The sequence below is a fragment of the Sebastes umbrosus genome, chromosome 15 (genome assembly GCF_015220745.1).
Source record: "Sebastes umbrosus isolate fSebUmb1 chromosome 15, fSebUmb1.pri, whole genome shotgun sequence".
Lineage (NCBI taxonomy): Eukaryota > Metazoa > Chordata > Actinopteri > Perciformes > Sebastidae > Sebastes > Sebastes umbrosus.
Genome location: NC_051283.1, coordinates 23,534,800 through 23,600,064, shown reverse-complemented (window position 1 = coordinate 23,600,064; position 65,265 = coordinate 23,534,800). Strand labels below are relative to the sequence as shown.

Sequence of the window (65,265 nt, the reverse complement as noted above, 5' to 3'; positions counted from 1 at the left end):
AGAGGAAAAAAAATATATGACTCACGTGTTGAAAATTGAAGCAAGCCTCTCAATTTCCCAGATGCCTCAGCTTGACAAATGACCCTTCTTTCACTTTCCCGAGTAGCCAACGTGGGATGTCTCAGTTCAGAAGACAACAGATTTATGTGATATTGCTTCAATGACAGCCCTGAAACCTCGGTGGCGAAATTACGGCGGCAGCATCCAAAACAAGAGAGGCAGACATGAGAGACGCCTCGCTGCCTTCATTCTGCTGTGGTCACAAAGTTTGTCTCTCTCAATTCTTTGAGAGTTTACACAGGGGTTGTGCATGGATGATGAAACCTGTCATATATGTTTCACAAAAGCTGTCAGATATTTTGACTGAATTCTAACTGCATTTGCCTCACTCTCAACTTGAATTTATTTTACTACAAGCTTTGTGCTATATGAAGACTAAATGAATGCTTGTAGTTTTTTGTTTTAAAGGTACAGTGTGTAGGATTTGAAGTCATGTAGTGGTGTGGTTGCAGATTGCAACCAATTGAGTACCCCTCCACTCACTACTTCCGCTACTTTCCAAGACTGCACTAACGTGAGCTGCCGAGTGCAAAACCGTGGTAACGCCGTTTGCCTCACTCTGAGGTCATCCTTACCATAATAGCACTACTTTGGGAGCAACGGAAGTCAGATGGTGGGTGGCGGTACCACGGTTTTGCACTCTGCAGCTCACGTTACCGCAGTTTCACAAGCGTGTCGGAGAACTATGATGGCTATCAGGTACTGTAAAAATGTGAAAGGCTCTCTAGATCAGAGTTTGATTTCTGGGCTACTGTAGAAACATGGCGGAGCAACATGGCAGACTCAGTGAAGATGACCCGCTCCCTATGTAGATATGAAGGGCTCATTCTAATCTAATGAAAACACAACGATTCTTAGTTTCAGGTGATTATACACTAATATTATGTTCCATTTCTACTAATACATCCCCCACACTGTTCCTTTAATACTCTATCTTTGTCTCTGTCTTTATCATGTGCAAATACATTAAATTAAAGACCAACTCTGGTGTATTTTCTGCCTTAAGAGCACTCTGTAAAGGTGGTTCAATACCAAGTGGCCCCTTGGTCAGGACTATGTATCTCTGTGCTCTGCACCGTGTCCAATCGATTCTCCTCCTGGTTGCCCTCGATCGGTCATCTGACAGAACACAGTTCACACCTCCGAAATAACGTTAAACTTAGCAGGACTCTCCAGTGAGTATGGGGGGAGGATGGGATGAGGTGGAGGGAGGGGGAGGGGGAGATGGAAGATGGGCAAAAGGGACACAGGAAGGGGGAGAGAGAGGTGGTGATGTCATGTTAACCGTGCCTCCAACAGAAGGACACAGTACAGACATATAGAAATCTTAAACACACATCTTTTTCTTTCAATGAATGTGTAGAGAGACAATGTTGTTAGTCAGCACATACAATTTAGCTGAGTAGAGCAGAGGTTTGACTGATATTTGTTGTACTGAGATGTCAGGATAGCTGTTTCCTGTTTCCACTCTTTGTGGCCAAGCTTACTTCCTCCTAGTTTTAGAATAGTATCAATCTTCTCATGTAAGCTAACTCTTGGCAAGAAAGCAAATGGACATATTTCCAAAGTGTTATTCTATTCCTTTAAAGGTTATAAATTCAAAATTCAGAGCATATCTGAAGTAAGACCGCAGTATAGAGTGCTCCAGGGATGACGTATTTTTGTAGGACAACCAGAAAGTTAGCATCGCCCCGGTTCCCTCGACAAAAAGCCAATGGGATTTTTCCATTGGGATTTGGATTATTGCTGAAAATATAGTCTGTGGCAAACAAAAGTTTATGATACTTACATGTTTTGTTCAGCAAGATAATCTTCACAAATGAACCCCACTTGAAGTGTAAATGCAATCGCCAGAAGTAAAAAGCTAAAGGCTTTAAACAAACTACACCGCGGTCACATGAGCGTGAGTATACACAACAAGGCTGTAAAGGCGGGCGTGTCGGCGTGACGACATTTAGTAGTCTCATTTAGCCACTTAGCAACCGCCTTTTTTAAAGTTCATGAGTTCACGACACATGTTAAGTGTACCAGTAAGCCATGTCAGTGGTCAGTACCAGAGTCCTGGAACTGGCTCACCTAAATGGACTGCAGCCATCAGTAACAAGTTACCCCTTATATAACCCAACATTTACTTATGAAAATGCATTTCTATAGTATGTCGACTTTGTTGATCTTTGAGGAAAACATTTCTGTGCATTAGTTAATAATGAGCTGTCTGTGAAGTCCAAAGAGGTTTAAAGAATGCTGCTGCAGCAGAGATAGCTGGAGATTAACACGCCGCAGTCTCCCATGAACATTAACTGGAACGGGACAGCAATCGGTAAATTATTTCTAAATAGACAAATTAAAATGAAACACAGATCAGAAGGATATACTGAGCCAAATTAGTCCCAAATCATCATCACACCCTGCATGCAACGAGGCGATGATTGATGCGGGGAATTAAGTGGAATGGCATCGCCCTTGTTGGCTCAAGTGATCAAATCATTCCCGCCTGTTGTTGGAAGCTAAATCACAATAAAACTGCCAAGCACCGGTTCTATTGAATGTAGGCAAACAACTCTCTGAATGTATCCTCACAAGACAAACACAGTCAGATCAAACATACTGTCATTTGTGACACAGCTGTGTTTGTCTTTGATAGGCTTTTTTTTTTTTATATTAAGCTCTCACTAGCTGATAATGTACTGACACAATAGCTCATTCAGGCATGAGGAAATTAAAGTAATATCGGAACCATCGAGTTTACTGCCACCAAAGAAAAGTGTCTGGGAGGACAGCAGGGGTAATGGCTCCTAATACACCAGTAAGTCTCATCTCTCCGTCTCTGGGTCTGGGCTGCCTGCTGCTCTTATCTTAACAGGCGCATCATCCTCTGGACAATTGCTGCATGCGATTGTGGCTCAGGGCCTTAAAGTGACTCCTGCTGCTGCAACTATCGCTGTCAATAACAAAGCTGCACACCCCAAACTGCTGCTTTGTATGTCAAGTGAACATCTAAATCAAGAGTATTTGGAATTTAAAAGACAATCTATTATGCTTTTATGCTTTTGTGCTTTTTCCTCTTTCCTTTAGTGTGTTATATAGTTTTTTTTTTGCATGTAAAAGGTCCACGCCAAAGGGAATTACTCTCCCCAACAGAAACACTGCTCCTGAACTGCCTGAAACGCCTTGCTTGTAGTCCTGTCTTTTCTTCCGTAACGTGGTGATGTCACCAAGTAACACAGTGCATAACGATAACCCGTTCTCACTCCCAACTTGTCAAATACCGCCGTTTGGTAAGTGCCCCTCGGCATCGGAAACCGACGCACAGACGCACCCTTTAGCAGCAGTATGTGACAAACCGGGCTTTCAACTAACTCCAGTGTGAACCCATCCGCGACATTATTCAACAGTCGAATCAAGTGACGTACTATTAATAGCGTGAGAGTCTGCTCAGGGCTGGTAGGTGGGAGGGGTGGTGGATGCGCCAAATAAACACAAGAATTTCAACCAGGAGACCGGTGTTTGTGTCCTGTGTGAAGCTAAAAGTAACGTTGACTTATTTTGTCATGTCATTCTTTAGTCACGTGACTCGTCAGTATGGTCAGTCCTGTGAGTCACGTGAGTTATTAGTCATGTGAGTCACTAGTCAGTGGCATTAACGTCAACCACGACCGTTTCCTAACCCTAACTAAGTGGTTTGGTTGCCTAAACCTAACTTCCTGTGAAAACGGAAGTATATTTTAAAAGGACACTATGCACGTAACGAGCGTACATTGACCTCCGATGCCGAGGAGCACTGACCAAGCAGCGATATTTGACGAGTTGAGAGTGAAAATGTGTTGATAACGGCTAGTTTAGCACGCCCTCAAACACAGCTAGTTAGAGCGGAGCTGGAGCGGAGTCCGAAGAGTTTGGTTCGGTTGACCAATCACAACAGAGGGGGCCAGCTGACCAATCAGAGCAGGGGGGCAAGACCTAAAACGGAGCGTTTCAGACAGAGGGTGAAAAGAGGTGCTGCAGCACAGCTGATATGAGAAAAATAAAGTGGTTTTTGAACATTAAAGCATGTAAACATGTTCTAGTAGAAACCCCAAATACAAGTATGCACCTGAAAATAAGCATAATAGGTCCTCTTTAATAAAGATGTGTAAACGACTGGGACGATGTGGGGAAACGGCCTCAACTGGACCTGGAGAGCTGAGAGAGGAGGTGTTATCGGAGCAATTTGTCTCCCTTGTCATCTCTTTACTGGAGCTCAAAATATTGTTTATAGCTCTCTCACCAACCAACGCACTCCTCGGCAACTTTGATTGATGTATGAGGCGTCACCATGGCAACCGGCGTGTGGGAATGATAAGTGACTTTGGCAGGAGAGTATCTCCTTCTGGATTATTAAGACCACCTAAGGGCTGTGTGTGTGTGAGCGTTCGCCTCCTTTGTATATACGAGCTGTTCTTGGCTAAAACACTCTCGCCTGCTGTCGCCTCCCACTCGAAGGGGTTAATCGGGTTAAAAAGTGTCATGATTGAGCAGCTGACAAGAACACATATAACGCCGCAGGTATGGAGTTTAACCAGTACTCATGGAGGGGCTGTACACTGGTGGCTTGAGCTCATACTCTGTGATGCGTTGTGACAGGCGAGCGATGGAAAAGTGCTGTGAGAAATAAAGACTCAACAGAGTGAGAGGATCAAATGGAGAAAAATTTGTGAAGTTATGCTCGCCAGCAGCAGCGGTTTAAAATGCAATTAGGTCCCCACCAAGATACAAAATGACTCCAGTGTTTGGTGACTGGTTAGCGCCACTCAGTATGACTCTTGGTAATGGAAAGACCTGTCACATCTTGAGCTCAGCCCCTTCATTTTCAGTCTTCTCAAAGCACAAGTGTTACCTCACTGCATCCTGCACTTACAGCACCCAGTTGGCTCCAGAAGGCACAGATGATGTCTTTGTATGCAGCATCCAGTAGAACCACTACGCACTCTACTGGTCAAAAGACAAAAATGCAGGTGTTAGGCACATTCAAGGCAATATTTCTACTGAAGCGTTGCCTGGCAATGAAGTAAATACGTGTGCACAAGCTCCCATGTTGCCTTAATTAAAACACAAACCTTGTGGGGATGTTAGCACAGAGAGGAGTTTTTTGTACAAACTGACTGAGGATATAGAGTTTAAAAAACAAACTGAAAGACACAACATACGATTACAATGTCATTTATTTGTTCTACTTAATAAGACCTCAAAAACCAAAATTGAGGGAATTAATTTGCAATATAAATAGGCATAGCAGGATAAAACATAACAGGATTAATGTTGACTGACACTATGTGCTATATGATTCGTGTTTAAAGCAGCAGTCGGTAGAATTGGAGGAAATATGATTAAAAAAAGTTATTTTTTATAAAACAGTCACTATATCCTGACAGTAGTGCATGAGACAGGTAATCTGATAAAAATCATGTGCCTCTGTGTCCTCCGGTGCTCCTAATGACATCTGCAGGATTTCACAGACTGGAGGAAAACAACCAATCAGAGCCGAGCTGGAGCCTTGCCGTCTCTGAGCAGCTGTCAATCACTCGCAAACTCCAATCAAATGGTCAAACTAAGCAGTGCTGATCAAATATGAATCAATATTCTGTTACTGGAATGCCTTTTTCTCGCCTCAAATGTTTTCAGAAACATCTTGTAGTGTACTGTTTAGCTGTAAAATGAGAAAGTTTGTGACCCGGCAGCCATGTTGAGATCAGTTGAGGAAATACCAAGCACCGCCCACCAGCCGGAGCAAACTTTCTCATTTTACAGCTAAACAAGATGTTTCTGAAAACACTTTATGTGAGAAATAAGCATTACAGTTACAGAATATTGATTCATATTTGATCAGCGCTGCCTAGTTTGACCGTTTGATCGAAGCTTGCGAATGATTGACAGCTCCGTTGAATGAACAGCCAATAGGAACGCTCTCTCTCTGAAATGACCTGTGATTGAACAAAGTCTCCCGTCAGCGGCTAGATTTTCTAAAGCCTGAAAGCAGAGCCATGAGGAGGTGCAGAAGTCTAGTTTTCTCTTAGAACGCTTGACTTACAATATGCTGAAAGGTTATTATGGAATCTTTGCCAAGAGCAAGGTTTCTACCTTTGTATTGTGGCTCCTACAACACAAAGGTATAAAACTCATTTGAATTTATTCTTTTACTGACACCTACAAATGTGTCAGCTTCAGGAGGCATTTAGAGGCATTCCCTTTCTTAAATATGCATCTCCCTTTTGAGAACTTGACTCCTTTGCTGCAGGAAAAATCGGCGTCGCATTATTTGGATTGTGAAAAATGAAGAGAAGTGTTGCTTTTGTTACTTTTGACACCCCTGTGGTAATCCATTTATAATGTAAAAATGATAAATCATTCATCATCTGCATGTATATCCTGCGGCGGTGTCCAATTTATCTGTAGTGCAATGTGCAGCCCACACTGAGCGTGCCTGTGGCACAGTTTATGTAAATAGATGGAGCACGTGAACTGCAGGAAGGGCAGTGGAAATCCTCCCTACTAGACGACATGTCAGCCCACTGTAGCTGATAAATCACTCTCCTACTGTTCCCAAGTGTATTTGTTTCACAGTCCGTGCACTTTCAATGGTGCTGCTTGACAACTGCAGCCGAGGTTAATGTTTTCTGAATGAAAGATTAAGGGAATTTTGACGTAACAGAATAGGGGAAGAATGATCACATGGCACATGGCTTGACAAAAGAGAGTTAAAGGGGACATATCATGCTAATTTTCAGGTTCATACTTGTATTTTGGGTTTCTACTAGAACATGTTTACATGCTTTAATGTTCAAAAAACACATTATTTTAAGCATACTGTCTGTCTGAATATACCTGTATTCACCCTCTGTCTGAAACGCTCCGTTTTAGCGCCTGTCTCTTTAAAAATGCCAGTCTGCTCTGATTGGTCAGCATTTAAGGTCCTCCACATCTGCACCAAAGAACATACTGTATATTGCCAAGATGTGAAAGTCAATTGTTTGTTCCATTGCAACATCAGCGCCCAGCAGCAAAGCTACGCTTCCCCCATTTTGGACTGAAAGCAACTACCGGATGGCAGTAATACGTCCGCCTAAAAAGTGCCGTATAAAAGTAAAACTAAATTATATCTATTCTATTGTCATATTCTACTGAAGTGGCCTTTGTTGAACAATGAAGTATTATAAAACTAATACGCAGCAGTTTCTTTGCTTCTATACTCTTTGGCATCACTGATGCTGGCATCGTATGAAACTAGAAAACCTAACCATGTCATACTAGTTCGTTGCGAAGGAGGCTAAACAACGCTCCAAAATTACCCTAAATTTTGGCGATGGGTTCTATGGGTACCCACGAGTCTCCCCTTTACAAGCATCCCCACTTTATGATAATCACATGCAGTTTGGGGCAAGTCATAGTCAAGTCAGCACACTGACACACTGACAGCTGTTGTTGCCTGTTGGGCTGCAGTTTGCCATGTTATGATTTGAGCATATGTTTTATGCTAATTGCAGTACCTGTGAGGGTTTCTAGACAATGTTTGTCATTGTTTTGTGTTGTTAATTGATTTCCAATAATAAATATATACATACATTTGCATAAAGCAGCATATTTGCCCACTCCCATGTTGATAAGAGTAGTAAATACTTGACAAATCTCCCTTTAAGGTACTGTACATTTTGAACAGATAAAAAAATGTGTGATTAATTTGCGATTAACTATGGACAATCATGCGATTAATTGTGATTAAATATTTTAATCGATTTGCAGCCCTATTCATATCACATGTAACTCAGACATGCTGACATGAACACATACTGTATTTCCCGCTGTAAGCCCTGATTTATAGTTTAGTCTAAGTGTCCAGTTTTTGCCCAGTGGAGCCTTTTTTAAAAGCGTTGCAAAATACATTCTGGGTGCCAGTAGATGAATTGAAAGCAGCTGCCTGCAAGAGACAGAGGCAAATAGTGGCACAGACAGGTAGGCAGAGAGCCACAGACACACACACATATTCCAGAGTCTGAGTCAGCGGTGGGCTCAGGATGAAAGGTGAGTCGGCATCACGCACTGCAGACTCACTCCGTGCCAAACACTGCGTGGACCTGCTGAACCTCGGCTGAAACTCATCCAGCCCAAACACACACAATGTAAAAGCATTAGGCACCGTCTGCCAATCAATAGAGAGCTGCCACCATTAAGACGTGTGACAACACAGTGTGAGGGATTTGGCATATTTTTGGATAACAACCCAAATCCGAAGCATCTCGGAGGCCTCGGCGTATTAATAAATGAATGAGTGACTGTGTTCCAACAACACGAGCATGCTAATGTCTTGTGTACAGTATTTTGTATGCATGATGGAATATGGGCACGCATGCATGACTCACACTGATATGATTCAAGTTTGTGTCACAGTGTGCCAGCCAGGAGTGGAACATAAACGCCGTGTTCCAAGCCTGAGAGCAACTGATGGGCTATCACTACCAGGATTTTAGTGAGCTTGTCATCCTGCGCGGGCCGAGTTCTCCGGTGATAAATATGATTATATCTCTCCATACTAAAAGCATATTTTCAGTGCGTTAGGTGTATTAAAATGTGTACTTTTGTAAGGTATCACATTATACTTGCAATGTATTTTTTTCATTATTGTTAAATTGAAATTCCAACATGTTCTCATCCCAACTCGTCATATGCTGACGCTTTGACAGACCCCTCGGCGTCACTCTTTTCGCTCGCAGTAAATACATGCTTAACGAGCCCTCGGCGTCACTTTTCGGTCGCAGTTAACACATGATTAATGTTATTAAGTAAACAAAATGCTTCAGGCAAAGAAAACACTAGTTGGGCTTAAAGCTGCTACGTTTGAACAGTGAAAATGATGCTGAACGTTGTGAACAGGGGACATTGAACGATCAGCTGATTGTAGCGTGACGCACGGGACACAAACAGCGGTCTCCTAAATGAAAGCCGCCGCACGGTGTGTGTCTTTTCGCTCCTTTTCGCTACATTACGCACTCCAGCTGCACTTTCCATGAGTGTTTAATATTGACGCAGATGGGTTTACATTGTAGTTAATGGAAAGCCCGGTGCAACTTATTCCGATGCCAAAGGGGGCCTGTAATTTTGTCTGTATTTTTAATTTATTGCAAGACAAAAGCCAGTACATTAACAGAACATGAGGACGACAAGAACAGTGAATACAGGCTGGTTAACACTGTTAGCTCTGTCAACACTGTTGCCGTTGTTTTCACCGTTAGCTGCGAGCCACGGCTGTGTCTAGAAGGTAACCCACAAGTTGTGAAAACTCTCAAGAGACTTGCTGCCCGACGAAAAATCCTAACCTTAACCATTCGAAGTCAATGCCAAACCGTAACCACCTGGCGAGAGTTTTGCAACTTGTGGATTACTTTCTAGACATGACCACGATCCGTCGGCTCAGCCATGGCCATGTTGAGAGCCATGCAGAGGCAATAGAAATGCTCCCAATCTCGCCCTTTAAGTATATGAAGGACATGAATACTACTACTACTCCACCACTGTCAACTAAGTATGTATGAAGCTGCATAGACCTGTTGAAAGAAATTGCATAATGGAGCTTTAAGTATAGTAATTATGCAGGATACTGGATAGTATTGTGCTTCTTTTTGTTGTAACTGTTGAAGTGGAGCTGAAAATAATTTGTTTTGGGCTGTAAAGTTGTTTAGATTTTCTATAAAAGTGGTTCCCAATGTGAAATCAACAGTCACTGCCAATCACCTCACATAACGCTCTTTAGGGGAATGAGTGGCACCAAAAGGTCAAAGTATAAAACAATATGATAGCATTAAAAACACCACATTGACACTCTGGGACCTGTAACACTTTTAATTATGGCTTTACACTTTTATACAAAAAAAAAAAAAAGACTTTGATATAGATCTTTTCTGACCGCTGGATCAGAACTCCCTTTTCTGTAACAAAAATGTCTAGTTCAGCTTTTATAGCGTATACACAGGCAGCGGTCTGCGACTTCCTGTTTAGAGTCCATTATACATGGCTCTATTCCCTTTATGCTCTTGGTCTGACTAAACAGACCGAGATCAGAGTCCTCTGAGTAATATATGCACACACACACACACGCACGCATTCACACACACATTATACAGTATATCTATTCCCTTTTTTTCCCTTTCAGGCTGAATTTATTTTACAAATCATAGTCCTTGAGATATCAACTCTCCCTGCAGATTACTGCCTTGGATGGGTTTTTCTATTCCTTTGCTGTGGGTAATTTCCATTTCATGCCACAAGAAATTATACTTGCACCTTGAATCCAGTCCCGCAGACATATATCCAAGGCAGGCCACCAAGGAAAACGTATAGTCAATAAACTATAAGGGGGAAGTTAGTGTTATTAAGTGTCTTAATATATTACGTTACTCCCTTTTATCCTCTTTGCTAAATACATGTGGTCCCTTTATGTCCTATACCTGAAATGTATTGTCAAAACAAAAAAAATATATCATTTGGTGTGCATAGATATTGATAAAGTGCAAATAGTATTTGGTTAAAAAAAGCTTTATAATGTAATTTCCCTGTTTGTTTATGACTTGATCCAGTCTTTGAAGCATGTAGAAGAGAACAAATCAAGTCTATATTTATGGTTGGTCCTGATCTGTATATGGAAGTCCATCTCTGCTATCAGTTCTGATTCATCATGATTTTCCAGTTTGCTCCTCCGTCAACGCATTTCTGACAAACCCACAGCAAACAATGCATCCACTGGAGTTTCTCTCTCTCTCCCAGCTGCTTGGGTGCGATTCCTCTGCCGCCCTGGTGGGGGCAGTGTGTCTGTTGAGCACTACTTCTCATCCACCGTTAAGATTTCCTCGGGGATCTTCTCCTCTGAGTCGGAGCGATCTGACAGCTTGTCCAGGTACTCCATGTCGTCGAAGCGCTCGGCGACACACTGGGCTGTCAGACGGGCCTCCGGGTCGTGGTCCCAGCACTCGTCTATGGAGGCGCACACCATCTGGATGCCCTGCACGGGAGCACAGATATAATCAGTCAATAATGCAGACTTGGGGGCGAGTCTGACTGAGACGGAATCTCATCACCTCAAGCTGAAACTATGAATGTTCATGTGTATTTATGCGTTTCCATCTGTGTGTTTATGTGTGTCAATCTGTGTGTCAGACAAACTTATACAGCCCTGCAATAAATCCTCCCTTCATTAAGGCTATAATGACTATTTTAAATTAAATTAGTTTAAATGGAAATAATGAGTAGACTACCTTTCGCAATATATAAACAGAAATGACAGAAAGTATGTAAGGAAGCTTAAAGGTGCCCTGTGGAGTTTTCTTGTTAACAAACAAAAGTTATGTTTACATTTAATATAAACACCAAAACACATTGTTTGTGTGTCCTTGAGGTCTGACAAATGAGTGCATTTCTTTCCTCATAAAACATTTACAAAGCCAATTTTCACTCTCTTACAAAATTCTGTAAGTATTTTAAATTGTTTACATCCAGGTCTACTAGTTTGCTAGTTTCCTTCCCTGCTGTGTAAACCATTGGCAGGAATGTATACTGCCACTCGTGTGCACATGCATCCTCGTGTGCACATGCATCCTCCTGCGCGTGCACGAGACAAACAAAACAGGGATACATATGGGGGCATTACTGTAGCAGAGCTATTTGCAAATGCGTGAGGAGAGTTGTGTAACTATATGTTAATCCGTGTGTGTGTGTGTAATCCGATTTGTAAATGTGTAAAATCTCTAAATGCGCACTGAGATTTAAGAATGTGTACAGGAATCTGCAAAGGTGTATTCAGAATCCGTGTATGTAATCAGATTTGTAAATGTGTAAAAGAATCTGTAAATAGATTTGCTACAATAATGACTGAATGGATACACTCATGAAAAACTGTTCCATAGTGCTACTAAAGAGCAAAAACTCTACAGAGTACTTTTACTGTAATAGAAAATAAGCACTGCTCTAGTAAAACTGTCATAATACGTACTGTATCTTCACTTCACATTGCAATGATAACCAGTTTATCTGTTTATGATCACCAGTTGCTAATATTCCTGCAGTCCGTACATACGAAATGATATAAGTGCTTTGACTTGTATGTTTTAACGCAGCAAATGCAGACAGAAGCTTCAGGCACTAATGCATGTGAGTATTAGCGACTAATTTTTGCAAATTTCATCGGTGCCATGACATCCGAATGTCCAAAAACATCGCTGACTGGTCGAACAAAGAGGCCGCGGCTGCTTCAGCTTGTGTACAGCTTCATTAACAAAATACTGAAGAACTGGATGACACTATTTTAAAAGGATTTATTACATTTCTGCTAATAGATCCCCTGAAATCCTTCACACTGGCCCTTCAATATTAGGACGAGCGATCAACATTTCTTTGTTCTGTTGTATCAGATTTTGTAGGTTGTCCAATGGGACATGTTTATTTATTTATTAGTTTGTTTATTTATAGGGATAGTGCACATAAATCAACACTGACATTTAAAATGTGCCAAGGTTAGCTCAACAGCTAATTTGCACCAGCAGTCACACGTAGACACAAGCTCAGTCTGCTCTGATTGGTCAACTGAACCAAACTCTTCGGACTCCGCTCCAGCTCCGCTCTAACTAACTTTGTTTGAGGGCGTTCCAAACTAGCCGCTAGGCGGGTATTATGCAAATGTGTTACTTGGTGACATCACTACGTTAGAAGAAAAGGCGGGACTTCAAGCAAGACGTTTCAGGCAGTTCAGGAGCAGTGTTTCTGTGGGGGAGAGTAACTCCCTTTGGTATGAACTTTAGAACTTTGCAGACCTTTTACATGTACAAAAACAACTATATAACACACTGAAAGAAAGGGAAAAAGCCCAAAAGGTAGGTCCTCTTTAATCTGTATGATTTGCCTAATTTTTTGCCTGAAAACGGAAACAGGAATGTCCACAGGGACTTTTGGTTCCCAGTTTTGTTCTTGAGTTTAGTTCCTCTGGTTCCATAAAGCCTGAAACACTGAGGTTATGTTGTGTGGGTTTGTTATTTGATGCTTTTTGTAGCTTGTCCAACAGGACTTGTTTATTTATTTATTAAGTTTGTTTATTTATTTATTAGTTTGTTTATTTATTTATAAGGAACGGTGCTCATAAATCAACACTGACATTTAACAACATCACTGTATATGTGCCAAGGTTAACTCAACAGCTAACTGAAATCTGACAAAGGATGAAAGCATTCACCTCAGCCCTCAGGAGTTCATAGAGTTAAAACATGAAATCTGCAGCTTCAAGGTTTTCACACAGTACTGTATGTGTGTGTGTGTGTGGTGCCTCTTACTGGATGGTTGATCCAGCTGTCGGGGATCTCAGGTCTTCCTCTGTCTCGGAGAACGCTGTCCTTCATGCTCTCTACACACGGGTGTTCCCTCAGGTTCCCAAAGGGTGGCTCGTACTCTTTCACCTCTGCAACAACAAGAAATATGTACGGATAAATTAGCCTGAGATCTCAACAAACAGGTGAGTTTTGGTTGTTTTTATACAAGCAATACACCTTGAAAGATCTACTGAAGGATACAACTCTGTTGAGGTGAGATCAGATGGCAGTGCCCCACAGCTCACACATCAACAACACCTCTCAAAGGATTCACTGTGCGCTCTAAATTAAAACTGCAGGTTGCAAACTTTAAATAGCACTGAAGCAGCACAAACAACTAAAGAACCCGGTGCTGCTGATAGAGGGGCCGAGGGGTAGGGGGGGGGATTTGCTGAAGAGACACACTTATTATTATCACATTTTTACCCTCAGCGTCAATGGGCTTAAAGCATCTCACCAACGCAGCTCTGGCTTTGTGTCAGCTCTCTTACACAACAAAATCCGGAGTGCTTGTCAAAAGCAATTTACCAGTTGAGTTTACTCAGGGCGAATATTTCAAAGCGCTGTCGTGGAGGATACAGCCTGGAAACGGTGGGTCAAGAGTTTTCCAATTTATCTTTACATGAATTAATGCATCCTTGGAGTAAAACAACAAATCAAATTCCAATTTGCTTTGAAGCGCAGAGGGCTTGTATAAAGAAAAACACGAGTTTCAGAGAATCCGTGGAGATAAGAAAAGCCTGATGAGGCACATGAGAATGTTGAAGTGAATAGTTCAAGTGGATTTGCAATAATTAAAAAATGATCAGGAGATGAAATAGCAGAGAACGCCTTGACAAAGACAGACAAAAGCCTTCAAACAGACACAGATAACACAATGTCTACTTTATTTTAGGCTCGAAGTGGCCTCAAATCGACTGTCACTGTTGTTGAACACGATGATCCCTCTCATATGTTACCATAAGTATGTCAGAGAATGTCCTCACTTACGAACACAGATATGTACTTCAAGAGTACATACAGTACATTGTGACTTTAAAGGGATAGTTTGGGTGTTTTGAAGTGGGGATGTATGAGGTACTATTCCACAGCAGTATATTGCTTTGCTCCCGTGCTGTAACTCCTGTGTGTTTCTCCAAACTGAGGGAGTGCTACCTGTCATCTACTGTAGATAATAAACTGACTGTGAATAATTACCTCATTATAACCCCACTTCAAAACACCTGAACTATCCATTTTACAAGTTTAAACCTGACTCGGTGTAATGAGTCAAACATACAGTTTGTTATTGCACAATAACGTTGAATGACGAAGTGGGAAATGTATCATAACTAATGACTAATAATGATGGGAATCAAAAACAAATTCAGTGAAACTTCTTACAACAATGCTGTAGCTGCTATCTAGTGTCATTAAGATATAAAATATAGAGTAAAGGCATATAGCAGCTTGTAATTCGTCTACTGTAACGTGGGAGTATTTGTCTTTATTTGAATATTATGTTTACATTTTATTGTAGTAGAATTGGTTTCTGTTGTTTCTTCAGTTATATTTTCTTTTTTCTAAGCGTGCATACAAACCTAAAGCTGGACTCGCCTCTTTTGAGCTCATAATTACACAAAGAATACACCTACAAGGCAATCCCAGTCAGTGATTGTGCAATTAGCTGGTGCTATGATACAGTATATCTGGCTCTAAATACACACAGACTGCAAACATAAACTGAATGAAAAGCACAGTGCAGATTTGTCCTGCATTGTGGGATTGTGGTGCATTGTGGGATAAGCTTGGCTCTGAATACGTCTCCTAAGTGTGCTGAGAAGTGCACATAAAGGCTACGTTCCAAATCGCATACTTTCTCTTTTTACTCTTAGTACATACTACATACTACATTCGCTCAAAAGCAGATCCACCACATGGACAAGGGAGATACACGACCTGGTGGATTAGAAGAGAGAATCCCTGAAGGAAAGAGAGAGCTTTTGCCTGAGAATAAGCAGGCTGGAGGAGCTTCTAGAGAATATGCAGAGATGGTAGCAAAGTATCAGGCAGAGAAACAAAACCTCCAGGTGTTACATGCGATGTTTGAGAGCCAAAAGCTGCAGATTGACTACAAGAAGAAATTGAGACAGGTGGAGGAGCAGATCGATCAAAGGGACACTCATATCCTTGATCTCATGAAGGAGAGGGATAATCTATCTCTCTCAGCAGCTCACTGAGCTCTCACACCAGCTGTGGAAGCAAAATGTCTGAACTCTTGTTTCTCATGGCCGACAAATAACAGCGCTGCGGGGACGGAGGTAGAACAGATGGAGGGAGACCAGAAGGAGCTGGAGGAGCTCTGTCTGAGAATGAAGAAGAGGTTTCTTATTTAGCAAGACAGAGCGAGTTGGAGAAAATGAAAAGCAAAACCAACAGGAGAAGGTGGAGAAAGAAAAGTTGAAGAAGAAGAGGGGTATTTTGAGCTGGATGCACAAGAACAAGAAGTGTGATGGCAACAGAAAGGTGGAGGAGGCTCCAGGTTGTTCAGCTCAGGTTGGACCACAGTAGATTCCTCTTCCTCCCTCTTCACCTCTCCACTCTGCCCTCCTTCCTTCGTCTCCCTCACCCCTCCTCCTATCCACCCTTCCTCCATTCTCACCCCCTCTTTCTATCTACCCTTCCTCTATCCTTCCTCCCTCAACCTATATTAAAAATACTTCAAATAATCTAAAATAAAAAGCAAATAAACAATCAAATAAAAGCTCAATATGTCTGCCTCTCTGTATAAAGAGTATAAATACATTATTGTATGACTATCTATGTTGAATCTCCCGGGCACATCTGCCCGTCTGATGGGCAAAATGAGCAATATACAGCATAATACTCTTCTACTCTGGAGGGCAACCGCAACATTCAGGAAAGTAGGGAGCGAACACATCGGCAAGACGGCTTAAAACGTCTCGATCGCCGGCTGGTGAGTGGCAGTTACTTTAGGAAGCGCTTGATTTGATATGCCGTTATCTCGGAGTGGAGCACGGATTTTAAGACGTCAATATTGCAGTCGACCATGTTATTTTAATTGTGGGAAGCCAAAAATCCCGATTAATATACGCCTAATTGTGCAGCCCTTCAACAGAAGACTCTTTTCAGAGGTTGAAACTTCCTATTTTTATTTATTCTTTGCTCTGGTTTGGTAAAGCTTCAACATAACCCCACCCAACCGTAAGTCAACATTAAAGAAAAACGGAGCCAGATGTTTCTTTTTGTTTTGACAGGTCAGAGGGGGTGTTTAACTGTGTTGTGGACTGCAAATCCACTTTTTGGACAAACATGTTTACGTGTTCATCTCCAAACAATGGGTCCAAAATATACGAATCATACTACTGAGCATTTCGCAGTGTAAACAAAAGTGTGTATTCCAGGATGGAAAGATTGGCCAAGCCGCCTGCTCTAAAAGGGAAAGATGGGTTTTTTTTTTTTTTCTCCAGGCAAACCTTAAATTAAACTCTGAACTAGCAAAAGCTATTGAAAACACAACACAGGGCAGGCGAGGAATGCTGTGGCTTGCAGAACTCACACAGTGCATATTGACAAGATTTCTGTGAAGCAATGGAACAAGTTCAGCCCGTTAACAAAGAGGGAACTTACACTGGGTCTCCTACGACAGCTGACATGTAGTGATGGGAATTTTTGCAAAGCTAGCACATATTTTCATCCTTAATGTCTATTTTTCCGTGCTAGTTGTAAGCCATGTTAGCCTGTAGAAACTGTCTGGGAATCTGCAGCCAAAAGAAATTCTGTTAAATGTAGCTACAACGGCAGACTGGGGGAAGCTTCTCTATGAATGTTACGCTGCAGGAGCTTTGTGACACGCATCCATGACGGTACAGTTTCCGTACAGTACAGTACAGTTACATATAGACATATATGTTTAGACATCAATGGTCAAACTGCACCAGCAAGCTAAACAGGATTAAAACAAAAAAAGAAAGAAACTAGCGCTGTCAATCGTTTAAAATATTGAATTGTGATTAATCGCAAGTTAATTGTTGAATTGTTCAAAATGAACCTTAAAGGGAGATTTGTGAAATATTTAATACTCTTGTCAACATGGGAGTGGACAAATATGCTGCTTTAAGCAAATGTATGTATATATTTATTATTGGAAATCAATTAACAACACAAAACAATGACAGATATTGTCCAGAAACCCTCACAGGTACTGCATTTAGCATAAAAAACATGCTCAAATCATAACATGGTGAACTGCAGCCCAACAGGCAACAACAGCTGTCAGTGTGTCAGTGTGCTGACTTGACTATGACTTGCCCCAAACTGCATGTGATTATCATAAAGTGGGCATGTCTGTAAAGGGGAGACTTGTGGGTACCCAGAGAACCCATTTACATTCACGTATCTAGAGGTCAGAGGTCAAGGGACCCCTGTGAAAATGGCAATGCCAGTTTTTCCTCAAAAGATTTAGCGCACGCTTGCAGCCTTATTTAACCTCCTTCGTGACAAGCTTGTATGTCATAGTTGGTAGCAATGAATTCCTTAGGTTAACTTGTTTCATATGATGCGAGTATATTCAATCTAGCTTTAAAACTGAGCCCTAACCCTAAAGCTACAACCTCCGAAAGATCAATTGCGTTAATGTGTTAGAGAAAATAGTGGCGTTAAAATGAATTTGCGTTATCGCGTTAACTTTGACAGCTCTAAAAGAAACACAAACCATCCTAAATGATTACAGCAGAGTTGAGAGCGAGCATAATCCAAACCAGCATCTGATATGTTTGATATTCTTGTTCTGCTGACGTTCAAAGATCACATTTTTGTCTAATTACGCTCAACAAAACATAAATACTGAAAAAAGAAGAACAGAAATCCTGTCACTTAAACACATAAATAATGCAGAAAAAAAAAATTCCTTGCAGTTTCAACATGTGCTTGGAAATACATTAGTAATGTGATCGCAATAACACTGTCTGTTTCCCAAAGTCTGTCTGCAACAACAGCTTGACTAATCCACTCCCAGCAGCCTCTGCTGGTTTTCATTAGGCTGCGGTGGCTGCGACACTTGTTTTGTGTTCCTCACAGGTTGTTAAAGTCATCTAGTACAGATGTAGGCGAGCGCGTGACACGTTACTTTTGTACATATGGCACTGACTCACCCTGGAGGCTTCCCCTGACATTAACTATAGCTGATACACGGCCTAACCTTCACCTAACCCCATTAAAGGAGTGAAACCAAATTGGGCACGCACATTTTGTCCCCAATTCATCCACAATCGAGTCCCAAATTTGTTCCCAAATGTGGACTATGGCAGACCCCACACTCATACACACACACAGGACCATCAGGCCCTCCAGTCCTGGAGGAGTTGATGTTCTGACATCTGGAGAGCAGCTGCCTTAACCTCTCCTCTCCAGTCTAGCCCAACCTCTCCCTCTAGGGACTGAAGGCATTTCTCTGTCTGCAGCTCCACATTCAACACCGCTCCACTATTATCCACCCTGCGTAGCCCCACCCGCCTGAGGAACGCCCTCGTAGTCTTTCCGAGTCCTAAATCTGGACCGGCTAAATTATACAGGAGAGACATTTTAGGGAACAGAGGCGGAGATAAAAAAAAAAAAAAAGGCCCGAGCGTTGAATCCAGCTTTTCCTTCTCTCTGAGGTGTGTTGATCTCTCTGTTTCCCCCTCACTCTAACTCTTGGAAGATAAAGTAAGCAGAGTGATGGCTCATGGCTGGCTGACTGGCGCTGTCGACAAGACAGGCTGTGTTCTTCTCGCCTGGCAGATCTCAGATCAGACTGCGGCCCCAGGAACTGTGGCAGAGCGGCTGTGTGGCTGCCTGCCACTGAGACGCAGAGCGCTGATCAGACATCTGTCTCACGCAGACACACACACATACACACACACACACACACGCACGGGCGGGTGGCATCGGAGACGAGAGGAAACCAGGGATTCAACCCAGCCATTATAATGATGCCCCGGGATGTGTCACTCTGAGTTTCCATGCGTGTGCACGTGTTCGTACTTTGTCTCAAAAGGAAGGTGAGTTCTCGGGGTGTCATTAGTGACTCACCGACCTCCAGGGACAAAAAAAAACAAAACAAGAGGCCGGCAGCGTGAAAGCATGAAACTCTTTAAGTAAACACATCAGCTTTACTCTCATGGCGCTCTGATTCCAGAATCAATACCAGATCTCTGCCAGCGTTACAATCCACGAGGAGAGGTTTTTTTTTTAAGCTGCCAGCGGAGCAAAACCAAATTACCGCATCTCATTTACGCAGCTTTGCAACTTCCTCGTCGTCTATCAAGGTAGGATGCTGGCTGTGTTTGTGCAACATTTTGAACCTTACAGCATGAGAACGTCTCCCCGGGCTGTGGCCTTAATGAACTACAGATTCCTCTCCGCTTGTCTCGAGGAGATGCCAAGTCTGGAAAAAAATTGGATAGAGATATACAGAAAAACACATTCCAGCTGCTTCTATGTTTCATCTCTATTCCGGTGCAGGGGTGGGACGGGAGCCCCTCTCTCTCTGCTTACCCCTCCCTCCAGTTAATCTACGCTAGCCTGTCCTCCCTGTCTGTCTGGGAGTAAAGCTGGACGGCTGTCTCTACAGTGTTCGGTGCAGTGGGAGGGTGATTAACTGCTGCCTCACCTGCCTAAGGGGAAGAAGAAAGACACAGAAAAATGTGGAGAAACTGAGCTGAAGTTTTTAAAGGCAAGGATATTCAGAAAAACTGGGTCTAAAATAATGTTTGCTGCCGTGTTTCTGTTTGTCTAGAGATGAAAATAAATACAAAGTAAGGGAATGAAAGAATGAAATTGGATGGAGGATGAGTGGGCTGAATAAAGCCTTCAAATCCCTCAAGAGGAAAACCACGCTAACTTAGCCTGGATTCGTTTAGTCCGTCTCTACCGACGTGTATCCTGTCTGGTCCGCCCTCAAGAGACATAGAAAAACATCCTCATATAAAGGAGACATCCATACTTACAACTCCAGTCTAAGAACAGCGTGTCTTGAGGGCTGTGTTCTTTGCAAAAACAGGAAATAGTCTATTTTCTTTTCAAAGGTGTACCCACAGGGCACACATACTCCTGCTGTTGGGAAAGAAAAGCAAGGGGGATTGTGGGTAACTCTCTTGGGCAGCGTCTAACTGTGCTATACACTTCCAAGGAGGGCCCCCCCCACAGGGGCGATCGTGGGGGCAAAACAGGAAAAACGCCAAAGTAGAAGCGTTCATGCCCCGAAACCCGGCTTTCAATCAGCACTCTGACACAATGGAGACAGGAGCAGTCACAGAAACAAACTGGACCACAGAGACACTAAAGGGAAGTGAAAACAAACGACTCGAGCGTCGACATGAAATACTGCCCCGTGGTTCGCCTTCGGAAAATCACCCATTTCTATTATTTGCACATATCCTGGCCTTGTTTTCACTACAGAATGACAAACACAAGTAACGGTACATTAGCGAAGTGAAGGCTGATCCTTGAGACTTCTACAAGACGGATTGTGTGTTTGACACTCTTGGATTTTGTTCCCACCGTGATAAATGAGTCGTGGAAGAGGCACACATAAAGTCCTGGTGCTCAGTTTCACACGTCTAGTAAAGTGAAGTCAAGGTGGAGTTGGTCACCGCGCTCCTAATTGGTCAAGCCGTCAATGTGCTCGTATTCCTCAGAGGTCAGGCGAGCTGCGGAGGCAATTTTTCTTTTTACAGTATTTCGGAGGATATTCTCACAGGCCCCCGAAGGGAATTTCATCAATCAGTGCTTCTATTGATTTCCTTTACACTCAGCGGCCCGGGCTAATCTCTAATTTACCAGGGAAAATGCGGTTGTGTCCATTATTAACTAAAGGTCACATGTGATGTTTACTGTGTGTGTAGGGTACCATGCTACTATATCATGTTTAACCCTAAGAGACCCACTAAAGGACCCTTTTTGTCTTTTTGAGGCGGGTACAGAGGGTCTTTAGGGGGAGATAGCAGGTCAACAGTAGATGTCACATAGAAGTGGTGAACATCATCTGAAAGCTGAGAACCTGAAGGTTAATTTGAGATGAAGCTCAGCGCTGTGTCAAGTTGTTCTAGTCATAAATCAGAAATAAACATGAATGAATGAATTAAAATGTGTGTAAAATTAAAGTTTGAGAGTATATACTCACCGGCCACTTTATTGGGTACAAGGTGTACCTAATGAAGTGGCTGGTGCTAATACCGGGTGGTCTTCAGCTGCTGTAGCCCATCTGCTTCAAGGTTCGACGTGTTGTGTATTCAGAGATAATATTCTGCGTACCTTGGTTGTAATGAGTGGTTATTTGAGTTACTGTTGCCTTTCTATCATCTCGAACCACTCTGCCCATTCTCCTCTGACCTCTGACATCAACAAAGCATTTCCGTCCACACAACTGCCGCTCACTGGATATTTTCTCTTGTTCGGACCATTCTCTGTAAACCCTAGAGATGGTTGTGTGTGAAAATCCCAGTAGATCAGCAGTTTTTGAAATACTCAGACCAGCCCGTCTGGCACCAACAACCATGCCACGTTCAAAGTCACTTAAATCCCCTTTCTTCCCCATTCTGATGCTCGGTTTGAACTTCAGCAAGTCGTCTTCACCACCTCTAGATGCCTAAATGCATTGAGTTGCTGCCATGTGATTGGCTGATCAGCTATTTGTGTTAACAAGCAATTGAACAGGTGTGCCTAATAAAGTGGCCGGTGAGTGTATAAGGGCTTAGAACATTATGACAGAAGTATATGATGGTCATTCCCATGCTCTGTTATGTCTCATAAGTTGCTGCAGCAATTTCTGGGTTGATACCATTTGTTACACAGATTTGGTGCTAAATTTAATAATTTTTTATCACTCGAGAGTTGATCAAAATGATCAATAATCCCTCCTATATACCACATTAAGACAGAAAGACTCTGGAAGACAGTGAAGTCAGTCGGTTTTCAGAGGGTTAAAGCAGGTGTCCACAAAACACAATTGTTCCTGATAAGACAAGTGACATAGTTTGTCATTTTGGGAAATATGCTTATCCGCTTTTAAAAAGAGACAACACCAGCACTTCATCCTACAATAATGTGTGTACTGATCACATCTTACCTCCGATTGCGTTGCACCTGGAGATGATCTCCCACAGAACAAGAGCCATGGAGTAAACATCGGCCTGTTTGAAGGACTCAATGTTTTCGAGGTTGATTCTGGACTCCAACACCTCTGGGGCCATGTACCTGGCTGTACCAACCTGAGAAGAAAAAGCAAGATGAAAAACATTTCTGTGTCATTAAAGTCCATGATAGCACCGAGGAGCCTGGCTACGTAGACCGTCTTAGCTGTGAGAGTTATTTACCTGCATGAATCAAGTGACAGGTGGTGATTCTGTGCTGCGGTAAGTTGTCACATCACATTTCATCTGAATCAAAACATGTTTGATGTGTAAAAAATAATTGGGAAAACAAATGGTAGCTCTGAGCTCAACAACACGCCGCTTGTCTTCACATAATTGCCACCTTGGAAAATGTGTTCGCTGGCGCTTCCTCCAGATGCATTAAGGGCATTACAATGCATTAGGTGTGCTGCGCGAGCAAAGGGTGAGGCCTTTGTATAATGAGTCATTTTCATAACGGAGTCTAATACGACTCTGGCCTATTACATCAGTGTAATGAGTCCATTAAGAATCAATCAAGCCTGTTTCTCTTGTGACTATTATAAAACGACCACCTCGGAACACTTACAACATGATTTCTATCAGCGTTATCCATCTGGGGCCAAGAGATAGAGGGTGCCAAATATTTAGAGATCCCTACGTGGTGAGGATCAGAAATGAAAAGTTTGATTGATAGCACGCCTCTGCTCGAGGTCTGATGAATATCTTTAAAGGAATATATGGCAGGGCTTGGAGTGGCCTGTGTCTGGGGCGAAACATTATAACAGGGGAGTTTTTTTTTATCTCCGAGGGGATCAAAAGCTAGGTAAAACCATATAAAAAAAAACAAATGTAGGATTAGAAGGCTTTACCTGCCCACTGTTGGCCAGCTCATCCACAGACAGAGCGTTGTCCAGGCGGAGGGCGAGGCCAAAGTCACACAGGCAGCACGTCAGGTCGCTTTTCACCAGTATGTTGGAGCTCTTAATGTCCCTGTGCGCGATAGGCACCTTGTAGCGACCGCAGGTGGTGTGGTCACTGTGAAGGTGCGCCACTCCCTGCGCTAGCGAAGCCCCCAGCTGCCACAGGTCGTGCCAGCTGACGACGTGGTGGATCAAGAACTCCTGGAGGTTCCCTCTCGGCTGGTAGGCCGTGATCAGCCAGCACTGTCTCTGCGCCTTCCTGTCCTCCGCTGTCAGGAAGTGAAGCACATTGTCGTGTCTCAAGTCTGCGTCGGAGAAGATCTCCTTCTCGTTCTTCCAGGAGGCGTACTCCTCGTACTGGAAGATCTTAACGGCCACCGTCTCGAAGCCCTGCTCCTCGCTGACTGAGGAGCCCTGCTTGAGTTTGGCTTTGTAAACTTCCGCGAAGCGACCTTTTCCGACCTGAACGTCCAGCTCGATGGGCAGCAGCTCCGTGTTGTGGTTGAGGTTGTTGGCGTGCGTGGAGCTGCTGTCCGAGCCTTCGTCGTCTGTCATGATGGCGCGACCGTCGCTGAAGTCCAGGCCCCTCTTGCGCCTGGATTTGGCTTGGCGCTGGCGGTAGACCCGGTAAACGTAGAAGGAAGTGATGACGAGAACAGCCATGACCAGCAGAGGCACCAGGCTCACTAGGATGACTGCCACCACCTGGGATTCCTTAGCTGAGGGAACAAAAGACAAATGATTAAAATAATGAACAAGCCCATATTTACATAGCTGAGTTTAAAGCTGTACTAATCTATTATATCATTACATTAACAATGGAAAAGAAACACTGGTATTGACAAACCCACACAGAGTTATCCCCCCGAACTCTGCAGCTCTCCTCAGCTCTACAGAGCTACTGTTTAGGCAACACATGTTATACACAAGTGATAATTTGTCAGTGTTTACAGCTTGTTGTTCTGCTTCCAAGTGCCCAAAAACAAGTGATGTAGGTTTAATAAATTCATTCTTAACCTTTTACAAAATAATCTCAACCTCTGTTTAGTAGCTCTTGATACGACATACATTCTTAAAAAATGGAAAAATGGATATTTGAACAAATTTCATGACCACTGGGTAAACTCCATCTGCTGACCGAGATCATGTAATATGATCAAAAGCTCCAGAACAGCAACTACCAACAACATTATTGGTTATGGTTATTATTTTAATATTTTATCTAATTATTTATTATCTTATTTTACAGTATTTAAGTTGTAAAATTATTAGTTATTTTATTAATCACTTATTCTATTGTATTTAATTTTATTCATGTAGTTTTTACTTCACACTGCTTTACTACTATTACTGTTATTATAGCTTTGAATACTATTTTATTACATTTTTATCATTTTATTGTCTCATGCATTTGTGTCAAATTATCAAATTGTTAAATTGTTGGATTGTTTTCGTCTTTTCTGTTTTCCTGGTCCACATTTCTGTCTTATTTTCAGCTCGTCAGTCATCTGTGAAGCACATTGAACTGCACTAACCTGTATGAAAGGTGCTAGACGAATAGAGTTTGATTGATTGATTTATATAGTTCAAAATAAGGTTAAAAAGTGGGAGACATTATTATTTTATCTCCTCTGTGTGAACACGATGTACGATGTTTTGAAACACTATATTTTTCCACTTGTGTTTTTTATGGAATGAGTAATAACATAAAACAATTTGTCTCCCAAAAGTACAAAAGAAATAAAACTCAAATTCCATCTCCGTATCAGCGTCTTGCGTAAGAGTAAAGTGATATTCTCAGAGCGGCGGAGGAACCTGAGCCTTCCCTCTGGAATGACTAAAAGCATCAGAAAGCTAAAGTTAGCGTCTGGGCCACAAAAAATGCGAAATGCTCCAAACCCTGACCCAGTCAACCACATATTGTGTCTCTTTATAGTATTCTTATAATTTGTGCGTCTGGGAGCTCCGACGGTTTTGGCAAACAGTGAAAGTTTATGCTTGTGCTGTGTTTATGGTGCAGTCTTTTAAGCTGCAGCCATAAACCGACCTATAAAAGCTATATCGCCAGACACAACACACTAAAACAAGAAAACCCCAATTGGTCCGCAGTTCTAAATTTAAATCATTTATACGTCTTGCTGCTAAACCGCCACACAACTTTCCTAAATATTTTAAAATTAGCAGCTATTAAAGACCTTAATGTGACACAACAATAGTTTCAAAGCAGAAATATGCTCACGTTTCCCATTTTGCTTAAGAACTGATCATTTTTAGATTTGATTTTAGAGGCAAGTGTGGATGTGAGGAGTCGGGTTGAAATAAAGGAGGAGGATGACTGGGGAAGGCATCGAGCCGACTACCCAGTCGAGCCCTCTGGTTCTCTCATTTTTTTTTCCAAACAGGAAACCACATGTCTGAAATCCTCAACATGGCCCCAGCCAGTTTGTTTTTATTTTCGCAGAGTGAGAAGCTATTTCTCACAACAAACCTGTCACTGTGCCTCCCGGACTCTCTCAGCTTTGGCCAAAACCCTCACTTAAAGGAATACTTCACCCCCAAAATGACCATTTGTAAAACAATTCCTCATCCTGTGTTAAACTTGAATTCTAAAACTTCCATTTACAAACTCTCACACAACTCTTGCAGCATAATCCAAGTCTTGTTTATCCAGTTGTACGCTCGCTTCTCCCCAAACACATACATCTTCACTAAAACAGGCCAAAATAGGCAGAGGTGCTACTCGTCCGGACTCGCACAGACGAGTAGCGCGCCTGCTCAAGCGTGAGACTGTTTATGCTGAAGTGTTTTAAATAATAAGGTTTTAGTGAAGATGCATGTTTTTGTGAAGTAGTGGGCATACAACTGGATAAATGAGACTAGGATTATACTGCATGATTTGTGTGAGAGTTTGTAAACAGATGTTTTGATATAGTTTTGCTGTTGTTAAACCTGAACCCCATTTACTTAAATCATTAAGAATTTTCTCAGTTTTTGGATTCTTCGTTCACCGTGGAGGCATGCAAGAAAAACAAAGTTTTTCTTCAAGGACTCAAGGAAACACAGGGTGAGGAATCGATATACAAATGGGCATTTTGTGGTTGAAGTATTCCTTTAAAGGATACTAGATTCTATAAATGGCAAAACTTGTGAATTAAAGCGACTCTTCATGTTAAATTAAGGCGATTACTGGTTAAACCCCGTTAATTTAAGATTTCCCTTCAGTTGAAAGCTCTTGAGCAATGTTTGTGAAGTGAAAGTATTCTTTAAAGTTCCCTTCTTATGCAAAATGTTCAGGTTCATACTTGAATTTTGGGTTTCTGCTAGAACATGTTTATGACCTGATTTAATATTTAAAAAAAACTTTATTTTTCTCATACTGTCTGCCTGAATATACCTGTATTTACCCTCTGTCTGAATCGCTCTGTTTTAGCGCATTTTAACGGAATTTAATAAAAACAAACAAAAAAAAAGAGAATTCAACAGAATTGCGTTGCTAGGCAACAGCTTGGGTCCATGTTTACTTCCTGCCAGCTGATGTTACTCACATAAACTGCAACCAGAAATAAACTGGGAAACATTTGAAATGTTAACCTTTAACACTGTGAAATGGTCTAAATATTGTACAGTTGTGACATCACAAAATTACAGACAGCTTGTTTGAAAGGCAAATTTTCTGAAAACGGGCTGTGTGTATATCTCAATGCATTGAGCGTTTCGATACTTTCACAGTATTTATATAGCACTTAAACCTGCTTTATAATAACAAAAGTAATGAAAATCTCACTTTTCACGATATGGGACCTTTAAAGGAATGGTTTCGGGAGAGTTTTGCTTTCTTGCCCAGAGCTAGATGAGAAGATTGGTACAAGTCCCCTATTTAACAGTTGATATGCACGTCAGTTCCATATGAATTTGCAGACAGGAGACAAATAGCTTAGCATAAAGACTGGAAACAGAGGGAAACAGCTAGCCTGGCTCTGTCCTAAGGTAACGAAATCTGGAACAACATAAAACAAAAAGCTCAATGACTTCCTGGAATCTTGTCAGCAGAGCGGGACACTCATCATTGCTTCTGGCCAAGAAATAGTCTGGCACCGTTAATTCATGTTTTTACACTACGAATTTTGTAAGGGTTAAACAGATATGACTTTTAGAAGTACTGGTAGATGGATTTTGCTACCTTTGAGCAGATTCAGGCTAGTTATTTCCACGTTTCCAGTCTTTATGCTAAGCTAAGCAAACTGCCTCCAACTACAGCTTCATATTTTATGCACAGAAATGAGAGTGGTACCTATCCTCTCATCTAACTCTAAACAAGAATAAGCATAATTTAAGTTTAATCAAACTTTTTGAAGCTGTACCTGGTAGATTAATTCATAAATTACATAAAATTGCTCTTTAGTTTAATTGCAAAAAAATAAATCACAAGCTTCTTGTTCTCTAGTTAGGTCTCTTTTGTATTGTTCTTGCCATTTCCAATAAGTTTTTTGTAAATGTATTTCTGATAACATGGTTAAAAACACCCTTAGCCCACTTGTCAGAGCAGCAATACAATGGTGAAAGAGGGTTTCCCGTTACTATGGCAACTCTGAGGTATTTCAGCCGGTATGTGAAAAACAACTTAGTATTTCCTGTAACTTATGCAACGACTTTCTTAAATGTATCCTTCAGTTACCGGAAAAAAATATTAACTCAGTCTGATAAAATGCTTTGCACAACGGGAAACTGGTCACTGGCTAGCTTCTTCATTACAACACAGTCCCATGTTAGTCACTGAGACGTTACAGACAGTGCACCGACATTCTCAACAGCAAGCGACTGTATTTCCATTACGTGGTTTGCACTGTGCAGATGCTTTTAATTTGTCTCTGTGTGCAGAGCCAGGTCTCAGACATGTACTCTACCTCCGTGTTATTACTGCCTGGATGCTGTCGTCAAAATACATCGGATTCCAGGGCAATGTGTTGTAACTGGAGTCTACAAGCTAATGTCTCCGAAACCTGTTTGTAATCATGTATCTGGAGAGCATCACGGCGCACACGTGGTAGCGTTCATGCATGACGCCTTACATGACAAGCTGATAGAAACAGGCATAATAATATTAGGCGGACCGGGACAATGACGTTATCATGTTATGTTGTGCAGATGTAAGAAGTTTTTGCATGCATAAAACAGTTTTACGAAACTATTGCTCCACTTTGAAAGAATGCAAGAGACACGGACTAATAAGGAACTTATGTAACTTATGTAATACTTTCAGTACGAGTCAAGATTCCGGGAAATACACTTACTGGAAGTGTTATTTTTGCTCTTTGTGAAATGAGAAGATTGATACCACTCTCATGTCTGTCTGTTCAATGTAAGGCCAGCCTGCAGCCATTTGGCTTAGCTTTGCATAAAGACTGGAATCAGGGGGGAACAACTAGCCTGACAGGTCATAATTCTCTCTCTATTATCTATTTAATATTGCTGTGAAAACATCTTCTTCAAAGAACTGGATGTATTCAAGTTCCTCGCCAAAAACTACATTTTACAAGATTACATTTGAACACACCATGATAACGTTAGAATTTACCTTCGCCCAATGTTATATAAGCAATCATTTTTACTAAATAGAACCTGCACGCATCATAATGTAAGTAATAATAACAATGTATGGCACCTCCAGTGTTGAAGTCGGCAGGACGAGAGCTAGTTAACGTTAGTTGTTAGCAGCTGGTAGGCAGCACAGTCCTGCATGGAGCTAACAGCTGAGCTCTCATAAAATAGGATATGTCCCCTGGATGCGTCTATAGTGAGTTTACTGTGTCTCATTTTCTATTGTCCCTGTGACGGTACCTATGGTAACTGCGGTCCCGTTGAACAACGGAGAGCAGAGCTTCGCCTCGCTGCGCCGTCAGTCACCGCTGGGCAACACCGACACCACGTTGCTGGAGGCCGTATTGTTCACATGGACCGCTAAAATCAACACAAAATGAACGTTCCTCGTAGTAGCTTTAGATCACTGCAGGATAGTCAGGATAGTTAAACTACAATGCCTCTCATAGCTCAATGAATCTCGTGAGGATTCACAATTAGTTACCTTCTAGACACGACCGCTTTGCAAACCATTTTTTTCTTGCAAGCCTTTCCCAGACTGGGCTTTTTTGGGAGAGGGGCTTAAAGAGACAGGCACTAAAACAGAGCGTTTCAGACGGAGGGTGAATACAGGTATATTCAGACAGAGAGTATGAGAAAAATAATGTGTTTTTTGACACATTAAAGTATGTAAAAATGTTCTAGTAGAAACCCAAAATACAAGTATGAACCTAAATATGAATGTGGTATTTCCCCTTTACAGACATGCCCACTTTATGATAATCACATACAGTTTTGGGCAAGTCAGCACACTGACACACTGACAGCTGTTGTTGCCTGTTAGGCTTGAGTTTGACATGTTATGATTTGAGCTTATTTTTCATGCTAAGGGTTTCTGGACAATATGTGTCATTGATTTGTGTTGTTGATTGATTTCCAATAATAAATATATACATACATTTGCATAAAGCAAGAATATTTGCAAGTATATCAAATACTTGTCAAATCTCCCTTTAAAGTGCATTTTAATTAATCGCGATTAACTATGGACCATCATGTGATTAATCGCAATTAAATATTTTAATCGATTGACAGCCCTAATCATTTTAAAATGTCACAATCCAAAAGAAAAAAACACTCAACTCACTCAACTCAAGAGAGAGTGGGTGAAAATAGGATTAGTAGGCGAAATAATTGCGTCTTAACTTACAGGAGCTAAAGAAGACGTGCTCGTTGCACTCCTCCCCGGTGCAGGAACAGATAAAGAACAGGGAGCCCATGCCCTTTCTTTCTTTCATCTCACACTTGCTGTTGTTGTAATCCTCCAGGACCAGGCCGTACAGCGTATCTGATCGGTTGTGGCAGAGTGTCTCAAAGGTGAAATTGTCATCAATCCTCCTCCTTTGAAAAGAGAAAAAACACACAGAAAAATACTGCCATTTACTGGATTAAGTTTGATTTGTTGTCTTTGCCCTTTTCAGAGATCTGTATTATCATGTAACGAGGCAATGGTGGCAGGTCTGCAGTTGTGTAAATAATGCGATTTTAAGCCGTACAGTGATAAAGTGGTAACTGTAAATGGCATATTTGTCTCTTTCAGGAGTCCACAGTCTCAGCATTATGTAAATGACTGCAACACAGAGGTCACATTTACAAACAGCGAGATTCTGAAATGCCATTACAAACAGGAAACAAGGAAAAGCCTGAACCTGCACAAATATATCCATATTTAAATGTTGCTTCCCTGCTGGGCAGCGCTGTCCGTGCAGCTATGGGGAACATTTTAAAGAGGTGCTGCTGTCCGTGTGCCATTAGCTTTCTGCTGACCTCAGCTCAGAACATGCCCGTAACACCGCTAATATAATGAGAAACAGCAGCACGGCCTTGAAGCTTTTAACACCAACACAAATCTGCTTCCTGCTGCTTCTCACTTTCGGAGGCAGATTAAATGCTGATGGACGTTAATGCGCTCATGTGCTGTCATGATCCAGTCTTCACCAGAATGCTGACAAAGGAAAAGGTCACTTCAAGGAAGAGATTTCAGGGCTTCTGGGAGGAAATGATTCCCAACCTGATAAAAAAAAGGATCCATTGTGCCCTCATTTCCTCATGTCTTTGTTTGTACATATAGAATGAACTAAAGTGAATGTAATGAAAAATGCTTTTTTCACTTTAACTATACTCAACTTAAAAAGGTACAGTGTGCACGATCTGGCAGCATCTAGATGTGAAGGTGCAGATTGCAACCACCTGCATGTAGGAGAACTATGGTGGCTGCCGCTCCCGGCGGCTGAGAGGAGTGACGGGGGTTAACTCTAGAGCAAGAAATGTTATCGACTCCGGCCCGAGCAGGAAAAGTTAAAACAGTGGCTGCAGTCGAAAAGTCTTTTTCTCTTAGGAAGGTTCCTAACGGAGTGAAATGATCCGAAAGTATCCAAGCAGCAGCCATGATAAGAGCTGTTCGAGTTCTCTAAATGCTATGGAAAGGTGCTTCAACGCTTCCTTTCTTATCCCCTTTAGCATAAGATACACCGCACCATCCTTTACCAAAGGAAAGGAGATAATAACATCCCACAATCCCTTGCGGCCGCAACATTTAAAGCGACGCACCATTCTGCTGTTCATGAAAACAAACGATATAGCAAACTGTCAATAAACAAATAATCAACATAAAGAAATATTACATGTCCGAAAAGGAGTAGGAAGAAGTACAGCCTACACATATGGTCCTACCCCTTCTCCATAACTCGAACATTTAACTCAATATTTATACTAGCTGCCTTTTTTTATTTCAATTTCAACCTCGGTAATGAAGTCATATTTTTCTCCGGTTGTCCACGTCAGGTCAGAAAATCCTTTATTATATGTTGATGTAAAGTGTTACAGCAGCAGAAGGACCTGCGGTATCTCTCTTTTACACACTGCGGGTGAAGGAGCCTGTCACTGAAAGACCTATTTAACATCGTACAGGGCAAAAATGCACCTTTTGTAGTCCATCTTTGGGTATTGTAGTTTCACCACGGCAGACCCGCATCAATAATATCCGCCGCCGTCGCATCATAATTACGCAGCCTTATGAAGTGCAGTCGTATTCTCTTCACACCGCGGTTGTCTCTTCCTAAGTCCTTCTGAATTCTCCTTCACATCTTCCCCTGACCTCATGACGTTTTCCATCGAGGTCAAGGAAAAATGGTTAGGAAAAGACATTTCATTTTATTTACTTTATAACGGCAGCCAGAAAAAACAGTTAGCAATATTATATTCCATTTCTGCCAATTGATCCCCCTAAATGTTACACACTGTTCCTTTAAACCATTTTGCATCATAACTCTGGCTTTTATTCATACAGAAATGTGTGTTTGGATGAGTGGACACTTACCACATACTGACGCACACATCGTCGTAATTGGGGCAGATGGACGTGATCTCGCAGTCCGCCTTGCAGCTCCCTCTACCTGTGCAGCTGGTGAACCGTAAATCACAGAACTTGCACAGCCTTCTCACCTTCATTATATTGGCTTCTGCAAAGGGAGAAGAGAAGTGATAAGAGGTGAGTTGGGTATACAAAAAAAGGTTGAGTCTACTTTGTAAAAACAGATTTAAGCTCATTTTCTTATATGTAATTATGTTGCAGCCCACATTTGACATTAAAATGACAGACAACTCAGAAATGCAAAACATTCACGATGATCAATAACAGGAATAAACATGATATTCATCAGCATGAAATGCAAGAAAAACTTTAAATCTAATTAAAGTGAGGGAGTTTTTTTGGAATCACGCCGATAAGTAGAGGCAGATATTCAACATAACCACAAGAAGAATCCAAACTATTTCATCCTAGAGGGCTGGACAGACTTTTTCTCCCTGTGAAGTCTGAACAATAAGAGCAGCGCGCAGTGGCATCCACCTCCTTCGGTCTTGTTCAGACTTGACTTTGCCAGCGGGCAGACCCATATCGGTGAGACAGACAGGATTGTGTGATGACTGGCTGTGGGTTTGATAATCATCTAAGGAGACAACTTCCAGACAGGCAAGAACAACAAACAAAGGAAACACGGATGCATCTCCTCGCTGAGGAGTCTCTAATTTGTCGAGCCGATGAGATGGCTCCTCATTTAGAAAGGCGTTGTGCCAACTCTCTTCATGAATATCAAAAAATGGAACTGTATCCGTGTCCAGGAATGTTTGGAGAGAGAAAGAAAAGTGTGTATGTGTTGGTGAGTGTTTGTATTCGTACAGAAATCCTCCGACCGCAGTCTGTCCTGTCATTGAGAGGCTGTTAATGATAAAAACCCGCCAGGCAGCATGCCTCTGTTTGGCACAGAAAGAAGAGATGGAGTAACAAGGACGGTGAATAATCTCTCCTGTCTTCTACTTCCTATTCCTGAAAAAGGGAGTACTCTCCTCCGCCACATAAGAGTAAGAGTTGAAAGTGGATCTTGTGGCTTTAAGAGCTGGAAATGATCCTACAAGGGGATATTCCAAATTTCCCAAGACCAATCTAGCACCGGTGGTTGAAGCATCATCAGGAAAAAATGTGTCTCACGGACAATCCCGCATGATTTTGTGATGAGTTGTACAAGTGTGCACAATGTAGACTCAAGAGGTACGATGAAGTTAGGCCACTCGCTGTGAGTCTATTGAGTAAACAGAGAGGCAGAGGGTGAAAGAGAGATGATGAAGACTGTACTCCTTCCAGCTCATAAGAGTTTATGTTGAAAAATAACTCAAACTGAAAGATTGACTGAAATCAAAATAGCCAAATCACAAAAACAGAGGAAGAGAAAAAAAACAGTGCTGCTGCTGCTGCTGCATTAAAACCACATCCTTACATCAGAATATGCAACTCGTGACCAAACCAAGAGAGAAAGTGGGTTTATTTCTGCCTACATACTGTAGTTTGAAGACTCCGGAAGAAGGACTGTAAACAAACATGATGTATCTGAAGGTAGCTAGCAGTCTAAAGATGGCACTGACGAGACTTTGATCACATGACCACAGCGTTTTTGCGACTGGGAAGTGTAAGTGAAAGCAGACTTCTTGACGGGTGAGACAGTGAAGAAGTCTGTTCCGTTCGCCTCTTGACTTCACACCGACTTGAGGTTGAGGTGCTGTGCGCGTACGCTCTCAACCTTGCACAAAAAGCCTACTGTGTCATTTCCCCCAATTCTGCAGGGTGGGGTTAGAGACCTGCAGCTTACAGCAGCAGAAATACTGTACAACCTGCTGCAGCGTGAAAGAGCAAGGGAATCTAGAGCACGTCGATGGCATCCTGTTCCTGTGCCAGAGCGAGATACTTTCACCGGAAGCTGGCAGGATATTGCTTTGTCTCAACTGCGAGCCTCCCACACAAATAAAAACATCTAAATATTACACTTGAACTTCAGACTAAACTACTTGACATCGCAATTTAAGCTCTGCCTGGCGGGTTTTGCTGGGGTGTTTTGAAGTAAATCAGCACTGAGGGGATAGTCCATGCCTGAGTGGTGGTGGTGGTGGGAAGGTGGTTGAGCCGGAGTAATTATATCATTAGAGCAACTCCTCTGGAAGAGCATGTCATTTAAACCCGGGAGGCGGGCTATGGAAGGGATGAATGGTAGTAATTGTCACCCAGGGCTACATATAATTGCAGAGAGGGGGAAAGAGGATTAGGAACAGCCAAAGCCACTTGGTGCCGCTGGGACTGAGTCGGAGACAGATGAAGGTAAAGCGTTGTCTTCCTCAGGGGGGCTGCTGGACCTGTTAGCAATGTGGCTGCACATCAAGGATGGAGATAACCCATCTGAAGGTGGGCTTTAAAGGTGGTGACTTACAACAGGTGAAGCTAATGTAGCATGGTGAACAGCTAGGCTAACGTGTAAACAACATAAAATAAAATAAATAATAAGTAAAAAGATAAAAGTTAGTAAACAATAAAGATATAATAAATAAGTATACAGTAAAAACAAGATAAAATATAGAAAATATAATATGATAATATATTAAGTTATATAATATAATATAATATAATATAAAATAAACAGACAATAATTTACTTTTTCTTACTTTACTTATCTCAGTAAGACACAGGAATAGTGGGCTACATTAACAGTGCTAGTAAGAACAACACACCTTTGCCTTGTAGAATAAATGAGGCATTTAAAGCTCAATAAAAAAAAAACAAGACAAAAAAGTAAGTGATAAAGATATAATAAATAAGTAAAAACAAGATAAAATATAGAAAATATAATATAATATATGTAATAATATAATATAAACAGACATTAATTGACCTCTTCTTATTGTTCTTATCTCAGTAAGACACAGGAATAGTGGGCTAGCTTAACAGTGCTAGCAAGAACACACCAAAGCCTTGTTGAATAAATGAGGTATTTAAGGGTCAATACAAATAAATAAATAAATATTATATAATATATATATATAAATATAATATTATATATAAATAAATATAATATTATATAAATATAATATTATATATATAAATATAATATTATATATAATTATAATATTATATATATAATATATGTATATATATAATATTATATATATATACATATATAATATATATAATATACATATATAATATATATACATATATATATACATATATACGTATATATTATATATATACATATATATGCATGTATAATATATACACATATATATATATAATATATATACATATATAATATATATACATATATATAATATATATATACACATATATAATATATATATATTATATATATTATATATATATAATATATATATACATATATATAAAATATATATATACACATATATATAATATATATATATATATAATATATATATATATAAAATATAATATAAACAGACATTAATTTATTTAAGAACAACACACCTTTGCCTTGTTGAATAAATGAGGCATTTAAGGGTCAATAAAAATAAATAAATAAATATTATATAATATATATATATAAATATAATATTATATATAAATAAATATAATATTATATATATATAAATATAATATTATATATAATTATAATATTATATATAATATATAATATTATATATACATATACATACATAATATATAATATATATATATATGTATATACATATATAATATATAATATATATACATATATATACATATATACATATATATATTATATATATATATATATACATATATACATATATATATATAATATATATATAATATAATATAAACAGACATTAATTTATTTAAGAACAACACACCTTTGCCTTGTTGAATAAATGAGGCATTTAAGGCTCATAACCTGCTGCACTTGATGAGTTTCTGTTGTTTTTATTAAATTAATTTGACTTTTTATAATGAGATGTAATAATTGACCACAGGCCCTTGTAAAAACACCTGTAAACAACAACACTGAGTCTCATCTTTCACTACCTAAAGGAGTCACTTAGTGCTGTTAAAGCTTCCCCCTCAGCAGCAGCAGCGGCGGTGTGTGTGTGAGAGAAACTTCAGCCGCAGCTTACAGAACTTTTCTCGGAGTAAGAAAGTTGAACTCACCCGCCTCCTCGAGCTGGAAACAACCAAAGAGGATCACTCCACACCAGAAAGCGGAAAAGCGAAGTAAATCCATTTAGAAAACGGACTGAACACTCTTCTCCTCTTTCTCATTAATTAAGCGGGTTAATAGTATCCAGACTCTGAGGACTTTCTCCAGTCCTCCTGTTGCTTCTTTCTTTCTCCTCCACCAACAAAAAAAAACGCCTTCACAGCTCCGAGCAGAGGCAGAGCAGAGTAAACACACACCAGCAGCAGGCAGGACTCTCCCTATATGACTCACACAGTATGTGCACGTTTCATGAAACAGGAAATCTTCACAGAGGGTTGGACAGTTTTTTTTTTTTCTTCTTCTACTTCTCAGTCATGCTCATGTGGCTCTTAAAGTCTTGAAGCATGTCATTAAAGAGAGAGAGGCAGAGCAGAGCAGAGCAGGACTTGAAATGACATGCTCTAAAATAGCTTTAAACCAGAAGCTTCACCTTTAAGGCTACAAGCATATTTATGCATGCAAACACCCTGATTTACTTCAAAGTGGTCACACCTTTCAGATCTTATTTAGAGCTGTCAACCTTTAAAAAGAAAACTGCTGTTTTTTTTATTTTTATTTAAAATAGGATCCCCATTAGCTGATACCAATGGCACCAGCTAGTCTTCCTGGGTCTGAAATCAAGTACATTAAATTTATCACATACATACTATATACAACATCATATTTGTGTTACACTAATAACATAATAACATATATAAATTTCACATTCATACACAATCTTCCACAACCATTTAGCCTCAAGGCCCATCATCAGGGAAAAGGAACAAAAGAAAAACCATACATGACCAACACTGGACTATCGATCAGCTGCTTAAAGGGACTGTTTGTAACTTTCAGAAATGCTTGTTAACGGCGACACCTGTGGCCGTTAAGTCAACGAAAGTCAGCGTCGGGTTCGCGCTTGTGCTCGCTCTAAATAGACATGAACGAGCATCGCTCAAAACAGTGAGGCGACACACGTCAGCTAAAACCACAATATCACTCTATATTTCAGCTGCTTGGCAGTAATGTTAGCTGACCAGACGAAGGTCTCTCCATGAATCACTGCTGATCCTAGTGTTGGTTTTTCCTGCCTCAGCCTCCCAACCGTGGCCGGAGGGAACAGAGGAGACACCGGCACCCGGTCGGAGACGACAACGTTTCTCGCTGCGGAGCCCCGTCACTTCACAAGACACGGGGAACCTCTGTTGGTCTGGAGGAGCTGCAGCAGTTATTTCTGCACAAACGCCCACTGTACATTCACTAGATATTCTCAGCGCTACGAAGTCTTCTGCAGTGTGGAGTGAGCGCGCATGCACGTGAGGTGGAGCGAGAACGCGCACGGTGTGCGAGTGAAGACAAGCAGGCAGAGGAGCGGTCTGAACAGCGTAGCCACACGCGAGCGTGCATGGGATCCCGACCCGGTAGATTTATACCTGTAAAAAGTTACAAGCAGTCCCTTTAAATTTATCACATACATACTATATACAACATCATATTTGTGTTACACTAATAACATTCAAATTTTCCAAATATAAATTTCACATTCATACACATCTTCCACAACCATTTAGCCTCCAAGGCCCATCATCAGGGAAAAGGAACAAAAGAAAAACCATACATGACCAACACTGGACTATCGATCAGCTGCTTAAGGAATGTATTCTTAAATGGTATTTGAACGAGGATTTGTTAGAGGATTGACGGATGTAAAGAGGGCAGCTATTCCAACGATTGATAGCACCATAAATGACCGTCTTTTTGAAGGCATTAGATTTTGGGTGAGGTAACATGATTTGGCCATCACCTGCTGTTCTAGTGAAATGATTGTGAACATCTCTGCATTTGGTAATTTGACTGTATAAAAACTCAGGTTTAGTAGAATAAGCTCATATTTGATTTAAATTTTTACACGCTAAACTCATTTAAGGTGTCCATTCCACAAGTCACTAAATTAAATTCCTTCTTGGTTTTTCTGGAGAGCTTCCAGGGCTCCCAGTTAATCAAAGGTGACATGAGAAGTGGTGAGAGTCACTCCATATCTCTTGTGTTGGGGTTTTTATTGAAGACCCACGGAGGTTAAGTCCACTATAACACCCATAAATTACCCCCCGACTATTGCCGGGGCCTTGCCGACATGTGTTTTTGCTCCGCATACTCCAGCCGTGATGTCAGGTTTCAGTCCTGACCCCGTGACCCCCGGAGCTTATAACTCTCCACACAGGACGTCTACTCATTCTTACATCACCGGCTCACTGAGCTTTATTAGAAGCTCATGTATTTGATGAGCCTGTGGGTGGGTTGCCGTAATGTGGGACATTGCCTATGTGGGACACCTAAGCTCCAGTGGGTGTAAGTCTTCCTAAATGTCTTATAAATATATCAACTCTGCTAATTTTTATCAGGATATGTTTATGTTATGTTTGTTCACCAAAACATTTTATAATATGGTGTAAATATACTCTATATTTTTTATTTCAATCAAATGTTTAATTGTCCCACTTTAGGGAAATATGGTTTTGAAAAGTGGGACAGCATGGATTGTGCAATAACAAAGGGTTGTTTATAGTTTTTTAGTCTTCTAATGCATTATTTTAGCTATTTAAGGTGAAGGGCAAATTATATTCAATAAATGGGGGTGGCTTCATCTCTGTTAAAATGTTTATTATAAGTTTATTTTTAAGTTCTGCAGGTTGTTGTTTTTATGCCTATGTATTACAGGTTATTCAATCATGCAGTGTGTGGTAGACAACGGTTTTACGCACGTTCAGGTTTTATGTTTTCTATGTCAAAGTTTGATGTATTGGCTTCAAATAGGCCCTGTTACGGTCATGAATTTTTAGCTGTGCATTTAATTCTGCTTTCTTTGCATAACAGATATTATAATTTATGCAATTTAATGTCTTTCTAATATCCCTAAATGCTTCAAAACCATCACACTCAGGTGCCCTGATAGCTCAGTTGGTAGATTGGGTGCCCATATAACAAGGCTGAGTCCTAATCACGGCGGCCCGGGTTCAAATCCGACCTTTGGCCATTTCTGCATGTCGACCCCTCTCTCTCTCTCCCCCTTTCTAAACTGTCCACTGTCCACTGTCCAATGTCCATGGGATTGCACATTTAGGCTTGAATGTTTCCTACACTAATAAAAGGTGATTTAGGCCTTTTAACAGACTTTTCAGTGTCCCACATTTCAGACATGACTGTCCCACATTAGGAAATATAGATTGGTCTGAGACAACAAGGCACTAAGAGTACTGATATGTCTACCATTTCTTTTATGAATGTGATATCTGCATTTTCTTTTTTTGTTTGATTAGGACACATCCTGGAGATTTGGGAGTACTACTGGGTGTAGATTTAGTGTACTGGCTTCATATTGCAATATATTCCAGAAGTCTGAAATGCAAAAAAATGTCCCACATTAGGCTAAAAAAAGACGCTTTATGACTTCAGAACTTGCCTGAGACGTTTTTAAATTGTCTTCAGTATCAAAGTAATCCAGTCATAGTTGACTGTATCCATGGGTAACTCATAATACGGTATACTTTTAATGGTGCCATTTTGCCAAAAAGTAAACAAATATAGGCTTAAATATAGGCTTTAGGGGAGTTTTTGTTTAGCCTATTTCACTGACCCTATTTTACTTTTGGGTCTGTGTGGGTGTGCGTTTGTTTGTCCAAGTCTGCATGCCAGGCAGCCGTTCAGCACTGCAAGATGGGGTCCAAGCCACAAGGTGGAGATCCGACAGCGCTGTGTGAGCCCAAACCGGCCGTTCCCCGGTGACCTCAGCACTTGTGGGCTCCCAGAGGGTCACAACATCCTGCTCGCTGACCACAACACCCAAACAAACTCCTTTATAACTTCACTTTATCTGCTTCACTTCAACAGGAAACACACAACACCCCCGTGTGCCCAGGCATATTTAAACATGATCTTTTTTAGTGTTGCCTTCTTTCACTGTTACTTTTAGCTTTTCCTCCTGCACAAGTTTCTCAGTGTTCCTTTGCCTTTGAACGGTTTTTCCCCCCACCTCATCATCGCACAAACACAGATAAACAAGCGGCAGGCAAACATCCTGAGTGGTATTATGCTCAATAGCAGGTGCTTGGCGTTCCTGTAAACTGCTCGGGTCGAGTGGAAAGGTAAACAGAGCGACCTGATGACAAATCTCTGGACGCATGCCTTGAGATAACACCGGTGGCAAACAAGCGCTGTGTGCAGCACATTACAAAGGAGATGTCAGTCTCTTTGCACCTCTCTGTAGGAAGAAATGTGGCATAACGCGACTGCAGTGTCTCTCCCACACACAGGATTATATGCATATATTGTATGCACATATTTCTTATAAGATCTCTCCCCCGCACTGAGTGCCAACTGGAAGTGTGCCACAAAAGGAGAGGGCGCACAGGAATACTGAATTATCAGTCAGTGCTAAGTCGAGGCACGGCAAGTATTGCAAAGTTAGAAAGATGCTGAATTGCTGTTAGAAACAGCGAATTTATGGCTCTTACTGTGAGAAGGATATTTGACATTTATGCAAAAGTTCAGCTCTGATTTTGAATTAATTTTTTCTAGACAATAAGTTGTGTTAAAATATTCTAATTAGAAAGAAGAGTTTGACGTTGCTACAGTCTTCCTACTGTATCCAGTCCATGCATTGCACACCATGTTCTTGGTATCTAAAATTATACACGGCAGCACATTACACAAGGGACGCCTCTTTTGCCTTTTTTACAGGTGACTGTAATATTCAAATTCTGAGCTTTAGATTTCATATGAGAAATGACAAAAACTAACTTCTATTGCAGATTTCTTTATGTTATTTATAGTATTGCAGACTGTATTTTCTCTACATCTCAAAAAATATGAAAGCTCTTTTTTTTCCAGAAGGAAATTGTACCAGTTTGGCAGGTCAACGTGTCTTAGCTGCACAAGGTTGGGGGGTATCAGTGGGCTAAAAAAAAAATCGAAATTCTGTTAGTGCAGATCAGCATGTGCTTTTAAAGAGGCTTAGTCTTAAAAGCAGGTGAAATATGATTAATAATCCAGTTTTTCAGCTGGGTAAAAGGTGTCAATTCCCACTGGCATTGGAATTTAGCAGGTCATCAACAGAAGAATTTCATTTACTCAACCCTTTTTAAAAGATCCCTGAAATCACTTCTTCTAAACAACCAATATTTTCCATATGGACTGCCTATAAAAGCTGGGTCCAACCAATATTATCCTTTTTCAGACAAGTCTAAATTAGTGATTATCGCTTTTTTATTATTTTTTTATTATTATTTGTGTTAATTTTCTCTCTATTTACTGTTTACGTTTCTTGTCTTATGAAAACTCTATGCCATATCACACCCATCTTCGAACTCAACCCTCATTTTGATCTCAACTATAAACCCCTAAAGTTTCATGACTGCATCTTGCACGGCGGACAACATCTGTCCACAGACAGCCAGACAGAAATATAAACACCTGGCAAAATTCTCTAATCTTCCTCTGTGATAGTTCCGGCTACTGTAGGTGTCTCCAGGACCTCATGTTGCCATGATGAATCACACACAGATTCACAAAATCCCCTGAACAGATCCACTCAGCTCAGGAGGGACGGGTTAGTCACTGATTTGCTGATGACTGGTCCACTGGCTGTAAAAGCATGCAAGCTGACGGATCGCTGCACCCGCTGCCAGCTACCACCTCACGCCGCCTGTCTTTGTAAACCACTTTCAATCAAGACTTTGTTACAGGATAAAAGGCACAAACACAGCTCATGCCAAAGGAAACACATCTTTAAACACTGCTCTTAAAGTCCCACAAGCACGGACATGCGTACTCTATTTGCACAGCAGAGAGAAATGTAATACAACTTGCAAATTGCTTGTGAGAATAGTGGCACAAAACAATCAGGTCATTTTAAATTAGTGCCATCCTCAGTTACATTGCACATGATTAAGGGACCCGACTACGCAACCGGAATATAAAATGTTTTTTTACAGATTGTGGAGGCATTTTTCTCTCACTTATAGCGCTTCTTTTGGATGTCAATCTGTCAGGTGAATGTGCCTCTTCAATCCCTCAGATACCACTTTCACTCCAGAGAGTTCACATCATTTCTGAAGGTGTTACAGTAACACTGCATAAGATACAGTGGAGTGCAGCTTTCAAGTGTCTTCTAAGGATTTAGGATGAATGCGCATCAATCATAAAATCAAGATAGAAAGAGAAGAGAGTAAAGAGAGAGAATGGTGCAACAATCAATCAATCAATGGGCATCCTCCGGGTCTGAAAAGTGAAGCCAATGTGGAAGTGCCTTGAACGTGCCTTCTTTCTAACAGCCAGCAGGGGGCGACTCCTCTGGTTGCAAAAAGAAGTCTGATTGTATAGAAGTCTATGAGAAAATGAGCCTACTTCTCACTTGATGTATTACCTCAGTAAACATTGTAAACATGAGTTTATGGTCTCAATCGCTAGTTTCAAGTCTTCTTCAATACAGCATGATGTTCATTTAGTAAATTATGGTTCCATTTAGAGTTAAATAGACCATTAAGCAGGGTATGCTTTAGGACGTGACTACCTTGTGATTGACAAGTCGCTACCACGACGTTGTACAGTCTGGGAGTTGTCCATGTTTTCGTCTTACAACTTTAACCCTTTCACATTGCGTTTTCAGTTTATGAAAGTTAATTGTAACATTTTGGTAGCCTAAAAATCTCTTATTCAGCGTTCGGTTGTACTTAGCTCCACCCTCTGGTTGCAAAAAAACAAGAATGCGACGGCCATGAATTTCTGTATACAACTGAATCCATCTAATGAGCTCGTTGTTTTCAGTCTAGACCAAAAGTGGCCTGACCTGCCATCCCTAAAGCGGTACCGTCAGCATGGCTAAAATTTGTTTTAAATGATCATTCACGAGCATTCATCTCACAACTGCAACTCCTAGAGGACTATGACTCATATAGCATGCACACAAACACATTTGAATAGTTTCAATACCACAGACACATGCAGGAAGCCGGTTCCGTGTACAGGAAAGATAATACTATTACACTCAACCTCCCACTTTTAAGCTCATTGCACGCACTTTGCCACAAATTCTGTCAAAGAGCAAAGAACCGAGGAAATCTGACTCAACGCGGCTTGCATGTTGGTTTGTGTTCACATTTATACAGAGTCATGAACAATAACACACACACACGCTCCCACACAATGAATTGGCACAGTTTTGTCGGTGCCATTGGTAAACCGAAGGAAGTCGCAACGGCCCCCATTCTGACAACAACAGCCTCTCTTCTGTCTTCTCCCACCGCTGTGAACTCGGCTTTGTCTTCCCAGCGTTAGTCAGACGCCGCGAAGGAAGGGAAAGTTTATCTTAAACCCTCCAAAGGTTACAGCCTTTGGTATCACAACATGTTTAAGGCTATTGTTCTCTGGCAGGACATTGATAGGTGTCCAAAACTGTGCCAAAGCTGGTTTTAGAAAGAGAACACATTGCAGTGGGGGGTGGGAGAGAGAGGGGGAAGTAAGCATGTGAGCAAACGCCGTGGCCGGCATGTGACTCCATCTCTGTGTGACAGGCGACATCCTGTTTCTCGGTGCGGTTCATGTGAGGAGATGAAGTGACAGAGGTGGTAAGGTCAGCTGAGGTACTCTTATCTGTACATGTGTATACGTTGTATAAGCCTTGCCTATTGACAATTAAACCTGAACTCTGTAACTCTATAAACGTGTTATTCAGGCGTTCTGCGAAGCCGATTGAAAAAGCAAAAGCAAAACCCTCATGCTAAATTTAAAAGACCGCAAAGTAGTAAAAAGAGGAAAGGAAACAAACAGGCCAGCAAAAACAACTTTCTTCCTCTGCTGATCATGTTTGAAAAACCATCTCTTTCCTTAGAGCACAATGCCACACATCAACCATTTCAGTGGCTTTTACAATAGATACATCTAAAGTATCTCATTGCTCTGAGGGGGGTCATGCTGTGGTCTTTGCAGTGGAGAGTTAAACAAGCCTGAAGCCCATGTCCTGCCTGTAACTACTCCTGTGGTGAGAGCAGAGAGAAGATGATGAAGATGATGGTCATGCCATTCACCAAATCTTGATTACAGACTATTTCAGCAAAAGAAGGGGGGAAAGATTTAGTTGCCCTGTCCCCGATTAAATGGTTCAATATGAAGTCCCTGTAATGTGGCTGGAGATATGGTTACACACAGACGCAATCAAAGTGTCTTCTGATGTGAGGGAGTGAACGCAAGTATATCAAAGAATTTCATGCATACTAAAAAGAAAACACATGCATGGCATGCAATCCCTGCATTAATGAAAGCCATGTGAATCGTAATACTTTGTGTTTGCAGACATGTTCAGCATAGAAACGTGCTGCATCGTGTCACAGCATTTTGACACAGTCATGGAAAATAACTAAAGCCCCTTTTCGACTGCAGGAACAAGGAACCTTTTGAGGAACTCATTGCGTTCCGACCGCAGGGACCAGGGTCTTAAATAAGTTCCAGGGACATTTCCCAGGGACTTTTTACCACCCAAAAAGACCCTGGTCGGGGGTAGTACTTTCTGAAAATACAGGAACTTTCGGGCTGGGGTTTGCAGGGATGACCTTTACTGATTGATAAACCACACACAGCGGCTTCAACTTGTGAACCGCTTCATTCACAAAACAAGGAAGTACTTTAGTATCGATTTATGACCATTTTAGGATGACATTAAAACAAAGACATTGAAAGTAAAGTTAGGATTTGCTGTCGGATTCCCAACTCAAAGAAAAAACAGAGAGAGATTGTGCGAGTGAGCTGAAAGAGCGAGCGGTAGAAGAGACAGACAGCACGGCGGTTACCTTATAAAGCACAAATAAATAACCATCAAATACTCAACAGATGATTTAGATACATTGTTTCATTTCATTCATTACATCAAATATGCATCAGTAAATATGCATCAGTAAATGTCGTCGCATTGAGACACTACTTGACATTTAATTTTTTCAATGTGTTTTTTAGATGAAACGGACGGGCACACTGAAGAGTGTGTTTACCTCTGTGACCACCAGCAGACCTCATCCCATGTCATGTTGCTTTTCATACATCAGTGGACTAATTTGCCTAATCTTCGCAGGTCGCAGGACGGTGGAAACGCAGACTGGGCTGAAGGAACCTTTTAGTTCCTTGAAAAGTAGTCCCGGGACTAAAATTACCAGGAACTTCTTAGTGGAAACCCAGCTTAAGTACTAAGTATTAAGTAAAGTACTTAAGCACAGTTTTGAAGTACTTTACTTGATGCCAATTTGATAGTTCTACCTCACTACATTTAAAATATATACCTTTATGTGACAACTATAGTTAGTTATTCAGATTTTTTTTTTTTTTTTACAGAAATCATACAACAAAGCCTATGAAATATGACTTGATAATATTATTTTGGTTTAAATAACTCTATGGCATATAAAGGTTAAAGTTAGTTCCACCTGTAACATTAAAATCCTGCTTACGTGTTTCTGCATTGGTAATAATTATAAAATACCATACTGTATATAATGATAAAACACTGTGATTGGGGTCATTCTGCATAATAAATACATTTACTTTTGATACTTGAAGCAGCACTCATCAACACTTTAACATGAGCAATAGGTCAAACGACGAGTGTTGTGAAAGGTGTCAGTTGTGGTGACAAACCCACAGAGAAATATCGTCCGACTCTGCAGTTCTACTCAGCTTCGGGGTGTTTTCATGGTTTCTGTTTTACTTTCCAGCCGCAGCAGGCAGCTGTTTTCACCCCCGCCCGAAAACCTCAGATAAACCGACTGCGCTCTACCTGCCCAGCACCAGACAGCAGAAGTTGTGCTCATACATTTGGGTATCTGGGGTGCCAACCCACAAACTGTGAAATAGGACAACCCAGTCGTTTTTTTGTTGGCTGCTTAGATCAGAAAAACTTGTGATTCAACAAACCATTCAGATTTGAATTTGTTTCGTCAACATAAATAAAGTGATGGCGTCTTGATGGATTCGCCAGGCGTATGCAGATACATAAAATGATCTTTGTCAGCCTAATTATTTTACTATAATAGTGTTGGAGCCAAAACAGATTTTTTGTTATTGTGGGTAAATAAATGTAATTTATGGTGCTGTTAGATTGCTGCTAAACTGACCCGTTAATCCAGGTGCAGGCCTACCTGTGTGTGCGTCAAGTGGGAGAGCAAATAGGTTTTTTTGACCGCAGTGGAAATGTTGTTTTTGAAAGGCTAAACCAAAAGGGGAACCACTGTATTAGAATATAGGCCTACCGCCCCACACTCTCCACCCACAGCTTGAGAACTACCTTTGCAAAGGTGCTCCAAATTTTTCTCGAAATCAGAGTTTTTAACATTAAAGCATGTAAACATGATCTAGTATCTATACAAAATACAAGTGTGAACCTGGAAATGAACATGATATGTCCCCTTTATTATGGTTTTTCCAGTGCCCAAAGGATGCATCTCACTGTACCAGATCATTAATATAATATTTTAAAGACACAATCCAAAAGAAAATACTTTGGTTGAAGAAACTCACTAAGCTCAAAAGAGGGTGAAAATAAAGCATTAGTCTGCGAAATAATTATGTCTCGTTCTATTAGAAATCCCTAAATACAAGTATGAACACTAGCCTAATATGTCCCCTTTAATGTCATTGTGTTTTCCTGCTATAACAAGTCAAATGTCTGCTGTGAAAATGGCCTGTACTTCTTCCCAGGTTGTCGACAAGAGTGGTTTATATATATAAGAGTCAATGTTGCTATAAGATGTAATAAGGTTACACATCTGTAGCTTATACTGCCCTCAACTTGGTAAATGCGAGGGCTGCCAAAATCAAGCTTTTGAACTGAAAATGTCACTGAAGGTTGTAATACACAAACAGCATCCACTGATCTACAGTTGGCTCATTGTGGGATCATGTGCAGCTCGGAGATGGAGGGGATGGGCGTATATGTAAAGAAAACCCCAATTCTCAACGACATGCAACAGGCCGCACTCCAAATATGTTTAGCGAGCGAGCCCAGTGATCATGGTTTCCCAAGGAACCCACTTGTAATAAACATTCAACATCAGAGTGTTTGAAGGGCAAGTCCTCCCTGGTCTCAGCGGCCGCGTGCGTATTTACAAACATCTGCAGATTCCCCCGTGATCAGACCAAAAGATTCGTCTTGTGCACTTCCCATGGGAAAGGCTGCGCCGACGTCGGGATGAAACGACATTCCAGCCAAACGAGGTTTCCGCAGTAAACATGGCAGCAGACGATATGCTAATGTCACATCTCTACCCAGAGGGGCCCTGTTGGAGTGGCGGGGTCTCTCGAGAGGTTGGCACACAAAGATGAAAGCACTTAATTGGAGGGTATTAAAACAACATTTAAAAGATATCATAGGCAAAGTGAGACTAATGAAGTGGTTTGCTGACATGTATCCTTTTATTTAAAATCAAATATTGTCCAGTCAAAGCTCCTTCCGCTGAAAGCATGGACATGATGCGTTTTGATTATCACATTATTTCACTGGTTATCTGAAGGCCCTTAAAGCAGCAGTAGGCAGAATATGTTTGTCATCATTGGGCAAAAATTCTATAATAACCTTTCAGCATATTGTAATACAAGTGTTCTGAGAGATAACCAGACTCCTGCACCTCATCATGGCTCTGTTTTCAGGCTTTACAAAATCTAACCGGTGACGAGAGACTTTGACCAATCACAGGTCATTTCAGAGAGAGACCGTTCCTATTGGCTGTTCATTCAACGGAGGCAGCTGTCAACACACGCAAACGCCGATCAAATGGTCAAACTAGGCAGCGCTGACCAAATAAGAATCAATATTCTGTTACTGTAATGCCTATTTCTCACATAAAATGTTTTCAGAAACATCTTGTAGTGAACTGTTCAGCTGTGAAATGAGGACGTTTCCTCCACCTGGTGGGCGGTGCTTGGTATTTCCTCAACTGATCTCAACATGGCGGCCAGCTCACAAATATTATTATTATAATATTGATTCATATTTGATCAGCGCTGTCTAGTTTGATCGGAGTTTGCGAGTGATTGACAGCTGCTCGGATATAGAGCTCAGATATTTGATTGATTATTTTAGTCATTCTTAAGCTGATGGTTAGGCTTACAGCAGTGCCTGAATCATTATAGATTTATGTAAAGTTTCCTGGGATCTAACATCTCAGATGCTGTTTGAGTAGCTTTTTTTTACACCCTGCAGCGATGAAATGGAATTTTTAAGGGCTTTAAGGATATTCACTTGATAAAATGTCAGCAGAAATTATTGACTCCTTTAAAAAATGAATATATCTCATCCAGTAATGATTGAGGCAGTCTGCAGCCTCACCGAGCTCAAGTATCCTTTTCTATCACTGCTGTGGCGTTGAGTCCACCTCAGGGCTCAGACCTCTCCCCACCTCCACCTTGTTTTGTCACATATTGTCCAGTACGCACAAAACACCTTTAAAAGATCAAATGAATTGCAAATGAACTGCTCTCAGCTAACCGCTATAGTCAGCATCATGCAGCTATCTTTGATCTTAGGCAAACAGATGTACAGTAGGAGTTATTAGCGCTGTGTATTGAGAGCGAGCTTCAACTCTTCCTCCGACTGCAGCGCTGAGCAGTTGGAGCCAGTGGGTGCATGTTGGGTGTGCCAGCACAGGAAGCAGCACTCATCCTGTGCCACCTTCTGCTCTTGTTGCAGGCAGGAAATACCACCATGACCCGACACTGATAAGGGCAAAGAGCTGAGCCGTGGCCACGTGGTTAACAATGCCCGACTATAGAGGAACCATATACTATGTGTTGATGTGTGTGAGTGTGGGAGAGAGAGAGAATGAGAAAGAGAAAAGGAAAATAAAAAGAAAGGTTTTATTAAGTGCAAGGTTATAGTATGCATGCAATGTGGAAATCCTGGTAACCCTTTACTTTAACTCCCCCTTATCTCCAACAATTATCAAACTGATAACACACTATAATGACAACATGTATATACGTTTTAATTTTATTTCTTATTTTATTGTTGGTCATTGGTGCTTTATACAGTATATGTATATATATATATATATATATATATATATATATACATATATATAGAAATGAAAGAAATCTAGTAAGTGGAATTTGTTATGGCTTTTTAACACATTTATAAACTATTTTATTTATATTTATATATATATATATATATATATAAATATAAATATAAATATATAAATAAATAATATATATATATATTTATATATATATATATATATAAATAAATATAAATATATAAATACATAAATAAATAAATAAATAAATGAATAAAATATATATATAAATATAAAAAATAAATAAATAAAATAGTTTATAAATGTGTTAAAAAGCCACAAAGACATCCTGAGATTGAAAGTTCCCTGCATATGGTAGTTAAACAAACAAATTCCACTTACTAGATTTCTTTCAGACCTTTCAGTCACATCTTGTGGCTTTCATGCTGATGGAGTTTGCTCAGTTGTCATAGAGAGTGAAGAAGTACTTATAAATAGATAAATACTTCATTACTAAATATAATCATAATAAGCTTAATTGCAGTCATTGACAATACACACTTCAAAAATGTCCTGCTTACAAGGGCATTACAGTGTGTTAAAGCATTTATTGTTTGTATGTAGCAGGAGTTCAAATAAAGTGTTCTTTATATTCCAGTGTTAACCCACGATACATGTGAATGTGCTCCGACTGTGTTTAATATCACTAACAAAACCTAAGCACTCAGCCAACATGTTCCCTCTCTCGGGCCAGCGAGAGATATGTCAGACATTTTAAGATGCAGTTGAAAAGCATTGCTGTGACGTCAACAGTCCAAATGGATTTAATTTAACGCCTCATTCCGTGAGCTTTTTGCTCGGCCGGCGCGCTCATTTTCCCTCGCTGGTTTGTAAATTTACCGTGACTGTGAACATGCATTTATTTTCAGCCACTCCATGAAAACTGAGGCGAAGCTCAGTTCTTGTGGATGACTTTGATCATGGGAAAACCTGCTTGCAATTTCTCCCTTTTAAACAAACTGTGCATGACATAAAGTGAGATTGAATCTCTGCATGTTCCCTCGTAGTGTACGCGTCGACACAGCATGCAAATGACAAGAAAATTACATCCCTCCTCTAATAGAGGGCCATTGTAGGCTTTGTTCGGTGCATCCACTGTATTGCAGTTTCATATAGTACAGCTAATGAGGCTCAGAACAAGCTGCTGATGGGATATCATACCCTATTCTCCACTGAATACAAGCCACACATATTTACAGATGCCAAGGCTGAATACTGATGTCTGTGTTGAATGCTTCCAGATAAAATGAGTTTTCCATTTGGACAAAAAGCATCAATATCCCATTTACTCATCTGATCTAATGAAGTTCACTCTTGGCTTTTTGGAGCCAACCACCTCTTTCTCTTTGCCAGATCCCAGTGTGCTTATCCAAACAGAGTGACTGCCAGCTTTCTCGCTGCGAGGAATTTCCTTGCAGAGCGCTCCCACCACCTCTCCTGACACCGGGATGATTTAGATATTTCAGGAAATCAGACTTAAGCGCTCAGATCTGCTCCGCTGCAGTCGTGAGAGTTTTTATTTATTAATTTCTCTTTTTTTGCTGGAATTTCATCATGAGGTCTGAAATATGATGTTTCTCAAATGAACGGGACTCTCCCTGAACATTTGGGCCAAGTGATTAAGTTGTTCCATTCAATATCTCATCCTCCCAAAAAAACATTAAAGGGGAATTACGCCCATTTACAAAATCCATACATGTTATTCCTATGACAGTCTAAGACAGTCCAAAAAATATTTATAAACATGAACAACTCTCTCCCAAATCCAAGTGATAAATCCACAGACTGTATAAAAGAGGTGGATGTAGTCACCGTGACGTCACCCATTGGTTTGTGGACTGCCGTTTTGAAGCCTTGAGTTCGGCATTTTGGCCGTCGCCATATTGTTTTTTTGCAACCAGAAGTGACACAAGAGGGTGGAGCTAAGTACAGGCGAACACTGAATTAGACATTTAAGGCAACGAAAAAGGTTATAATTAACTTTCATGAACTGAAATCACACAGTGAAAGGGTTAAAGTTGTAAAACGAAAACATAAACTCCCAGACCGGACAACACCGTGGTAGCAACCTGTCAATCACAAGGTAGCCACGCCCTAAAGCATACCCTGCTTTATGGTCTATCTGACTCTAAATGGGAACATAATTTACTAAATGAACATCATGCTGTATTGAAGATACACCATAAAGAGACCATAAACTCATGTCAACAATTTTTACTGAGGTAATAAATCAAGTGAGAAGTAGGCTCATTTTCTCATAGACTTCTATACAATCAGACTTCTTTTTGCAACCAGAGGAGTCGCCCCCTGCTGGCTATTAGAAAGAATGCAAGTTTAAGGACAACACAACAATAGAATAAAGCTCATTTGGGTATAAAAAAAAAAGGAAACAAACATTTTGTGGGTTCATAAAATCAGTCTCCCATTCATTGTTTATGGAGCAGCTCCAGACTTAATACCCTATGACATCACAAGTTTGAGACTTACTTCTCTGGTTTCTGGTTTTGAGAAAGAGGAGCTCATGTTCACAAATATTGAATTGAATCCTTAAAGACAAGATTAAATGAAAAATGCCTTTTTTAACCCTTTTAGATCACATCCCCGGTCATATTGTGCACATATTTAACAATATATGCAAAAAAATTAGATCAAAATCCAATCACAAACTAGTACAAACCAATAATATCATGACATCCATCCATCCATCAATCAATCTGAAACATTTGGCGAAAAGCCCACCCACTTTTTAGCGGTCCAATCAAATACAAAGGATTTTATTGAAATCCCTTTCGCAACTGTACACCGCTCAAATATTCCGTTTCACTGTGGTATACTCACAGTACAGACGCTGAAGATGCTCTAGCTTCCATTTCATTGGGACTTTAATTTAGGTGGTGTTCCCCTTTAAGTAATACTTTCTTGGTATCAAGTGTTTATATTGTGCCAATGATTGAAGACGACAAGAAACAACTTAAAACTAAAACGTGTTTGACCAAATATATCTAGAAATCAACCAGAGCCAGTCTTACCTGGTCCTTCGTCTTTAGCTGTAAAGTCCCATCTCTCCTGTTTGGTTTCACAGCTGGTCGCATCGGTGAATGAGAAACAGAGGAAAGAAACAGAGTGTTAACCACGTAGTAAAGAACAGGGTCTTACAGCATAATCAGCTGCTGCATGCACAATACCAACACTGTCAGTGATGTGTTGGCCTTTGTTGACACATTTAACAGAGCTAGTCTTTTCTTTGTAAAAGCTGCTCTTTCTCTCGCCTTTAAAGATCACAACTTGAAGTGCTTCAAATGTTTCAGATGGGTGTTGAAATTTCGCTTGTTGAACAAGAAAGAGTATTCATGAGGTTTTTTTTTTTTTTAAACGCAAGATTAAGAAATCCATGGTTGGAATTCAAAGCAACGATATCTTACATTGAATTTGCAACATTTATATGTCTCTTTCAGGCAGCAGAGCAGACCAGCCCTCAGCCATAATAGATTAGGAGAGGAAGGTTTCCTTAAATGTGCTTTCAGTGTGCTAAGATTAAATTCTGAGTGGGAGTAGGCAGAGCGGTCCACAGCGATCCATTCAGGACTATATATTCTGGCATAATGTGTTCTACACAAAAGACCATTTCCTCCGCAGCAGCCCATTTTCATGCACACCGGCCCTGGCCTAAAAAATCTGCAGAGGAAATGGACCACACTGCGTCTATTTCCAGGACGGCCTCCGCGGTCCGGGCTCATTAAAATGCATTACCGTTATGACTCAACTTATACCTCAAGTTGCTGCCTAAGCTCTTTTGTTTTAAGTGCAGCTGCTAGGTGAGGCGAATTTTTCCTTCGATGATGGCAACCTCAGCACATGGAGACATTGTTTAAGCCACATGAGGTGAAAAGGATTCCAATCTGATAAGAGGGAGTGTGTATATGTGTGTTGGTCAATCTGGCTTTATCGTGTGAAGATTTCCAGATTGACCCGACCACATCTGCATTATCTGAACGCTGGCCAGGCCACGAGAACAATGATAGTAGTGGCAGTGTATTGTACTCACAGGAAAAGCGCTGCTGCTACTGCCGGCTGTTTCTGTCCAGAGGAAAGAGTGCGGTCATCTGAAATCATGCCACAAAATTACAGCTGACGTTCAAGACTCGGGTTTTCACAAGTGGGCCTATTGTATCGGAGACAATTTGTGGTGTGCTGGAAAAGGAAAGCGACAAAGTATTCAAAATATGTTGAAAAAAAGTCTATAAATTAGATTATCCTAATTTGGAGCTAATCAGTTACAGAGAGACATTTTATTTGTTTTGATAGGTCAAAAAGTCAGGACGAGCACTTCCACATAAAATGTCAACAGATAAATATCATTAAATGATAAACTCACTTCAGAAAATCTATTATTGGGCCAAGGCGTCACCTTATAAGCCACTTTCTGAGTTTCACTGCTCAAATAGTGGATGTTCTTTGGCTTTGTAGGTGAGTACAGATGACATTCAGCACTGTGAGATACACAGAAAATAAGATATGGAGTGGTGCATCATGTCAGGCAGTGTACTGAAAGTGTGGAGCATGGTTACTGTTAAGGCATGTGCTGGTCCGGATAGTCTGATGTGGGGAGCACCTGAATGAGCCGACGCGCTTTATTATATATTATATTAATTATATTGTGAACAAATATAATTAATGAAACATTATGCAAAAGTTTTCTGAATCTGCTCTTTTGATTTATAGAATATCATTTTACAGGGTAAATATTTCTAGAAGAATTAAATATTCAGAGGCTGTGAAATAATAAAAAGTAATCAACATCTGTATAAATTCAGAATGTGTCTCTGTATAATATGTAGGAGTCTCTGAGTTAATTGATAAGCCCCGCCCACTAGCAGCCAGCCAATAGACAGAAGGAAAGTGATCATGTGAGCCTACGACCCAACAACAGGGGCCTCTTTGCTCAACTACTTCTGTCATTAATCCAGTGCAGCACCATGAATGTCTTTGAGGAGAGACAGTTTAAAGCTCTCATGTCTGTACAGTAAATATGAAACCACAGCGCCCAGCCAAGAAATACAATCTGGCACATACCTCCCTTAAAACCACATCTTGTCGGTTTTACACTTCAGTTTTGTGTGGATTAAACAAACAAGAGTGTGTTAATTAATGAGCTTCAGTGGTACTTATGGATTGGACTGAGCCAGGCTAGATAAATAAATGCTTAAACACATAAATAAATACATAAATTTAAAAAAAATATATAAAAAATAAATGCATAAATAAATACATAAATAAAAATACAGGCATAAATAGATAAATTAAACAAATCATAAAAATAAATACATGAATAAATAAAAGTGGAAATTAAACAGAAGAGTAAATAAATAAGGAAATTAATACAAAGGTAACAAAAAAAGCAAATTAAAACATAAAAATAAATTTATGTCACATTTTATCAATTGATTAATGACTGCATTCATTTTTAATATGTTTTTTGCTACTTTTAATGGCATATTTATTTATTTATCGTGTCATTTATTTATTTATTCATTTATTTTTGATTTTGGCTCATCTAACTCTCAGCAAGAAAGCGAATAAGCGCATTTTGCAACATGTCAAACTATTCCTTTAAGATGAGATACTGTAAGATTGAATTTGTTTCCAAGCATACCACAGCATTTACTCAGCACCGTCAGTAGATTATGAAATGGGATAGATTAACAGTAACCTGCTCATCCCAGGCTCTTTCTTCCCGTCAACAGTGACACATGAAGCCTCAAGAGAGACTGTATTTATTTTAACTTTATAGATACACTCAAACTCATCCAGCACTCATCTTTCATCTAATGAGGCCCCTAACTCCAGATGTTCTGACCAGCTGCCAGCTGTATCCATAAGACATACTGTAGAACTATATACTCTTTCCATGCCTTCCCCATCTTCCCTCTTTCTATCCGTCACTTTCAATTCCTCTGGAAATCCTTGTGTAGTTTCATGGAAAAGCAGTGAGGAATGCCCTGGCACTGTAACACAGCATCATTAGTTACAGCAGAGCCCTTCGCCTGCTCGCTGCCAGCTCCAGCCTGCACGTCTTAATCTTCACCACTGTGTACACTTGTTGTCCAGCTAGTACTATGGCAACGGAGCTGCGTTCTGCTAGACCAACGCTATGATATCTGGAGTTAGACAGAGAGAGAAACACACACTCACACACGTGGGCAGGAAGACGGACCAACAGCAGGAAAAGCAATAAAGAGTGAGCATTAAAATGCCAGCTCAGCTCCCAAAGCAGAGCAGTGAAATACTGACGGCCTCAGAGGGAAGGTGAGGCTCTTCTGCGTAGCTCTGTTGGTGTTGGCCGGTGTTTACTTGCTGCAATGGCTTCAGCTCCCATCATTAGCCATTTACCAGCTAAACCAGGGGGTGTACCACATGTCCCATGTCATGCATAAAGAATGAAATAAAGCAAAGCAAACCTAATTGGTTGTGGCAACATGGACGGGTAGATGTCCAAATACATGGAATAAAACAACTACACATCCTATTTTTCTACTAGAAACTCCCCATTAGAGCTGAAGCCAACAGATGTTTTAGGCTCAGTTCCTGTGATGATGGTGCAGACAGTGACAGATGAGTGAGACGAGGTTTACGTGGCTTAACCTTCACGTCCACGCAGCCCATTCATTATTTATCAGGGCTAGCAACACCACACGCTTGACAGGGCCTCAAAGATATGCAGATTCTGAACCTTCCCGCATTAAATGATTGGAGCCAAGTCCTTGGCAAAACTCCATTTATTATTAAAGTGGAGGCAGGAGTTTAAAATGTGTTCCTTTGCAAAGTGAGAACATGTACTGTGCTGTATGCTTTCATGCTGCAAGGACACATGGAATTAAAAAGCTATGTATTTCTTACTGAGACAAATTAAAAGTAGTGCGACACTGCAGCGACCAGGAGGAAGAAAGATGTTCAGTAGAAACTCAGTTTTTACAATCTGGGTCTTATTTTCGTAGTTTTGGCCACCATCGTTTTAGCTTTGTTTTTATGCTCTCTGGATATGACAATTCTGCTTTAAATTCACAAAGAAAAACAACGGACAACCACACAAGCCAACGAAAAGGTCACCATGAACAATATTGTCTAAATTGCTTGTTAGAAAGTGAAGATGCCAAACATTAAAGTTACCGTATTACCCAGACTTCCATTAGATCTTGCAGCAATAATAAGTGATTTCAGGATGGTAGGTTGGCCTACTGTGCACAGGCCCAAAGTTAAACAAAATAACTACAAAGAGACACAAAGCAACTACAAAGATACTCAAAATGATGACAAAGACACACAAAATGACTACAAAGAGACACAAAATAACTACAAAAAGACTCAAACAACTACAAAGAGACACAAAACATACACACCAAAACTAAAAGCAACTACAAAGAGACAAAAATTACTACAAATAGACACAAAGCAACTACAAAGAGACGCAAAACAACTACAAAGAGACGCAAAACAACTACAGAGACTCAAAATGACTACAAAGAGACTCAAAATGACTACAAAGAGACACGAAACAACTACAACGAGCCGCAAAATTACTACAAAGACACTTAAAATTACTACAGAGACACAGAATGACCACAAAAAGAAGCTAAACCACTATCAAGGTTTTGTGTTGTGCTCCTGTAAGAGAGGTGGTGGGGCCTTCTGCATGTCTGTGCCCAGGGGCCCATTGTCTCATAATGGGTTTAAGTAGAAGTCACTCTGCTTTAAAGCTGTGGCCACATCTCCAGATCCAAGCAATCAAAGAATGATGAGTAAAAAGTTACCATAACTGGTATGAATCATGACCAAAACTACAATACTTAGCAAAGTTGTTTTTAGCTCTGTTTTTGGTCTATGCTAACTCCTGAGGGAAACATCTGGCTCAGCTAAACACCATGTATACCAGCTAGTCATTAATCTGTGTGCTACAGTATGACAGCAATAACGGACACTCACTTTAAACAATGGGGAATGCATTTGGGGATCGAGCCTGTGACACTGTGCCAATCTACTCCACCCAAGTTGGGAGCGTTGATTCAGTTGGAAAAGTTTGAGGAAAACCAGTCTAGACAGTTCTGAAGCCAAGATCTTGAGACAGCTAATCTCTGCTGATGGTCCTCAGGCCTGATATGTGGCTCACACATGCACTACAGACACATGCACAGAGAAACACTAAAGCAAGAATGATGTCATAGGGTACATGCATACATCCATGTGGGGCGCCTAAATTCCTAAGAATTAATTGCACAGTAAAATGCAGACATGAAAAAGTTGGCACACGTACACATACCGAGTTAAATACAGCACATGTGGGAGCACTTAACGGAGCTCGGGCCCCTTTCTGACTCCGGCCTCACCTATGTCGAGTTTCTTTGTAGTTCAGCGGAGGGTTAGTCTGCTGCAGCCATAACATGTGTAATGTACCATAACTCTGGAGAGATTAGAAAACATTCTGCTGGACTCAGGAAACAGTATTGAGTTTGGCGAGCAGTGTGTATGAGTATGTGAGCGAGGGAAAAAAAAGCCTTTACAGTATATCAACTTAAGCTGTGTGAGGTGCATGTGTGAGTAAGGTATGGGCCACTGACCCAGAATAATCAGCACCCATTTCTTTCCTCTCGCTTACAGTCTACACCCCCTTACAGCGTCTTAAATCCAGAACCGCCGCAGTCAGTCAACACCGACCTTTCACAGACTCAGACGCAGCACTTCTAACATATTTATAGCGTGGTATTTCCCCCGCTTGTTGTCCTTAACCAAGCCCACCTTCCATTGTTATTCCTCCTGGAGAGGGCATGACATTTGTGGTATATGCACCATTCTTTCACTACGCTCTCACAACACGCAGCCTGACGAGGGCAAAGGGTTATCCAGTTGACAGATGAACCGAACACCCAGTGATTTGAAAAACAGGGGGAACAATGACATGCGCAGCATTACAATATACTGTATTAGGAAACACAAAATTAAAGGATAAGATTAAAACAAAGCTATTATTACACATCCTGTTCATTTTGAAGGTTGTGTTGTTACTCAAAATATATTGTCAATTGATTGACAATTTACACGCTAATCAGTATTAGAAACTGCACTGGGAAAAGGGTTAATTTAAGAGAGTTATAATGTTAGTTTAGGATGAACAAAATGTTACGGAAGCCCTGAGAGGCAAGTGAGAAAAAAAATTCTTGTGATCTATTTTTTAAGTCTCATCTAAATTCTTTTCTCTTCTGTGTTTATGGGGAAAAAAAGTTTTGCCAGGATAATATTTTCGCATTTTCTTTTTCATCTCTTAAACAGGTGAAAAAAAAGCTAAAAACTCACCTGCAAGAAAACATGAATGCTTTTAGTCCTATTTAGAACATGGAGTAGAGGTGCACTTCAGCCTCATGTGGCCAAAATGAGTATTACAACAACACTTAAAAAGAAAAAAAAGGATCCTGAAAAAAAAAAAATCACCTGGCAAAACGTTTTTTTCCCCAGCTGCTGCACAGATGAAAAAAAAAGAAGAAACGTAGAAAGATTATCTTGGCAAAACCCTTTTTTCACCTGTTCTTAAGTCATAAACACAGAAGAGAAAACAATTAAGATCAGACTTAGAAAATGAACCAACGGAATTTTTTTTTCTAACTTGCCTCTCAGGGCTTCCGTATAAATCTTAAAGCCAAAACTCCATCGATTGATTAATTGCGCTTTGATAAAGTTAGGGCACTCACAAGAGACAGGTGAAAAACATCCATACTAGTCACTACACAAGACTTTTAGTCGCTACAAGAGACTTTAGTCCAGTATGGGTCAAACTTCCCACCCACTTCTTTCATACCCCACACCCCTGACAACATCTGGGTTATTTCCTCAAACTCAAAGACATTATAAAACTGTTTTTACAGCACAGTACAAGTAGTATTCCTTGTAACAAGTAATCTGAACTTTCTTTACTACTAAAGTTAGTGGCGTGCCCCTTTAAGTTGAAATTATTCTAAGCACTATTTTCATTTGATGATTAAACTTGTCCCAAAGTAACTGGTCTGGAATATTGTTAGGGAGGTGTTAACTACGTTATAGCTGACGGCTATAACGACGATGTCAAGAAGCAGAATTTGCATCTTATTAACTCCTAAATTAAGTTGCGTTAAAATACATTCTAGTTTTAAGCACCTGCACCTTAAAAATGTTTAAGTTTCAAGTTAACTAGTTTCAAAGGAATAGTTTGACATTCTGGGAAAAGCTCTTTTTTTTTCTTCGCCATGGCTGTTTCTCTCTGTTTCCAGGTCTTTATGCTAAGCTAAGCTAATCACCTCCTGGATCCAGCTTCATATGATGGTATCAATCTTCTCATTTAAATCTCAACAAGAAAGCAAATATTCACATTCTCCAAAATATCGAGTCAGATACTATCTGATTTGTATTTGATACTTGCAACCTTGAAAAACAAACAAACAATAAAAACCCTCTAAAACACTCAGGGTGTTTTGGAGGCCCTCGGAGCTGGAGCTGTGTTTTACGGCCCCACATGTCAGTAGCTTACACGTGTTCCCATTACAGGCCCACAAATCTGCGGCGCCGGGTCGGCCCCTGGAGCATGTGCGGTCTTCCTCCCGTTACTGCGAGGTCTGTTTATTCACCTGCTCAGTGTTGCTGTAGATCACATCACTTACCCTGGAGGTGATAGTGAGCCATCAGGACTTCATCCTGCAGCCCTCGAGGTCCGATGGGCTGCACGGGGAAGAGAGGAGGTGGATGATAAACCTTCTCTTTTCTTTATTCCTCTTCCTATATCTTCCTTCTCTTGTTCTCTCACCAGTTGCCTCTTTCTCTCTCACACTTTCTCTCCCCTCCACCTCTTTCCCTCTTCTTTACCACTCTTTCCATTCCTCAATACATCCCTAATACACCTCTTGTTTTAACGTTGCAACCCTTCTCGTCACCTTTCTATTCTCTCTTTCCCTTCACACATATCCACCTCTATACTCTCTGTATTCATAATCTCTTTATCACTTCCTACTACCATTTCCCAGCCCTGACCTCCCATTCCTCCCTTCTTTATATCCATCTCTGGCCTTGGCCTCTTCACTTACATGCACACAAACATTAAATGCTTACAGCACCATCACACACTAGATGCCCTCAAAACTGCACATTCATTCAATTCTCTCTTCAAGGTCAATTTCATGACTTAAAATGCCTGTTAGGATAGTTCAGCGGCTGGCTACGAAGAAAGACGCTATCCCCATGTGGAGATAAACCTCACAATGAGTCCTATGGGATCTCTGGGATATCTTAAAATATCATGCACTCATCAAGTATTATAAACTTTCTAATATTTCCTACAAACACAGGTTTTCTGTCTGTCTTTTCTTCTCCCTTTTTTAGATCATGTAAACAATATACTCCTTCTTCTTGGGAGAAGTCGTGTGATCTATACAGTTACAATAAATTACTGCAAGTTTGCTGCATGTACCGTATTAGTTGCTTATGCACTCTTCAGTCTCCTCCCCTCCCCCCTCTCTCTCTCTCTCTCTCTCTCTCTCTCTCTCTCTCTCTCTCTCTCTCTCTCTCTCTCTCTCTCACACACACACACAAAGTTAAAAATATTGTAATTGTTTTCTGTTACCAGTTCAGCTTCAGTGGGAAAGAGAGCAAAGGGCAGCTCTCGTGTCCGGCTTGCTGGGAAGCTCCTATCCAAACATATTCACTTACACACGCACACGCACACGCACACGCACACACACACACACAGCTGTTCAAACTCTTATTTCCATAATTGGGATAAGATTCAATATCTAGATTTATTACACGGCTTTGTTGAATACTCGATTCTGATTGGTCAATCACAGCGTTCTGCGGTCTGTTATTTCTTTATAGCAGACCGTTGCTATGTATAACAGACCGTTGCTATGGGCGCAGTTCTGATGTCGGATTCTAGCGGACCGTTTTTGTGTCAAATTATTGATTTCTTAAGTAAGTAACCGTGTAATAAGTGGGATAATGTACAGCTTGTTTTTTGTCCTGCTGCATGAGAAAGTTTGCTCCGACTGGTGGGCGATGCTTGGTATTTCCTCAACTGATCTCAACTCTTAAACAGTACACTACAAGATGTTTCTGAAAACATTTTATACGAGAAATAGGCATTTCAGTAACATAATATTGATTTATGTTTGATCAGTGCTGCCTAGTTTGACCATTTGATCGGAGTTCACGAGTGATTGACAGCTGCTCAGAGACGGCAGGCTCCAGCTCGGCTCTGATTGGTTGTTTTCCTCCGGTCTGTGAAATCTTGCAGATGCCATTAGGAGCACCGGAGGACACAGAGGCACATGATTTTCAGATTACCTGTCTCATGCACTACTGTCAGGATATAATAACTTTTTTAAAATCATATCAAATTCTACCTACTGCTGCTTTAAAAGTAGTTACACATAAAAAGAAACCCTTTGGATTGTTCTAAAGTAACCTCATGAAAATGAAAAAACAAAAACTTGTAACCTGAATATCTGATTCAATCATGAGAATCAAAAATAATCCCTTCCTGTCCCTCTGTATCTGTGCAGTCTGAGGAAACAGCTGTTTTCCTTAAAGTTGCCTTTTGACGGTGAGTCACCTTAAATAATAATTTGGGGTTATTACCAACTGGATTTTTTTTTATTTGTTCATAATAAGTCAGATGATAAAACAGATTGTAAACAAGCCAAGTTTATAAAGAATATCTAAATCTGGCCAAACATGAGGACAGGTGTGTGAATGTGTCTCGCTGGGCTGCTCCGAGTCCCACATAAGGGTTAATGACAGGAAGCGGTGCATTACTGTAAAAAGTAACGAGGCACTAGCTTCCTTCACATCCTCAATTAACACCTATTGTCATCAGCATATTGAGACCAGAGCCGGGCCCGGCACAGACCCACCGCTGTGCCACCTGGGGAACAATGCCTTCTGTGCAGCCCCCAGGATCTCCTGGGACACAATTGTTCCACTAATGTCATTGTAAACTTCAATAGGCTTTGGCTGGCCTCCCAATTCCTGCTACACAATGATAGTAATTCATCATGGGAATATTGAATTGGAGCTGCTGTCCGACCGAGTGTGTCGCCACGGGGATTCCATTGTAGATGCAGCACAAGACATCCGTGTTTTTCACTTGTTCTCCTGTCGGCCTGAGGAGCACATGTGGCGAAGATGTTCACACCTTGTTTATTAACACATGCTGAAGGGATAAATATGATAAAGCTCTTTATGCAGGTGGAACAATAACTGGACATTTAAAGCTGCATTAATCGGTGTGTTTGGTCACTTCCTCAGAATCAACCTGACTTCCTCCCTGCGCTCTATAATAACATCACCCGACTTCCTTTGCATCCTTAAAAATTACTACGTCTGCTAAAGCACTGGTTCCCAACCTGGGGATCCCGACCCCCACTAGAGGTCGCCAACGCTTCACGGGTGGTCCCAAGGCCTTCTTGATTTAAGGGGTTTAAGACAACCTTTTTTCAAAAATATACAGTGGGCCTATATCTCAGCTTTCCATTCCTTACTGTGAAACTAAATGAAATTGATATTTTTAAAAGTTTGTATTATTATTATTTAATATATAAACTTAAAACAAATCTCACAGGATAAGGGCACAGTGAAGACTGAACACAACAGTTATATTTACAGTGCCTTCCCTCTCTGTTAAACAGCCTAGAGTTAGAAAAGTAAGCAGTAAAACCACCAAAGAGCTGATAGAACAATGGCCAAACGTCAGGGAGAAGAAAACACTGAATTTGTAAAACAAAATAGGCCTATTAAGTAAGTATGGTTGTATTAAAAGTCGTTAAAAGTAAGATGAATGATTAGTGCAGCTTTAAAGGGACAGTGTGTAGGATTTGGCGGCAACTAGTGGTCTGGTTGCAGATTGCAACCAACTGAATAACACTCCACTCACAGCCGCCGAGTGCAAAACCACACAAGCATGTTGGAGAACTACGGTGGCCTTCAGGTAACGTAAAAACGTGAAAGGCTCTCTCTAGAGCCAGTGTTTTGTTTGTCCGTTCTGGGCTACTGTAAAAAGATGGAGGAGCAACATTGTGGACTCCGTGAAGAGGACCTATGTAGATATAAAGGGTTCATTCTAAGGTAACAAAAACACAACTATTCTTATTATCACGTGATTAAACACTAAAGAAAACCAAGTTATGAATATTATATTCCATTTCTGCTAATAGATCCCCCAAAATGTTACACACTTGCACTTTAAACTTCAACCCCAAACCTTTTTAAGGATAATTCTAGTCTATTGTCTTATTTTTGTGGTTTTAGTCATTCTTGTTATCAGTTGTGATGACATTGTACTCACCAGAGTAGTTGCTGAGATCAGACAGGTTGCACTCACTCTGGCAAATATGGAAGATCAAATTCGAACCTGGAAGTCGGTGTCTAAACTGTGATGGATATTCACAAAAGACGGTTGGATAATATTTTACTGCTCTCCTTCAAAGTTGTAATAAACTGGAATCATCCATAAACAATTTCAGATTTGTGCCATGCAGGATTATAGACATGTTACTTATGCAATATATCTTCCTGAGTCTAACGGACCTAGATAGTGTATAAATATGAATCATGCATTTTCCACACTAATGAGATATCCACATTTAGCTTCTTGTAATGAGGTTTACTGGCCTAATGTTGTATTCACATATTCCTAGATTAAGCGAATAATGAATTCCCCCTCAAAACACACCAAATCCCTCTCCGGCATTATTTAGATTTTAGCTCAGCAGTGCAGATCCCCCCCCCCCCCCCCAACCCTATCCTTTGGTTAATTATGTCTCTTTTAGTGGAGTATAAGCTAATAAGGCAGCACCAGGTGTGTTCGTGGTTGCTGACGATCACAGATTCCTGATTGGATGCAAAATCGCTCGGACTGCACCTGGAAGCTCGGGGTCCTTAAAGGTCCCAGACCCAATCAACCCCAAATTCTCAGAGTGCCCTGTTTAGATTGGTCTGGAATAAAATCAATTGTGTTCAACTAGCTGGAACCTGAAACCTTGTCGCCCCCCGAGGTCTGCACAGATCATTTGTTGTAGGCAAATAGATATCCTTCACTGCCAAAAGAACGGTTCATTTACTGCTGCTTGTTTTGTACCACATGGGTCATGTTTATAGAGTACTACAGGAATGAGTCCTAAAACCCGGAAATGAGTTAGCATTTTAGCACTTCCTGTTCCCTCGTCTGGAAGTCAATGAGTTTTTAGTTAGATGTCTGAAATAAGGTCTATATACGTTGTGTATACTCACGCTCATGCAACTGTGGTGTACTTTGTTTATAGCCTAACGTTAGCTTTTTACTTCAAAAATACGTCATCCCTGCACCCCTCTATAACATCAGGACATTTTGGAGCTGCAATGATGACAGCCTGATGAAGAGAAATGTGAAAAAAAGCTTATGAACCAATCAAATTTTCATAATTTGCTGCTGTCATTTTAGC

At 40.7% G+C, this 65,265-nt stretch overlaps 1 protein-coding gene and 1 long non-coding RNA gene across 2 annotated transcripts; both read right to left on the bottom strand.

The window, feature by feature from the left end:
- Nucleotides 1-9,915: 9,915 nt before the first annotated feature.
- On the bottom strand, nt 9,916-36,916 carry LOC119502784 (TGF-beta receptor type-2-like). Its single transcript, XM_037793985.1, has 7 exons — nt 36,638-36,916; nt 32,471-32,612; nt 30,302-30,492; nt 23,464-24,233; nt 22,549-22,690; nt 13,404-13,528; nt 9,916-11,086 (listed from the first exon to the last, which is right to left on the bottom strand). Exons 1-7 carry the CDS (start codon nt 36,708-36,710, stop codon nt 10,907-10,909), a joined length of 1,623 nt encoding a protein of 540 aa, XP_037649913.1. The 5' UTR covers nt 36,711-36,916; the 3' UTR covers nt 9,916-10,906.
- An 18,633-nt stretch (nt 36,917-55,549) lies between these two features.
- LOC119502798 lies at nt 55,550-58,788 on the bottom strand. Its single transcript, XR_005210170.1, has 2 exons — nt 58,092-58,788; nt 55,550-55,935 (listed from the first exon to the last, which is right to left on the bottom strand). It is a non-coding gene; the product is annotated as an uncharacterized LOC119502798 (long non-coding RNA).
- Between the last annotated feature and the right edge of the window lie 6,477 nt (nt 58,789-65,265).

Excerpts from the sequence above, each read along its gene's own strand:
- LOC119502784 (XM_037793985.1), bottom strand. The coding sequence starts at position 36,710 with ATGGATTTACTTCGCTTTTCCGCTTTCTGGTGTGGAGTGATCCTCTTT. Across the intron at positions 22,691-23,463 it reads AGCTGGCCAACAGTGGGCAG|GTTGGTACAGCCAGGTACAT; the intron begins GTAAAGCCTTCT and ends TTTTCTTCTCAG. Across the intron at positions 11,087-13,403 it reads ACAGCTGGATCAACCATCCA|GGCATCCAGATGGTGTGCGC; the intron begins GTAAGAGGCACC and ends GCTCCCGTGCAG.